Here is a 72,089-nt window from a genome sequence, read left to right as displayed (position 1 = left end):
CCTTGTTCATGTTATTAGGGTGTTTAAGTATTTCGATGGCCTCTCTGATTTTGCGTTTCGTCATAATTGGCTGCTTGGCCAGCACTCAGGCTTCGCTGAATTTCATTTCTTTTCAACAGACTTGTTGATGTTCTGCCACTGCGGATTTGTTGAGTTGCCCTAGACGAATATAACGCTGTGTTCCCGTATGCGCGTAGCTATTGGCCTACCCGTCTCGCCGATGTATGCTTCTCCACATTCGCATTCCACCTGCTCCCTGAGCATATTCGCAATTGTCAAAATATCTTGGTATTATGTAACTACCTTTCCGCAGAAGATTTTAATTTAGATAGCAGTTATATTTGCAGTATTAGAATAATTTAATTAGGAGGAGGAGGAGGAGATTAGTGTTTAACGTCCCGTCGACAACGAGGTCATTAGAGACGGAGCGCAAGCCCGGGTGAGGGAAGGATGGGGAAGGAAATCGGCCGTGCCCTTTCAAAGGAACCATCCCGGCATTTGCCTGAAGCGATTTAGGGAAATCACGGAAAACCTAAATCAGGATGGCCGGAGACGGGATTGAACCGTCGTCCTCCCGAATGCGAGTCCAGTGTGCTAACCACTGCGCCACCTCGCTCGGTAATAATAATTTAATTAAAGGCTGCGTACGTAACATATGGTACTGACTTTATTCTAGTTCGTAACACTTGGCTATTTCATGATAGTTTTGCTTCTACAGCACACACCTCTACGTTACCTGCGGAGCTTCCTGCAAACTACACCTTTAAGCTTCATGCTAAGCAATTGAACTCCAAATCTCCTGTGAAGTAATATAAATTTGTGTTGTATCCAGAAACTCTAGCGAGAGAATTATGTCTTAAAGTTAACAAAGCACGCGGTTACCTCCCTCAATTTTTGTTACGTATCTAAAAAACCAAACAAAAAAGATCGATACTGAAACTTAGATTCCGTAAATCACTATTTAAGTAGATAATTGGTTATCTGCCACCAAACATTTGGATAACGTTTACACCTGCATATTATAGTTGCTTCTCCACTTAGCTGTTTTTAATATGAGCAACAGAAAGTCATGTACAGCAAGGACGAATTCATGATGATAGGACCAGATTCTACAAATAACAAGCTGGTAACAGAGAGCGAAATAAGTTTTAGGACAGTTATTTTGGATCAGTGCTTGTACGAGTCTGTCACCTAGAACAATGAAATTAATGACATTTACATATCTTTAATTTCCGAAGGGCAGGAGATCAACAAAATATAAATTTACAGTACATCCCACAGGACCTGTGTATATGTCTACGTGAGCTGCAGTTGCTCCAAGTGAGATCACACAGGGCACTTGGATGGCTCAAGCAACAACTTGCCGAATAGAATACCCATATAAATGAATAATACTTTTTCTATAGTCTGCTTGGATTTTAAACTGTCGGTCTTCCTAACAGTATGCTCTCTAACGCCGTACTTGTAGGTTCTCAGCTGGGCCTTTAAAAGTCTACAATGTTTAATAACTTTACTTCAGGGATTCTTCCAACAGTTTTGCCATCATAGGCTGTCTCCATTCTCCCGGGTGCCTCTAATTTCGCTAGGCTGCATAAATAAAATTTCAGAGTTTCAGGACCTAGTGACGACGGCTATGCGCTGGTTGGTGTCGTACGACCATCAGACAACCAGGCTAGTGCTGTATCTGCTGCGGTGATCATTGTATCGAGAATGTGTGAGGTAAACCTCGAAATCGTGAGAAGCACGAGAAATAAATTCTTGGTTCTCGACAATATGGAAATAAGGTGATGAGAAATCCAAACCAACGCAAAATATTTCAAAATTAGTGAACACAAATCTTTATGGAACGAAACTGCACTGGTGATTAAAGTGTCTTCCTCCACCTACGACTTTACCTTACTTACGAGGGAAACTCCCATGCAGTGTTGTTGGCGCCCAGTGGACAGCCCGTCAGAATCGGAACGCAGATCAAGCATGAAAACAGGAAGAAAGTGTACTGGACCGTGAAAAAAAGCAAAATGGAAACAGTGAACGCTTTAAGAACATGAAGTGTAATGTAGAGCAGCCGGACATACAAGTGGCGTTGCGATTAAGTAGACCGTTAACAGCTCTCTATCATAAAATGGCTCTGAGCACTATGGGACTCAACATCTTAGGTCATAAGACCCCTATAATTTAGAACTACTCAAACCTAACTAACCTAAGGACATCACACACACCCACGCCCGAGGCAGGATTCGAACCTGTGACCGTAGCAGTCCCGCGGTTCCTGACTGCAGCGCCAGAACCGCTAGACCACCGCGGCCGGCTTCTCTGTCATAGAAGAATCGAGTAAACAGTTCAACAACGAGCCTGAACGGGTGTCGTGGGACGTCCACCCTGAACAAATGCAATGAACACTAACGAAAAAAATTAGATAGAAAAAATGGTTATAGTGTTGGGCTGCCATGCGGCTGAGCCGTGTTCGAATCTCCCTCGCGCCAATTTTTTTTCTTTTCTGTTGAGCTGTTCGCTTTATTCAAACTTGTGTCTGTGCCGTGGTGTAGCGTCGTTTCCAACTGCGAGGTGTAAGTTGATTCTGCACAACTGCCCTATTAGCAGATGAAAGAAAGTCGCTTTCGAATGGGAACCGCAAACGCTTGTTGACAAGTCAACCGAATCCTTCACCGGAAAACAAGTCTGATGTTCATACAGGCCACTAGTGACAGTACGTGTGTCATATGGTAGGAATCTCTTATCGACACACCTAATTTCTACGACCGGTAAGTGAATCAGATAGGTCTTCTTGCACGAAATAGGTGTTCTTACGAATGTGAATGTGATCACTCCCAAGGAAATGATGAAAACATAATAGTTTGTCACATAAGTTCCAACAAATTAATGCAACAGTTTAACAATCACATAGTTTGTCTTTGCGCTGTCAACACTTATGTTTTTAACGTTTTTGAAGTTGCGTTCCGTTTTGGAAGTCTTGACTCCTGAATTCCTTTGTTGTAACATAGTTCACACCCGTTTATTTGTTGTTTACGTTTCTGTGAGACGTCTCTGTGGTATCTCGCCTGCTCTCACTATTCATCACATTTCCTTGCGACGGTAACGTGTTCTTACAACAAGACTCGTAGTCTATAACCAATGTATAGCATGACAACTGCGAAGACTGCAAGAAGAGAACAAACATTTCAATGACCGGACGGACAGTTCATAATGTGGAAAAAATAAGTGCTAGAGTTGGTTTCGAAAACGGCTCTCCCGCATGGCAGTCGAACACCATGACCACTTACCTACGATGCGGTTATTGTTGCAGACTGCTCCTTATTCCAATTCTTCTTGGACCTTTCATTGTTTATATTCTGCTTTATTCGCAGTTCAGTACACCTTCTTCCTGTTTTCATGCTTGATCCGTGTGCAGTTTTTGACGGGTAGTTCACTTGGCACTGCGTCTGAGGAGGGGGCGGGGGGGGGGGGTGTTGGATGGAGTTTCCCTTAGCAGCTACGAATAGGTAGATATTCGACATATAAATTGACGTTATAAGCAAACAGATAAACAATGTCCGAACAGGCCTTAAAGGCCCAACGGTACGGACCGGCTGCCGTGTCGTCCTCAGCCCTCAAGGGGCCAGCGAGATATACTGATCCTGCTACGAACTTGAGGCGTCACACTAGTCAGCTTCTGCGCCATGCTACTCAAACGCTCGGCTCCGTGCAAGGCCCACTGGAAGTCAATATATAATGTGGGATATACCCCCTAAATCGACATAAAAGTTTTCTGGGTATGGTACGGCATCATAGTGTATAAAACTACTGCTGCTGGAGAAAACGCAACGTTTCGGACACGGTTGCAGCGGCCTTCTGCTGGGCCTGAAGGTGCGTTCTCACTATTCAGTGCCTTTTAAATTTTGTTTTTACTGTTCACTGCGCATGCCATTACGTCATAATTTTAAAAAAGGTACTTACTTTCATTGGTCACTTAAGGAAGAACGAGAGGGAGCTTTATTGTAATAGGTTATTGCGGGGAACAGTGAACGTAACCTCTGTTGGCTCTTGTGTTATGTGCCATGATAGGTGGTCACCGTCGAATGAGAAGTTGGCTGCTGTTTGTCAAATGCTGGACGTCGGCCGCGCGGCGGCAGTTACTCCCCGGCAATGCTCGTGCCTCGTGTTGACAGTGCGGTCTGTTGGGCTCTGATTGCTGGCAGCCAAGATGGGGCAAGCCTGAGTCCATCCTCCTTGTTCATGTTATTAGGGTGTTTAAGAATTTCGATGGCGTCTCTGATTTTGCGTTTCGTCATAGCCGGCTGCTTAGCCAACACACAGGCTTCGCTGAATTTTATTTCTTTTACGCAGTCTTGCTGATGTTCTGCCACTACATATTTGTTGTGTGGCCTAGAAGAATATGGAGCTCGTGTTCCCGCATGCGCATTGGTATTGGCCTACCAGTCTCGCCGATGTATGTCTCTCCACATTCGCATTCCACCTTGTAAACGCCTGCAGTGTGTAATGCATCCACCTTGTCCTTAGTGGAGCCTAGAACGTCTTGGATCACTACGACCACTATAGAAGACAGGCTGCACCCCAAAGCGGCGAAAATGTTCGCCTACTCCGAGAGTAAGCGCACTGTTGGCTGCAGTTTGTCTATTTCTTGCTTGTCTTTCTTACTTGTGTTCGTCGAAAAGGTTGTGTGGATCGACTTAAGGTTCTAGCCATTGGCCATAAACGTTTGCGTATCCTTTTAAGCTCAGGTGTACTGTTTTGAATATCACTTAGGCGATGGGCACGGATTGCCAAAGAACGGATTTCTTCTGCGCTGGGTGGTGGTAGGATTGGGCGTGCAGTACCTGTCTGTATGTGTAGGCTTGCTATATACTCTGTGCTCCAGTGTGCCCTCCGTTCTCCCGTATATTTCGACGTCTAGAAATTCAATTACACCATTCTTCTCTACTTCGAGCGTGAACTGTATCTTCCCTTGCATGTTATTCAAATATTCGTGAAACTTGTGTAGCTCCGTTTCACCATGAGGCCATACAGCGAACGTGTCGTCCAAGTACCTGAACCAGCAGTGTGGGCGTAAGGAAGCTGAACCGAGGGTCGTAGCTTCAAAGGCTTCCATGAATATGTCGGCTGTCAGTGGAGATAGGGGAGACCCCATTGCTAGGCTGTCTGTCTCCTCGTAGTATTTTCCTTGCCATTTGAAGTACCTCGAAGTCAGGCACAACTCAACCTGGTCGCAAATGTCTGGCGGGACATGCTCCTAAAGGATGCAAATAGTTTCATCTACTGGCACGTTCGTAAATAGTGACTTCACGTCAATGCTGACCAGAAGGTAAAATTGTTTCTCCCTTTAGGCGTTCTATAAAGGTGGAATGCGAGTGTGGAGAGGCATACATGGGCGAGACTGGTAGGCCAATAGCAATGCGCATTCGGGAACGCGAGCTCTATATTCGTTTAGAGCAACAGCAATCAGAGCCCAACAGACCGCACTGTCAACACGAGGCACGAGCACCACCGACGAGTAACTGCCGCCGCGCGGCGGACGTCCAGCATTTGGTAAACAGCAGCCAACTTCTCATTCGATGGTGACCCCCAATCATGGCACATAACACAAGAGCCAATAGGCAACAGAGGTTACGTTCTCCCTCCCCCGCAATAACCTATTGAACTAAAGTTCCCTCTCCTTCTTCCTTAAGTGACCAATGAAAGTAACTACCTTTTTGAAATTATGACGTAATGTCATGCGCAGTGAACAGTAACAACAAAATATAAAAGACACTGCATAGCTAGAACGCACCATTGGACCCAGAAGAAGGTCGCTGCATCCGTGGCCGAAACGTTGGTTTTTCAGCAGCAGCAGCAGTTTTATAGACTATGACGCGGTACCATACCCAGAAAACTTTATGTCGACTGACTCTGGCCACGGAAGCCTACGCAATTATACCCCCTAAATGCTTTAACTTTGTCGTATGCTATCGAGAATTTGCGTGCGCTTAAACACGCAGTCAGTAACTATTAAACTCGACTTAAGTAGTTACTTGCTCTCCATCGGAGACGATTGCTAGCAGTCGTAAGACCTGCAGTATCACGTGCTGTGATGTTTAGGCCAACGCCTGTATTTCTCGTGGGTCTCGCAACCCTTCACCGGATGCGGAAACGTTGGGGCATGTGGTCAGCACACCGTTCTCCAGACCGTAGTCAGTTTTCGTGACCGGTGCCGCTAGCTCTCAATCAAGTAGCTCCTCAATTGGCATCCCAAGGGCTGAGTGCAACCCGCCTGCCAACTGTCTCGGCAGATCTGAACGGTAACCCATACCAGACGTAGCCAAGCCCGACAGCACTTAAGTTTGGTGACCTGACGGGAACCGGTGTTACCATTGTGGTGAGGCCGTTGGCATAAACCAACATTGTACCCACTTTTATTTCAAATAAACGTAGTGCTATAGTGAAAAGAATTTCAAATCACAATGTTAGGTACTAGATGGTAAGTTTCTGAAAATCACTACCCCTCCTCTCTCTCCCTCTCCCTCTCCCTCCTTTGTTTATGAAACTGTGAAATCATGACGTCAGCACTTATCCATGATTTCGTAATAATGAGTGTTGGCCTGTTAATTGTCTTATAACGCTGATGTGAAAGGGTTGGGATGGTCGTCATCATTGGTTATCCGTGTCCCACAGTTTACACCACATTTTCTATGGAAGACCGAAGGTGAAGTCCTGTGCATAATAGTAAACATTTGCCTAAATGTAGTAGGTTTCGTAACGAGCATTGCTCTCGAATCAATTTCAAAGTGAAAGAGGAAAAGTAATTTCGGTTCCTGCTTTCGTTGTGGATTTTTACAATGCTTGATATTCTTCGAATAAGAGCTTTTACAAATCAGCATTTACGCCAATAAAGTATTACTGCTGTGTTGATAAGTTTTGGTTTGTTTGAGTATAATATCAAGTGGTGATATCTCAACATATATCGGACTGGTCAGAAACCTTAACCCCGCAATGTTTTGGACCTAACGATCTCCAGATGCTAGGTATTCTATATTGATGATTTTAAAAGCAGTGTGCTTCAGATTACGGTAAAGCCCCGGTAATCCGAGATAATATAGACCTATTAGATCTCGAATCTGGGAAACTCGAATTACGCGAAGAGTGACAACTTCTGAGACCTTTCATTTAAAAATGGATTCAGAACTTGATGTTCACAGTATTATTAAACTACACAAGTTTATTTGCTCAATTAATGTATTACATAGTTTGTTTTAGATATAACGTTATAGTAGATAGTCAAACAATAGCCAGTAAACACACATGAATTACATAAATTACTGTACAACTGTTACTAATACGCATATTTAATTTTCGGAAAAAAAGAATCAATAGCTTCTCTTTATTATTTTTGAGCGGAACTTCTCTTCTTAGCATCGCAGTCCCGCCATTTTCGATTAGAAGAATAACGTCAGGTACTTTGTCTTTATGTTGCTCCACGTAGCGCTACTCTAATTCTAATGCCGTCGTTCTATCACCATAATTCACTTTGTCGGTACCAACAGCTGTCTGTTACTTCAGAGTGGTCGTCTTGGCCCGGTTACATTTGCACTTCATTGTCGTGTGCATTTTCACATCAGGAAGATGTCGACCGAGATGTAACAACTTTTCGTGTTCATTCTCAGTTTTTTGTGATAGAATGTCGTTGGTGCTTACTTTTTGTTCTTTTTCGTTATGTTGCTCTCAGAGAATTTCCCAGGAGGTTCTTAGTGTTTCTGATTTTAAATGATTCCAAGCTTGAGCAATCCGGTAGACAAATCCTCCAATGTAACGTTTTGTTTCAGGACAGCTTCTATTGACTGAAGTTCGTTTTCTGTGGGGTGCAACAATTTATGCCGATAGATTTTTTTTTCAAACACGTCAGCGTTCCTTGATACATTGCTTGGACAAGGCTAGTTGTATTGCTAGTTAAAATATTGTGTAAAATGTCTCCACTACGAAGTTATTTAGTTTCGGGGTGACGTCCTACATCGTCTACAGTAAGGATTACCTTGAGTAGGTTTTTGGCTTGTTAAATATTATTGTTTCACTTGTAGTTCTAATGTGTCACCATTCGTTACAACTTGATTCTATACACAACTAATAAGGCCGACAACTGTATACCTTTGAACGATCTTAGTTTGGGAGATTTGCTAATTAACGAAAGCGGCATTTTTCATCTCCAGAGGCATTGCTGCAAAACGAGGATCGTTAATCTGTCTTTAGCTTCGTTTTGACCTGGAGCGAAAGCTTCATATCTAGCTATCAGTGTTTTACTTCAAGATTTCTATAATTGAGTCCTGTCTCATCAAAATTACAAACTTACAGATTTTCCTGATTTCCTATAGTATTTTTTTTAATTTTTGATTGGATCACTTTGACAGTTCCGATGTCAGTGGATAACTTTTAACCGCAGATTTTAAGCTGGCACACCCGAGATCTTCTGTTCAACATATTGAGCAAGCCATAGATAGCAGAAAAACTTTCTTCTTCTTCTTCTAATTATTTTCCAGATAAAAATGCTTCACCGACCACTTATTGGACTTGCTTTACCAAGCTACTGAGTATACGACAAACAAAGGGCTTCACTAGTCTTTTCACGATTTTACGAAATGTGAATTCCGACAAGGCCCAGGAGGTCAATACCTCATCACAGAAGGCTCGGTAAATCGGGACAGGTTGCGATCTGCGGCAGATCTGACGAGAGAGTACTCTGCTGGTGGAGGAACGAGTGGCGACGTACAGGTCTTGGAAGACACTAGGCATACAGGAAGAGCAGGTGACTTGCAGAACTCTTCTCATAGTCCACTACTGTCATGGTGCCCTCGCTTACTAGCACAGATCTTATGCAAGTGCAGGTAACTGTCCTCCTTCCGTTGGGCTCCGTTCGTGGCATGCTGCGAATTACGAGCAGCCTTTTGCCGGGATAACGGCGTATCCGTGCACGGTCATTGACCTAATGTAAATGGAAACGTGATTTCTTTGGCCAAACGACACGTTTCCATGGCCCCATAGTCCAATGATGCACAGCCACCGCTAACTCTTTAATTGGCAATGTCGTTTGGTCAACGTGGAACTAGTAGAAGTCAACTTCTACAGAGGTCCATTTCCAAAAGCGGTGCGTTCGGAACACTCGTGCCTCCACCAGCAGAGTGCTCTGTCGTCAGATTTGCAGCAAATCGTAACCTGTACCGATTTACCGAGCCTTCTGTGATGAGGTAAGGACCCCATCCGACTTGTCGCCGATTCTTGGTTTCAATCCTTCACGCGAGCAGCACACCGCATTTCCAAGATGATCGCTCCCAGACGCCAAACCGTAACAATCTGCCGTCTGTCAAAGTCGATGATGTCAGTCGACTACTTCATATGGAGCCTATATTGTCGTAAGAATGATACCTCATTCGTTTTATTTACTTCCCATACCGCGTCACGTGGTGAAATATTTTCGCTCACCAGCGTATATCTTTTGCCAAGCCGGCTGCAGTGGCCGAGCGGTTCTAGACGCTTCAGACCGCTACGGTCGCAGGTTCGAATCCTGCCTCGGGCATGGATGTGTGTGATATCCTTACGTTAGTTAGGTTTAAGTAGTTTTAAGTTCTAGGGGACTGATGACCTCAGATGTTAAATCCCATAGTGCTCAGAGCCATTTGAACCATTTTTTTCTTTTGCCAATCAACAAACCACATATACTGTTTTTTAATGAGTTCCATCAAGCAGGACAAATAATGACTCCCCTTCAGGAGACATTGTGCTGACGCCGTGTAACACCATCTCTAGCATAGTGTTTCAGCTACATGCCAAAGACACTCAGAAGGTTTCTTCAGATATGTCATACTCACGTAATTCTCTCGTTGACGACTGAATCCCATATAGCTAGCAGATTATGGAGATGTAGAGTGCTATGTTTCACCCATTGTCCAGAAATGCCTCAAATATTTTCTATGAGATTGAGATCGACGACTGACACGTCAAGCACAAGATAGGCAGGAAGCCTCGGTACCTGTCAAATCAGAAATGTGTGTGTGCAGTCCTATGCACAGCGGTCTTGATATACTGGCTTTGTTCTGTTTTGTTTTAGGGCGCAAAACCAACTAGGGCATACGTGCCAATGTCAGAACCGTAGAACGAAGACAAAAAAGGGTTTAAAACGACTACACTTTAAGTCCAGTCGACGAAAGGAAAGACAGTTAAAAACGAGAGACTTGGAGAAAGGTCCATAAAATACGCCATTGAGAAACGGAGGTCCTGAATTAAAGATTAAATATCCTTCGCCATATTGGTACGACGGATAAAAATTAAAACGCGGTCGACAGCCCGCTCGTCGTTCGCTAAAAAGGATGATAACTCAGACGGCAAACATAAATGAGAACGTAAGTGGTTAAAAAAAAGAGCATTCTTTCAGGAAATTGCATCTGCAAAGGTTGACGACAATGAGCACAAAGTGGTGGGGTATCACCACTAAAAAGACGTGCCCAATACGCTGCCTAACTAAAGTGTTCGCCTCACGGCGAGATGGCCGACAGGAAGTAGTCCAAACCGCTGGGAGAGGCTTAATTCCCCGGAGCTTGCTCCCATGAAGGGAGGACCACTGGTGATGCCAAATGGACACCACCTGCTGACAGATGACAAACGACAACACAGAGATCGTCGGAGGGCATGGAAGTACTAGCGCGCCAAGATACGAGGACGTAGCCTTGGCAGTAGCAGCAGCAGCAGACCAACGTGACCAGGAAGGGATACCACCTGCTGACAGATGACAAACGACAACACAGAGATCGTCGGAGTGCATGGAAGTACTAGCGCGCCAAGATACGAGGACGTAGCCTTGGCAGTAGCAGCAGCAGCAGACCAACGTCACCAGGAACCAATGTAAATATCACCGTGGATCCATCAATAGCGAGCAAGTGACAGCTTTCCTGGACGCGTTGTGTACTAAGGGATGGATGGTGTACAGCACACAGAGGCTCTGTAGGACACTGAGAGAGTCGTAGCAGATGACGCAGTTGAGAAGCGTGTGTCACCGGATATACTGCGTGGCCTGATATAGGGCGAAGAACTTTGCTGTAAATACTGAGCAGTGTTCTGGAAGCCGATACCGAAAATCGTCGTTGCCAATGACGAAGGTACACCCGACACCTCAGTACACAAAACTACTATCGCGAACTACCGTGCGAAGGTCGTGAAACTTTTGGTGTCAGAGCAAGGCTGGAGTAGTGTCCTTGGGAAGCGAATGAACGCCAAGGTGAACACGGGCCGCCACACGAAGACAAGGATGTGAAGGGTTCCCACCCATCGGGAAAGTGGCAAGTGGCGTCAAGTTAAGATGCCGGAGCAAGAGCCGAAAGCGAACTCCATAATAGAAGAGGGACGCGCCGGATAATGGCGATAAAAAGGAGTCATCGAAGGAGGAGGCATGGATGGTTGGCCAGGCATGACAGACAAACGCATGTGTGTCTGCTGAGGAGATAGTGATGGCGTTATCGCGGTAGACCGACAGCTTCTGCATACAGACTCTCAACCGGGCTGGGGTAAAAAACGCCAGTGGCCAAACAGATGCCACGATGGTGCATAGTACTGAGGCGGCGTAAGAGGTGCGGACGTGCAGATGCATAAAAAGCACCCGTAGTCTAGCTTCGATCGGACAAGGGACCGGTACGAACAGAAGACGGTGGTCCGATACGCTCCCCAGGAAGTACCGCTGAAGACACGTAGGACATTGACGTACCGCGTACGGCTGGTGGCCAGGTAAGACACATGGGAGGACCAAAAACTCTCTTATCAAGCATGAGCTCCAGGAATTTCGTAATGTCAAGGAACGGAAGAGCAACAAGTCTAAGATATAATGACGGCAGAAGAAACCAACTGCGCCGGCACAAATTCATACAAATGGTTTTTATCAGTGGGTAGATAAAAGCCATTGCCGATGTTCCATGAGTAAAGACGATCGAGACAGCACTGAAGATGCCGCTAAAGGAGACAATACCATGGTGAACTGCAAAAGATCGCAAAAACGTCAGCGAAAAAGGAGCCGGAGATGCCCTGAGGGAGACAGGACATCAGAGAGTGAATAGCGATAGCAAATAGGACGACGCTCAGGACAGAGCCATGAGGCACACCGTTTCCCTAGATGAAGGTGTCCGACAAGGCAGAACCCACACGTATCTTGAAAACTAGGTCTTTTAAAAATTCCTGAAAGAAATGGAGCATGTGGCCACGGAAGCCCCACGGGTATAGCGTACGGAGAATACCAATCCTGCTAGATGAATTGGGAGTGTCCACAATATGCTCCATGTAGGCGTATAAAAAAGGCCAACAATTGGTCACCAAAAATCCGTAACTCCATCAACGTTCATGTTCATGAAAGCCGGAATATGTGGGACTATGGTACGAGAATCAACACAAAACGTCACAGAACCTACCCAGGCCTGAACCGAAACCTTCACACACAAGCGGGCAAATAGTCTCATTGCATTCGACTCCATATATCTTTTGAAAAAAAAGTCAAAATAGCGACTCGTCAGACCGAACTACACATCAGCAATTGTTGTCCAGCAAGTATGTTCTTTGGCCCATTCGAGTCTCGCAGCTGCATTTGCGAAGTACGCGAACCCAAGCCTCCGTTTCTTGCAGTTTCACATCGCAATGTTTATTCGTAAGCTGACTCAGATGGGGTCATATTCATGTTAAAAGCAGTTTCTTTCCTGTTTAAAACTGATTGTCATCGACAAAGAGTGATACAGGACTGCCTTCCCTATCTGCATCTTATCACCACCAATGGTCGTACAACGAAGATAAGTGGTGCGAGTGGTACGTGATTCCTTGTAGAAAAGTTGGACAGTTCGCATTCGTACAACAACAAGTCGATTAAATCATTTATGTTGTGGACACGTCCAAACGTGCTAGCTTCTTTTTGCCACTACACCGCGTCTCTTCTTCTGCTTACTGTTTTGATACAACAATACCTAGTGCCATGTGTAAAACATTTCTCTGCTGTCGGTTACGTCATCAGTGCTGGTCACGTGACAGGCCGATATTAGCTCTACAGTATCTATAGCACTCCATGGAAACTACTGCATTCTTTTGAGGAGCCGAGTAAGCTTCGATTTCAGATTACTTAAGACGCTTCAGAAAAAGGTGTTGCTTAAAGTGTAAATAAATTGAATTATTACTTACTTATAGACTTTAAAGAAGTGCTTCATTTCCAAAATTTTTGGGGCCCGAACGCGCCTCTTCAGCTGTACATCCCCCTTGACCTTACGTCCCCCACAGCTTCCACACCAAGCCATGAATCATCAGTCTCGATTTTTGAAAACGTGCGCTGAAATTTAGAATGAGAGATCATTTTACACAATATCCTATTCTGAAATTCAGGTTTTTAGAACAAAATGTCTCATAATGAAGGCAACAGAACTACAAGATTTAATATTTGGTAAAAATTTTCTAATCCAAGGTCGCATAAAAATTTGTTTTTTTACGTACAAGCGGTTTCGACATATTTTGCTGTCATCTTCAGGTCTTCAAAAATTTTTATTAGAAAACCTCACGCCAAGTTGTCATGTAGATAAAATGGGGCTCATTATATAAATATTTATTTTAAATAAAACATTTAAAATCAAAGAGCACGTTGTGCATATGGGCCATGTCCATGTCTGCAGTACGCAACAGGTTATTGTTACGTCATGAAGACTACAACCATCTGTCGAGCGCTACGTATTTGGACATGGCAAGTGAACAATGTGCCTTTTTTATTTCTAATGTTCTATTTACGACAATCCTCTACATAATGTACTAAATTTCATTTACATGCAGTTTCGCGTTAGGTCCAACGCAAAATGAACACATTTTCTATAAAAAATTTTTGGATACCTAAATATACCAGTCTGTCGAAACCGGTTGTTTGTAAATAAAGATATTTTTATGCCCCTTGGCTTTAGAAAGTTTTTAGTAAGTAAAACAGATCGCTCCTTCTTATTTCGCAACACGAGAAAATTCAATCAAGATTTAGTATAAAAAAGACGCTATCATCCCCGTAGCAGTGTCGCTTTACTCCCTAGTTCTGCTCGATAAATATCGGCACACATCCGTAGTCTTCTTGACTATGATGTCATGTTTTCAACTACTGCCAACCGCAACGTTCAAAAAGTTGCAATTTAGCATCATGTTGGTCACTCAACGCAACGTTCATTGGCACCGGCGCTGGACAAAGCAGCAAATTGTAGTTAAGTTACGATTAAATACATATGTTTTATTTGATTGATTCAGTGCCGACTTGTTCCAGTGAGTTAAAAAAAAGTCCTGCATATTACAATCAAATGTTCCAGATATTTTTAAGTGTAGTCGACTATTAGGTCATAGCAGCTATCCAGATCACACCTTAAAAGTACACTCACTCATTATTTCCAGGATTAAGTATTGTATTAATCCTAGGTCATTAACATCTGCACAACGTTTCATTGACACGAAACTATCTGGACACCAAAATGATTTTGTGAGTAAAGGCCGCTCCGAGTACGTCTCTGTGATATCCAGCAGGGGATACTTTCATGAGAAACTATACGTGTTATACATATTAAACGTTTTGCGTTCAATGAGCAGAGATTTGAGGAACAATACGAATCTATTATACTGTTTATGTTTTCCGTAAGTAATATCTGCCTGAAATGTTTTTGGAAGTAACGTCATTGTTCTCACGGTACGTGATATTCTGCGAACTATGGATGGTAGGCAACAGGCAGATTCCATATTCCTAGATTTTATACCGCACAGAAATGATCCGGTAGGCAAAACGAGCAGCAATCTGCACATGTTTGCTGAAGATGCTATGGCATACGGGAAGATATGGTGGTTAAGTGACTGAACGAGAATACAAGATGACTTTGACAAACTATCTAGTTGGTCTAACGAATGACAGATATCTCTAAATGTAGAAAGATGTAGGGTAATGTGGATGGGTAGGGAAAAAAACTCGTAATTTCCGAAGACAACTTTAGTAGTGAGCTGCTCGAAACATTCTCATTGATTAAATATCTAGGCGCAACGTTGCAAAGCGATATGAACTAGAGCGAGCATGTTAACATTGTAGCACGCAAGGCGATGAAGGAAAATGGTCTATCTATGAAAGAGACTGCGTGTAGAGCACTAGTGCGAACCATTCTCGTGTACAACTAGAGTGCACCGCATCGGATTATCAAGACACTGAAGCAGTGTGTAGGCAAGCTGCTAGATCGGTTACCGGAAGGTTCGAACAACACACAAATATTAAGGAGATGCTGCGGGAACTCAAACGTGAATCCCTGGAGGGAAGGCCACGATCTTTTCGAGGAACACTATTGACAGAATTTAGAGAACGGCACTCGAAGCTGACAGCTGAAGATGCTGCTACCAAAGACGAACTTTTCACGTAAGAAGCACCACGGTAAGAGAAATAAGGGTTCGTACGGAGGCATATAGACAAATTTTCCTCGCTCTGTTTGCGATTGAAACAGGAAAGGAACTGACTAGTACCTGTACAAAGTACCCTCCCCTGTGCACCATACGGAGTATAGTGGAGTATATATGCAGATGCAGAAGCTTACATTGCTTCAACGAGTGAGAAGATGGTCATCTTCAAGCCCCATATTTACTGCACACATATTCATGTGAGTACTAACGGGATAAGATTAAGCGCAGTGTAGTTTCGTTTGACCTGTACCAATTTCTGCTGAATACTTTTCCGCAATAAAGAAAAAATTAAACCTTATGGCATAAATTAAATAATTTCAGTGTCGTGCGACGCTACTGACAAAGTTACTGTTTACTTTTATGGGTATTTCACGTATGAACACTGGATCACAGCACTAAAATGAATCCCTTCTCTCTCACACAGGAATTAGAGGAAGATTACTACCCTCCTAAATCACTGTACCACACGTCTCTTAGCACTCCATATTAGGGTAGCTGTCCTGTTATTCCCTTTCCTGAAGGAGGAAATACATAATTTTGAAATTTATTTTCTGTGACAGCTGACTTTCCAGGTGTGGTATCCATTAAGAAGTATTATAAAGTGTTATAGATATGTTTAAGTTACGGTGCATTTCCCGAGTTTAGGAATCCCTCATCCTGCCGGAGGAAACTGACTGGACGTTGGCGGACATGCATATCGCACTGTACTGGAAGACTTATCAGTTCTTCCGCGATACTCGTTGCGTCATTTGCGGCTACCAGTCTTAGATATGGCAGCATTACGTCAGTCTCGAAAGAGAACTGCCCACTCCGAGTAACGAATGGAAGAGAAATTTAACTTCTCCGTGACTATATATGTAACAGATATACTTTCAGTTTTATTTTAATTAATTATAGAACTCTCATGTCTACATGAAATCTGTAAACAACATTTCAAACACGGCATTTTTTAATGGAGACAACAGTTGGACCTAAAAACATCGCCTGTCCTTTCTCGTAGTTACGTCACAGTCCATTATCACGGTGTCATTGTGTTGTATCAGTATAACACGATAACACCCAAATAATTTATTCACAAAGATACTGGTTCACAATAGCACTTCACAATCCATAGCAAGTCAAGGGCAGTCCAGTTCGCGCCCGAGATGGTTGAGACAGTATCCTAAGTTTCACAGTGTTCCTAGTACGTGCTGTCACAAGTACGAGCGAAGGCAGGCATATGAATGGCTGTACGATGTTTTTTTCTTTTCCTTTATTGAATTTCAATTCCAACCGAAGGGGGCGGGTTGGCAGCAGCTCAGTACGTTGCTCTACAGCCTACAGACTTTTTTTTAAAAAACGGAAGTAGAAAAGAAACAAGAAAAACAGGTGATAAAACGGTGACTTAAAGTGTAAAAATGGCGGAAAAATGCGGAAAGTTAAAACAGAAAGCAAAAGGGGTTGGCAATGTTAATAAAAGACACAGGACTCAGACAAGTAACATAGGAGACACACAATTAAAAAACATGGCGACAGTCTGGTTTCTGTTCGCAAGAGATAAAACAAGCACACCCAGCGACAGTATGATGGCCGTTCGCAACACTTCCCAAAAGACACAACACAGAACATCTACTGTAAAGCACTCACTGTAAAACACTGCACGAAAATGGCGGCACAAAGATGACACTCCCGAGCCAAGGCAGAGGGGGGGGGGGGGACCTGGAGGAGGGGGGCTGTACGATGCTGTTGCAGTGGCCTATACAGGGCTATTACAAATGATTGAAGCGATTTCATAAATTCACTGTAGCTCCATTCATTGACATATGGTCACGACACACTACAGATACGTAGAAAAACTCATAAAGTTTTGTTCAACTGAAGCCGCACTTAAGGTTTCTGCCGCCAGAGCGCTCGAGAGCGCAGTGAGACAAAATGGCGACAGGAGCCGAGAAAGCGTACGTCGTGCTTGAAATGCACTCACATCAGTCAGTCATAACAGAGCAACGACACTTCAGGACGAAGTTCAACAAAGATCCACCAACTGCTAACTCCATTCGGCGATGGTATGCGCAGTTTAAAGCTTCTGGATGCCTCTGTAAGGGGAAATCGACAGGTCGGCCAGCAGTGAGCGAAGAAACGGTTGAACGCGTGCGGGCAAGTTTCACGCGTAGCCCGCGGAAGTCGACGAATAAAGCAAGCAGGGAGCTAAACGTACCACAGCCGACGGTTTGGAAAATCTTACGGAAAAGGCTAAAGCAGAAGCCTTACCGTTTACAATTGCTACAAGCCCTGACACCCGACGACCAAGTCAAACGCTTTGAATTTTCGGCGCGGTTGCAACAGCTCATGGAAGAGGATGCGTTCAGTGCGAAAATTGTTTTCAGTGATGAAGCAACATTTTTTCTTAATGGTGAAGTGAACAGACACAATGTGCGAATCTGGGCGGTAGAGAATCCTCACGCATTCGTGCAGCAAATTCGCAATTCACCAAAAGTTAACGTGTTTTGTGCAATCTCACGGTTTAAAGTTCACGGCCCCTTTTTCTTCCGCGAAAAAAACGTTACAGGACACGTGTATCTGGACATGCTGGAAAATTGGCTCATGCCATAACTGGAGACCGACAGCGCCGACTTCATCTTTCAACAGGATGGTGCTCCACCGCACTTCCATCATGATGTTCGGCATTTCTTTAACAGGAGATTGGAAAACCGATGGATCGGTCGTGGTGGAGATCACGATCAGCAATTCATCTCATGGCCTCCACGCTCTCCCGACTTAACCCCATGCGATTTCTTTCTGTGGGGTTATGTGAAAGATTCAGTGTTTAAACCTCCTCTAACAAGAAACGTGCCAGAACTGCGAGCTCGCATCAACGATGCTTTCGAACTCATTGATGGGGACATGCTGCGCCGAGTGTGGGAGGAACTTGATTATCGGCTTGATGTCTGCCGAATCACTAAAGGGGCACATATCGAACATTTGTGAATGCCTAAAAAAAACTTTTTGAGTTTTTTTATGTGTGTGCAAAGCATTGTGAAAATATCTCAAATAATAAAGTTATTGTAGAGCTGTGAAATCGCTTCAATCATTTGTAATAACCCTGTATATCGTCCAGTTAGTCCGGTAAAACGGCGTGTGGTGGCCCCAGGGGCCGAGTGGAGCCTCGCTTCCATCTCGCGACAGCGGCCGCCTAGTGGTCATCTAGAAATGGGCTACGCTGCCGGTCGGCGAATCCATATGCCCGGTCCGCGTGTGTTATCTTTGCAACAGCGTGGCGCGTGTTGACGTCCGCTGCTGTCGGTCGGTGGCTGAGAGATGGCGGATACCACAGGTGCCATTGTCATCAACGTACCTTCTGCAGTGACACAGCAACGACCACACGTGTATTCTGTGAACCTTTTTACGTCGTCTGGGATACACATCAGGGCGACAGCCGGCCTTCTTCCCGCTGATATCCATAAGATCCTTGTGTGTGAACCCAGACACGAGTCAACGCAGTTTGCCCGACGATGACGCTGAGACGTCTGTTTATCGTGAGTCACTCGAATTTATTAAACATTCCCTCCGTCTCACCATTTTCTGCATGATGTAACTGTAATGTAAGGGTACTGAAAATGTGATTCTAATCACAAAAGCTGAAAACAACTGTACAGCGAACTGAGGACGCTTATTGGTAGTATTGGAACACAATAACATACGACGATTTTTTTTTACACCTGCAACTTTGGACTCGGCAGTGACAGACTGCATGCCGCCGACGTATGGAGAAGCGTGTGCACCACAGAGAGGCAGAACTGGACTGGACTGGACTGGCGATGTCCATGGTGAGGTATCCTCAGAGTTTTCTGGCGATAATTTGTATATAAGAAACTGCGGGTAATACCGCCGGCGTGTACCCGCACTGACTGTTCGTCCTCAGAAGGAATTGTCTGTCAGCATCGATATCGGGACGGAAAGTACCACTGTGATCCAGACCATACAAACAGCTCATTCGCTATTAGCTGGAACTCAATAATTTTAAGATAATTGCCTGTAGGAAAGCGTGAATGACTGTACGAGGAATTATCACTCACTTAATCTGTTGATGGCGAAGCGAACTTTAACTACTTGGTGCTTAGTTGGACTTCGTTGATAGACTGTCGGGTTAGCCGTGCTGTGTCTTGTGACAAGTCGCAAATTCTGGTTTGACTGTGGAGGCCACTGCCAAGGTTACAAAACATGACGGTTTGATGAAGTGGGGCGCTATTGCGCTCAAGGTGGTCAGAGACCAGCGAGACGTCAGCTAACCGGAGCTAACTGAAAGCCGGTCTTTGTGGCCGAGCGGTTCTAGGCGCTTCAGTCCCGGAACCGCGCTGCTGCTACGGTCGCAGGTTCGAATCCTGCCTCGGGCATGGATGTGTGTGATGTCCTTAGGTTATTAAGGTTTAAGTAGTTCTATGTTCTAGGGGACTGATGACCTCAGATGTTAAGTCCCATATTGCTCAGAGCCATTTGAACCATTTGAACAGCTAACTGCACAGCTGTTAATGAAATTTCCGAAGATTGTCTTAACGCGATAACTACATCTGCAGACAGACTTGATTTTGAAAATGCTACTGTAGCCGCCTCATGACTCGGAGTGGGTAAGCAAACGTGTTCGACACCAACTTCTACGGTTAAAATACAGATACAAACAAAATAAATTCTTATTTCTGCAACCCAGCCTCAATCGCTGGTGAAACTCCAGATATACTTCCAAAAGTCTTGTCTTCGAAACACATGCTAAACTAGAGAATGACAAGGTACCGCTATCACCTAGCGGCCTGAAGCGCCGGAAAAAACAACACATCAATAAAATCGATATACGTCGCTACTGCGATAATTTTATCTGGGAATATTGTAACTTCTGTTGTAAATACCTTAGACAGACTTCCCAACTCATTAAACGATGAGTCAACTGACGGACCCCGACGCAACACTACTGCGATCCGCACTAACGATAGTAGTATCTGCCCCTGCAACATCTGCAACTGTAATTAACTTTAGTTAACTGAAGCCACAGTTTTGTAGTTGACAGCAACGTTCTGGAGCTTCGAGAAGCGTAACACTGGCTTAATCCATAATGGAACACAGAACAGGTCTCGACGCCACTGTCATTTTTACCTCCAGTACACAAGCAACTGTGCACCGCACCAAGCAAGTCCAGAACACTCTTGAGACAAGGTTGTCTACATCCGTTTTCTGTTAGTGTTCTCCTAATAAAGAGTTACATAACGAAAATTAACAGCATATGGAGTATATAAAACTAAATGAGGACTTCTGATAGCACAGTAAAACAAGAAATCACATTAAATGAAGAGCAAAGGGAACACAAAAAGAAAGGCAAAACAAATAAATTACGGCACCATATCATCATGCGTTTTTTGCAATGATATCGCCAGGAAATTTTCAAAGGTGTCGCTATATTTCATCCGTGTTTGTTCCTTACCGAGTTCATTCCACAAATATTTCAGAAAATCCAATTTATCTGACTTTTTGAGGAATATTGCGTGAACTATGCGTCCCACAATCCAAGTCGTAGAATTTTCCTTTATTTTGCGATAGGGTTTCCATTGTGGTATGATGTCGTCTGACACTGTAATGTTATTCATACTTCATTAATCGCAGCATGTCTCGTACAGTGTCCCAGACGATACGAAATCTGCGGCATACAAAGCTATGTTCAATTGTGTCCTCTTCCGAACACATATCACAGTCAGTTGATCGCGTAGGTGAACTGAATAGAGTTTGGAGTTTGTAGGAATAGTGCGATTGACGACCTTGTACACGCACTCGCAGATCGAACCTTGGAGGCTAGATTTTGCCACACAGAGTTCCACTGGTGTTGTGGCTGTCGCAGTTACCATTTACTCCGGACTGGAGATCCACGAAGTGCCGTAGCGATGTTACTGACTCTGTTGCCTTCAGGGCACTAGGTAGAAGGTAGCTGGTGTCGAGGTAAAACCGACGCACAACGTTCAGCGCATAGGGAATGCCGGTGATCTGGATGGGGCATCCAGTGAATGTGGCATAATTTATGAAATAATGTTGCTGTTGACTGAAAGAACGCTTTTCAATCACAGCTTTTGTGCGTTGCTGTTGACTGAAAGAACGTTTTTCAATCACAGCTTTTGTGCGTTTCTCGAAGAGCGCCGCACATTTGGCGTGGAAGTCTGTTAACCGCAGTCCACCATTTTCAAGATTCAGGGTGCAAGTTTGCAGAGAGACCTTGAAGATGTGGCTTCTCTATAACATCCAATATGTGATGTGTTTAATCACTATATGTGTGCTATTTGTTTGGGCACTGGCAGAACTTGAGCCAGATACCAGGGCTTCGATACGATGTAGGTGTTAATGATCTCCACACTTTCGTGAATTTCCAAGGCCCGGATCGAATGTACTCGGGCTATCTAGCAGTAGTATGACGTCATGTCCTTGCCCTAAAAACATCTATTGTAGGCGGACCGGCGAATAACATCTCAAATTCTGGGCTGTGAAGAACTCCAACTTTCCGTCACGGCTTGCGATAATTCCTCTTGCCCTAAAATTGCCACTGAGAATGCATACAGTCTATAACAATAAAGCCATTTTAGGACATTAGGTGGAAGTCATGCGTATACGATTTCAGTGTGCGATGAGTGATACCACATCAGTAAAATGGAGAATCACAGCTGCTCTGCAACAAGTTCGTGGAAAAAAAAATCCGCCACATTTGTAAAATACTCTACTGACATAAGTCCATAACGACGGAACTCTATGCATTATCAAGGTTTCGGGTTCTCAGCCTCATCGTCAGGTGTAACTGAAATCTAGCAGTGATGTTCTGCTACCGTTAGGTTTTGAGATGCACCTGCTGATGTGACTAAGACATCAAAACCGTGGTAGTGCATAGCGACGTTTGTCTGCAAGACTTCAGTCAATACAGTATTTTACAACTGTGGCGAATTTGTTTTCCATGAACATTTATGTTAACGCGCCTGTACGTAGCTTGTACTTTAGGCTTCTCGTCTCTTTTCGTCGTGACCCATACAGTTTTTCTTGCAATTTACTTAATTTACCTACGACATCTTTAACTTGGTTTACGGAAAACTACTCCTGCTGCACTCAAAGCATACGGCTCTAAATTAATGCACAATGGGTGCAATTTCTCGTAATGTGTTTCAGCCAATTAAATATTCATTGCCCTACTTTCTGTGCCGTTGCTCGGAAGTTCGTAGAAGCAGCTCTGTGTGTGTGTGTGTGTGTGTGTGTGTGTGTGTATGTGTGTGTGTGTGTGTGTATGTGTGTGTGAATGTAGGTGCTAATTACTGAAACGAACTCCTACCACAAGCTATAGAGGAACACGGGAGTACGCACTTAAATTTCCTTTCCTCTCAAACCTTTGACCCTGAATTTCGTGTTTGTTAGACTCTTCTCTCTCTCTTTTATTCACATGCAGAAATTAAAAGTCTCACACACGGTAACACATGTTTTCCACTTGAAAATGGTTAAGGTTTCATGAACGGCTTCCACGAAACCATCTCTCTAATAGAATTGCTCGTAGCCCTGTTGTACTGCGCGGTATAGAATTTTCCCTTCGAAACTATATGTCGTAAGCGATGCAGCTTTCAGGGATTTGCTTTTTGCTCAAAAGGCTATACCAGTTGAGTTATTCCTCACGGAGGGAAGCATTTGTCGTCTGTGAGATGTAAGGGACAGGATACGCTTGGCAGTATGCGAAAAAGTGTAAGAATCACCTCTCCAACTTTCTTTTTAGCTACCGATCGAGCTAGCGGAAGCGAAGAAAGCAGACACGTGTTGGGAAGGGGAAGAGATCGGATACACGTGCAGGCAGACTGAAGTCGGTTTCCTGTTCTTTCACATTATCGGCTCAAGTGAATCCACAGACTCTTCCTAGAAGACGGTTACAAACGGCTTCATCTCTGATCATTAGTCGATTTTCCATCATAGTGGCCTCCATGCTGACGACACATTAATACCCTTATCTTTCTTTGTACCCTTCTCGTCTTCCTCCCCCTACTCGTAATAGCCCTCCACCGACGTATTAATGCTTCTGGTGAGTAATGTTAATCCGACATAAATCAACTGACAATCTCGCAAAAAGAAAAGATTCGCTCCGATATTCAGTGTATATTTAAGACGCTTTGACATTTGGGGCACGTGTCTCTCATTCACGTTATCGTTTGTTGCAAACCGCGCCAGTAACCAACGGTGTAGATTAAAAATTATTTATTGTAATTCCGTCATTATTGTGTTTTTTAAACCAGTGACTACTTTCAAACTAGCAAGTTCATTTTCAAGCCGGGCATGTTAATGCAGCACTAATAGTGTTTGGTTAGGCACCAATCTGTTGAAATATGTAATGCGCGCATGATACATCGTCAAGTAGAAAGTCAGACCAAATTCTCATTGCAGATGTATTCATGGAGTTCAGTTGAACTAGACTGTCTGTACCTATACTCAGTGTTACAAGTAGGATACAAACACACACACACACACACACACACACACACACACACACACACACACACACCACATTCATATAATTAATATGAACAAAAAGAAAGAATCCGATAAATAGTAGAAACAACAGTTGTCCACATGCGCACAAACTAACGTGAACACGTATAACCACAAGAACTGAGGTGTACATGGAAGATAAACCTTCAGCGTACGATTCTGCAGTGTGGCGTGAATGCGAACACTCGGGGATATGAACTCGGCGCAGTGGTCGGCCTCATTAGCTGTTGCGACAGCTGCAGCTCGTGCGGCATAACTACGGCTGGGATAACAACTGCTCCTGATTATGCTTCCACGTCAATCAGGGAGACTAGCTAGACTTGTAATGAGCGCAACAGCAGTGCCTGACATACGTCAGTGTTAAACTGGCTGCTATTTGGGTAAAGGTTGTAGCGTACTACCGACGGAGGTCGCGAACGAAGCGGGAACACAGCATTTTCTAAGGGGGAATGTATGTGAAATTGGAGAAAAATGCTGATTGTTTCCATTTTTTTCGCGAGAAACTTGCGTAGTATGTTAGAAATATTGTCTCCAATTTTCAGAATTAAATCATGTAAAAGACATATTGTTTCAACTAATTACCAGTGCCTTATTCCCTTTTCTAAACTATTCTGTCCTAGTTTGCGGTATTTCCTGTCATCAGAAAAGATATCTGTAGAGTATACAAGGCTGTGAGTCCACAAACGATGCGATTAATTATGATTTATTAAAGAAATGCAAAAACTGTGGATGACAAAAAAATGGTTCAAATGACTCTGAGCACTATGGGAATTAACATCTATGGTCATCAGTCCCCTAGAACTTAGAACTACTTAAACCTAACTAACCTAAGGACATCACACAACACCCAGTCATCACGAGGCAGAGAAAATCCCTGACCCCGCCGGGAGGATCACAAAAATCGAGCGAAAGCTTTAATAACTTCATTTCGAAGAGATGCCTAAAAACAACATTTATTCATCTACTATCATCTGAATTTCGTCATATGATGCTGGTCTGGTGTTAAGCGATGATGTCACTGGAAGACTTAGGAATATTATAGAGCCTAGCATCTAATCCAGGTTTCTTACCTGAAAATCTATTAAAGAAGACGGATGATGAGCGTATTGCTAGTTCTGAAATGTTATTGAAGGACATTCCCAAATAGGCATGCCAGAATAATCAGACTAGTAGAAAAGAGCTACATGAAGGCCGAAAAGACCAAATGTTTGGTTATGGCCAACATTAATGAACTTGTTTCATGTATAAATGTTAATAAAATCTTATTTCTTCATTTTCGAGAACTTTCTTTTTCGGAGTATAAGGAATAGAAGCACAAGTTGTTTAGTGGTTGCATCTTTGATTAGTAGCCAAAGTGTCTCAGATTCGAAACCTACCACCGCTTAAATTTTGATTAATAATCAACATTGGCGCCCGAAGACGTCAGACATATGAAGTCACCCTCATCCTGCCAACGGCGGAGGAGCGGACAGAGATTCAGGCACTCTCCTGTCCTTGGGGTGGAAAACTGCTCCTAAAGTCAGAAGAATCAGCAGTGATCAAGAGCATGATGATGGCGAAGGCAGTGGAAACAAGTCCATTAAAGGCACATAAAGTGTATCCACAGGACATTTGGCCTGTCATTGAAAAAGTATCATGATGATCTATCCATTGGCAAAAGCTTCCGCAATAGTCCTCCATTCGGAGGACTATTGCTGTGATTCCTCTTATTTTGTTATGATGTTGGGCGCCAACAAAATATTTTCACACTCTGAAGAGAAAGTCGATGATTAAAATTTAATGCCGCAACGAAGATCGCCTTTGCTTTAATGGTTGCCACCTCAGTTGGCGTATTAAATCGGTGGCACTCTCTCTACTATTTCGCAATAATACAAAACGAGCTGTCCTTCGAACTTTTTCAATGTCCTCCGTCAATCCTATCCGATGCGGGTCCCACACCACGCAACAGTACTCCAGAAGCGGGCGACCAAGCGAAGTGTAAGCATTCTCTTTAGCAGACCTGTTGTGCTTTCTAAGTGTTATGTCAGTAAATTGCAGTCTTTCATTGCATCTCATAACATTATCTGTGTGATCGAGTGAACTGTTGTTATTCGTAATTTTAATCACTAAGTATTTAATTGAATTTACAGTCTTTAGATTTGTGTGTTTTATCCTGTAAACGAAATTTAGGGTACTCCTTTTAGTACTCATGTGGATGACTTTCACTTTCCATTATTTAGAGTCAATTACCAACTTTCGCACCATGTAGATATATTGTCTAAATCGTTTTGCAATTTCTTTTGAACACCTGATGACTTTATACGACGGCAAATGACGACATCATCTGCAAACAATCTCATAGGACTGCTCAGATTTGTCTTCTAAATTGTTTATGTCGATTGGGAACGGCAGATCGCCTATAACACTTCCTTGGGGAACGCCAGATATTACACATGTTTTATGGGTGACTTTCTGTGAACGGTGACCTTTCTGAGATGAGATCACCAGTCACACAACTGTGACGATACTCTGTAGACACGCAACTAATTAGAAGTCGCTTGTGAGGAACGGTGTTAAAAGCCATCTGGAAATCTGAAAACTTGGAATCAGTTCCACATCCCCTGTCCATTAATTAGTGGGCATGAAGACCTAGTTGAATTTAACAAGAACGATATTTTCTTAATCCGGTTCCTGTTTGTCAATAAGTTGTTCTCTTCGAGACAACCCATAAAGTTCGAATACAATATACACTCCTGGAAATGGAAAAAAGAACACATTGAACCGGTGTGTCAGACCCACCATACTTGCTCCGGACACTGCGGGAGGACTGTACAAGCAATGATCACACGCACGGCACAGCGGACACACCAGGAACCGCGGTGTTGGCCGTCGAATGGCGCTAGCTGCGCAGCATTTGTGCACCGCCGCCGTCAGTGTCAGCCAGTTTGCCGTGGCATACGGAGCTCCATCGTAGTCTTTAACACTGGTAGCATGCCGCGACAGCGTGGACGTGAACCGTATGTGCAGTTGACGGACTTTGAGCGAGGGCGTATAGTGGGCATGAGGGAGGCCGGGTGGACGTACCGCCGAATTGCTCAACACGTGGGGCGTGAGGTCTCCACAGTACATCGATGTAGTCGCCAGTGGTCGGCGGAAGGTGCACGTGCCCGTCGACCTGGGACCGGACCGCAGCGACGCACGGATGCACGCCAAGACCGTAGGATCCTACGCAGTGCCGTAGGGGACCGCACCGCCACTTCCCAGCAAATTAGGGACACTGTTGCTCCTGGGGTATCGGCGAGGACCATTCGCAACCGTCTCCATGAAGCTGAGCTACGGTCCCGCACACCGTTAGGCCGTCTTCCGCTCACGCCCCAACATCGTGCAGCCCGCCTCCAGTGGTGTCGCGACAGGCGTGAATGGAGGGACGAATGGAGACGTGTCGTCTTCAGCGATGAGAGTCGCTTCTGCCTTGGTGCCAATGATGGTCGTATGCGTGTTTGGCACCGTGCAGGTGAGCGCCACAATCAGGACTGCGTACGACCGAGGCACACAGGGCCAACACCCGGCATCATGGTGTGGGGAGCGATCTCCTACACTGGCCGTACACCACTGGTGATCGTCGAGGGTACACTGAATAGTGCACGGTACATCCAAACCGTCATCGAACCCATTGTTCTACCATTCCTAGACCGGCAAGGGAACTTGCTGTTCCAACAGGACAATGCACGTCCGCATGTATCCCGTGCCACCCAACGTGCTCTAGAAGGTGTAAGTCAACTACCCTGCCCAGCAAGATCTCCGGATCTGTCCCCCATTGAGCATGTTTGGGACTGGATGAAGCGTCGTCTCACGCGGTCTGCACGTCCAGCACGAACGCTGGTCCAACTGAGGCGCCAGGTGGAAATGGCATGGCAAGCCGTTCCACAGGACTACATCCAGCATCTCTACGATCGTCTCCATGGGAGAATAGCAGCCTGCATTGCTGCGAAAGGTGGATATACACTGTACTAGTGCCGACATTGTGCATGCTCTGTTGCCTGTGTCTATGTGCCTGTGGTTCTGTCAGTGTGATCATGTGATGTATCTGACCCCAGGAATGTGTCAATAAAGTTTCCCCTTCCTGGGACAATGAATTCACGGTGTTCTTATTTCAATTTCCAGGAATGTATGTTCCAAAATCCTATTGCAAATTGACATTAGTGATAAGGGTTAGTAATTCAATGGTTTATTCCAATTTCCTTTCTCCAGTATTTACGCAACTTGTGCAACTTTTCAGTCTTTAGGTGTGGATCTTTCGACGAGCGAGCGGTTGCATGTGATTGCTAAGTGTGGGACTGTAGTATAAGCATATCTGAAAGAGACATGACTGGCATACAATCTGGACAGTATTATTAAGTAATATAAGCTGCTTCGCTACACCGAGGACATCTACTTCTAAGTTGGCAGTTGTTCTTGATTCGAATTAAGGAATATATACTTCATCTTCTTTCTTGAACAGATTTCGGAAGACCGTGTTTAGTAACTCTGCAGTGTCATTCTTAATGTCACTAATATTATCGCACAGTGAGGGTAGTAATTCTGTCTTTCCGATGGTTTAATTCATATATTACCAAAATTTCTTTGAATCTTCTGCCAGATTTCGAGACAGAGTTTCGACGAGAAAACTATTGAAAGCGTTATTTCAGTGCTGTGTTATCGCGAATACGATGCAAAGTTCCATTGGACATACATCCGCCGACTCCGAGCAATCGATTTTCAAGTAAAATGCCTCGTCTGTACAGGAATATACATAATGGATGTAGGAGTACAGGTTGTCGAGACATGGGTGACGACATGTTATTGGGTCTGGCTGCGAGTCATGCACGGGTAGCCAAATGGTAAGGCGACCGCTCGCTATAAGCGGTAAATCCGGGTTCGAACCTCGGTCCGGCACACATTTTCACTGTCGTCATTCCATTCTAATGCTGATGGTTGTCCATATTTGTAATCTCGAATACATTTAATGTAGTTGTTGAAAGCATCTCGCATTGAAGTTCGCGCTATGTTTGGAGATTTGCCAATTAAACATTCTCCATGACAGTTGTTACTGCCCTTGGCGTGTGCAGTGCTCATTAGCGATAGACTTTCCTCATCGGGGGCGGTTTGATCACTGGTTTCTTCACTAGGCAACCACGATTCTGAGATTTCGGTCATCCATCCTGTTCACAGATGAGGCCACCTTTACGCGGAGTGGTATCTTCAACTTTCATAACAGTCATCTGTGAGATGGTATGCAGAACCTCCATGGTATGGTGACAGCAAATCATCAGCATTGGTGCTGCCGGAATGTGTGGGCCGGTATAATTGGCGACCGTATTTTGGGACCAGTCTTCCTTCCATGTCACCTAACAGGCTGGGACTGCCTGCGTTTCTTGAGGGTGACTTTGCCTCCCCTGCTGGAGGAAGTGCCATTGATGATTCGAAGCGTTATATGGCTGCTACATGAGTGTGCTCCAGCCCACTTCGCCGTTAACGTTAGGACGCATTTAAATCGTGTGTTCCCTGGTCGATGGATCGGACATAGGGATCCAGTTGCATGGCTGCTCGTTCACCGGATCTCAACCGGTGCGATTTTTGTTTATGGGACCACCTCAAAAGTATCGTGTATGACATGCTGTTCCAACCGAGCTCCAGTGAGCCGGAGCGCTCCAGAGCGCTCACTGCAGCAGCTCGGAGCCCGCATGGAGGGGGAAAGCGAACTCACTGCCCCCTGACCGCATGCAGTCGCAAAGTCGCAACTGACGCAATAATCCGTGTTCGATGACAGCTATGACTAGGGGCGGGAGCCCTGTACCTCTATTGGAGGATGATACCTTTCTATTCATTGAGAGGGATGGTCGTCGGCAGTGTCTTGTATGTCATAAAGTATTTAATTCTGGGAAGAGCGACAATATACAACGACATTATACACGTCTTCATGCAGCACACAGGCAGAAGACGTTGCACGCAGAGAACTGGTAGCCAGGCTTAAGAACGACATACCAGGAGACGTAAGTTTAAAAAAGGTTTCGTAATACGGAGGGTATCAAAACATGCAACATAGTTCGTGTTCTGTAATGCGTTTATAATTTTCAGGTGAATGAGAGTTGAGAAAACACTACTAAATCTGCAATTCGAGCAAGCTACACGGTCGCTCACATCATTGGGACGAACGGCAAGCCGTTTTCGGTGGGACCACTCGTAAAATAGTGCATGGCAGCAGTTGCAGAATGTTTGTTTCCAAGGAGGGTGCAGGCAATTGAAGGGGTTTGCCTGTCGAAGCAAACAATGTCTCGTCGAATCCTGGACATGGCAGCGGATTTAGAGACACAGCTCATGAAAAAAGTGGAGAGCTTTGTTGCATTTTCACTAGCGCCTGACGGACTGTGCTCAGCTTGCAATCTTTGTGCGTGGTGTCGACATGGAGCTGCAAGTAACTGAAGAACTCTTGGATGTGGTACCACTCGATTACACCGCAACAGGACGTGATATTTTTTAAGCTGTTTGTGAATCAGTGGACAATATGAATTTGCAATGGGATAAGCTCCATTCCTTAGCGATAGACGGTGCACCATAAATGATTGGGCGTCACCAAGGTTTTGCTTCTCGTTTTAAAAATAAACTCAGGGACGAATTCGGGAAAGACATCTGACTCTTCATTGTTTTGTTCACCAAGAGGCACTGTGTGCTGAAACAGTAGAGCTAGGTGGCGAATGAAAGATGTCGTGAAGTGTGTGAATTTTTTGCGGCGTCACGGTATGAATCCACCAAATCAAAGCATTCCTGAAAGATATGGAAGCTGAGTGTGGGGATATACCTTACCACAGTACAGTTCGTTGGCTGAGTCGGGGAAAAGTTGTAGATGTTTTCTTTGCCATTCGTGAGGAAATATCCCTTTTTCTCGAAATGGAAGGGGAAGAAATGCGCTGTCTGAAAGATATAAAATGGATATCAGACCTGGCGTTCCTAGCTGACATAACTATGCACTTGAATAATATAAATCTGTCATTGCAGCGCAAAGAGCAGCTAATCGCTGACATGCACGACCACATCAAACGTTCATGGAAAAGTTTCGTTTGTTTGAGAGTCAGATGAGTAATGGGTATTTAACGTTCTTCAATCGTCTTGCTTCTTTAAAACTACCTGAGGGTACTACTTTCGGCGATTACCAAGCAAAGTTAAAGCAGCTCATCGCGTCGTTTGATCACGATTCTGAGACCTCACTAGTTTGGAAATGTAACTTAAGGTGTTCAGCGCTCCTTTTTCATTTTCCCCTGATGACTTGTCATCGTCACTTCCATTTGAGATTATTCATTTGCCAAATTCAACTTTGTTGAAAAAGAGATACTACAACACGATGGCATCATTCATTACAGCAAAAAACATTTCCCAAGCTTCACAGCAATGCCGCTCAGATCATGTGCGTGTTTGGATCTACGTGTTGTTGGTTCAAATGGCTCTGAGCACTATGGGACTTAACATCTATGGTCATCAGTCCCCTAGAACTTAGAACTACTTAAACCTAACTAACCTAAGGACAGCACACAACACCCAGCCATCACGAGGCAGAGAAAATCCCTGACCCCGCCGGGAATCGAACCCGGGAACCCGGGCGTGTCTACGTGTTGTTGTGAGCAGCTTTTCTCAGTAATGAAAAGAGTAAAAAGTAAGAATCGATCGTTTCTTCGGGATGCAACAATGAAGGCCATCCTCCGCATTAATGCTGGAACACTTTGACGGCTGATATTTCCGATCTTGTAATGAAAAGAAAATTTCAAGCTACAGAGGCCCTATAAATTTAGTATGCAATTTCTTGTACAATAGTTGTTGCTTATTTATTTTCTGAACACCATATTTCCTGGTGTAGCATGTCACCACGTCTTAGCAGCTAAGAGCATGGGGTTGTCGATCTTCTAAGACGCAGCTGGCACATCAAAACGCTTGCCTTGCCGCCTGCCTCAGCCAGCTGTGCCACGTGCCAGCGTGACGGCCCACTTGAATGGTCACAGCGAGCGACGCCGCTCCCTGGAGCAGGGAGCGCTCCGCGGCTCACAACGGAGCCGACGAGCTGGAACAGCCTGGTGTATGAAGAGCCCATTCCAGATGTGGAGAACGGGAGTAACGTATTAACGCTGCCTTTGACACTGTTAGTATTCAACCTGGCCGATGTGAACGTGGGAGACAGAACATGCTACGGCGCATACACGCGTGCGTTGAGACACATGAAAACCATTTTCAACACATACGTTAACTGTGGCTTCATGGTACAGTGGATCTTAGACCGCAGTAACAATGTATGACTTAATAAATGGTCTCTGGCATGGAGCCATGCATTTCGGACGTCAGTTCAACAGACCTTTTTTTTTCCGTATCCACTCGTCGATCAATCTCTAGAGATCTTACACTGTGGAAAAAATTACCCTGTATTTTTCCTTGTGATACATGCTTCTGTAGGCTTGCATTTGACCTCTATCCACCCCTGCTTAGCCATTTTTGCACTTTGTGTCAATCTCATTTTTTACACGATTACGTTCCGTATCGTCTGCTTAATTTACTGCATTCCTTCACTATCTTATTTCGTCAGTTAAATTCAGTTTCTTCTTTGTTATTCAAGAATTTCTGCTAGCCATTGTCATTTGACCTATATGAAACTCTGCTTTCTTCAGTATTTCATTTCACAGCACTATCTATTCGTTGTCTTCTGTATTTGATTCCCTTGGTTTAGTCAGACGTCACCTAATGCCCCTTTGAAATTCTCAATAATCTGTGATTCTTACAATTTATCGAGGTCCTATCGCTCTAATTTCCTACATTTTTGCCTTTTCTTAAGTTTTAGCTTATGGTTAGACGTTATGGTCAGAGTTTACATCTGCTCTATGAATTTCTTGCAGTTTAAAATCTGGTTCCTAAATGTCTTTCTTACCGTTATATAATCAATCTGGTATCTTCCAGTGTCTACAGGTCCCTTTCACGTACAAAACGTTCTGATGTGATTCTTCAACCAAGTGTTAGCAACCATAAAATAGTGCTCTATGCAAAATTCTACCAAACGGTTTTATTCTTTCATTCCTTTTTCGCACTCCATACTCTCATACTACTTCATTTCTCTTTTTCTCCTACCAAAACCCAGTCCACGCATCACAATTAAAGTTTCCTCTCCCACAAATATCTGAATAGTTTCCTTTAACTCATCATACATACTTTTAATCTCTTCATTATATGTAGAGATAGTTGTCATATAATCATTCTACTACTGTGATGAGTGTTGATTTCTCCTCTCTCTTGGTTACGACGATACGTTAAATACTCCGTTCCTAGTAGCTTACCCACATTCGTATTTCCTTATTCATTATTAGAAATTTTAGTGTATTATACCTGGTTTATTTTGTATTTGTAACCATATACTCTCGTGCACAGAAGTCCTATTCTTCCTGACAGTTGACTACATCCTCCTGTGTAGACCCCGTCTGGATGTCCGAATGGGGCACTATTTTACCTTCGTAATATTTTGTCCTAGAGGATGCCATCACCATTTAACCATACAGTGGAGCTTCATGCCTTTGGGAAATGTAATGGCTGTAGTTTCCCCTAACTTTCAGTTCACAATACCCCCATAGCCAGGTCTGATCAGTAATTCAAACTGTTGCCGGTACAACTACCCAAAAGGCTACTGACCACGTTCAAAATCCACACGTCTTCCTGGTCCCTGCACAGATATACCTTCGTTATGGTCGCATCTACGTTACGGCTATCTGAATCGCTGACGCACACGACTCCTCTAACCTCGGCAGGGTCCATGGCTCTTTGGGGGATAGATGAATGTACATGGTCAAAGTGCAAAGAATCTGAAAGTTGAAAACACATATTTTCAGTTTTCTAAACCTGTTAGTCTTCCGTCAACAGATGGCAACTTCGAATTATTCGGCGCAGTTCTCCCGACAAACCTACAGAAGCAGCATGCCTGTTTCCGTTTTTGGAGAAAAAGGCATTCTGTCTAAGATCAGTAATTGTCATACTGTAAACATCCTTTAATTTTAGACACAGACTCATTCTATGAGACAATAATAACCGGTTACGGTGTACATAGTCCATCATTACATGCTATTCGTCATGACTACATACTGTGCGGCGGCGGGTACAACTAGTGTGGTAATTCGCCGTCTTTTACGAGAGAGCCTGGCAACTATTTTTGTGGTCAGAAGGAAAGCGATGGAGAACATACTGAATATAGTTCCCAGTCCGCAGGTCCACATTCTTGTCCAGCCCACTGAAAGAAATGTTTCTATTCTCTATTTGTTTAGCGGAATCACGGCTATGATTATAAATGAATATTTGGTATTCTAATTGATATATATATATATATATATATATAATAAAGTTTCTCACGAACCACATGAAGTATTCATTATACTCATACTGACAAAAATCTCTGTGTCCTAAACAGCACAATAAGCAGTTCAGAAGCGACCTCTACGGTATGTTCCTACCAAATTGTCTTTCACCATGACTCCGGTTTTTGTATTTATTTTGAGCTTTTCCTCATTGCAGAGGCTTATCTCCAACATAATAATTTACTCTGAAATTACAATACAAAGAATAAAGCTTCTTAAACTATATTTTCAAATATTCCTCCAGGTGTTTCGATCTTGTGTGTCCTTCTCCTCTGCGCCCATTCTCCTCACAGTGTGCTGTACATTCTGGAGCCAGCCAGGTGGTCATAGGTCGTCTTCTTCTCCCCCCCCCCCCCCCCGCCCCCGCAGCCCCCGGTTCCCACTCCAGTATCAATTTTGGTATTTTGGCTTTCTCCATTCGTCATACATGCCCGTGCCACTGTAATTCCTTCTTATACGTTACGTCATATATTCTTTCTTTTATTTCCATTTTCCTTATTATTTCAGTGTTCCTTATCTTTTCTTTCCTCGAGATTCTTGCTGATCTTCTCCAGAAGTCCATCTCTAGAATCTGTAATTTTTTAATGTGCTTCAGGTTAATTGTCCAGGTCTCCGTTCCATACAGAACCACACTACCAAATATGGATTTGTACATTAATTTTTTAGTGCTGCTCATTACATTTCTGCTCCATAAGACTGAGGTAAGCATCCCAATGACCTTCTGTGATTTCAACCAACTTATCTACCCTGACTACTGATGCTCAAAATAAATGCTTGCCTCAAAAGAGGAAGATAATTGTCACCACTTGCCACACGAATTTGTAAATACCATGGATAGCACACTAACAGATACTTTTGCGAAATCTAAGCGATCCAGGACAGTGTACAGCCTTCGCGAGTTCATTATCTATTATTACTGAAAATAAGCGTTTTGAAACAGCCTGTTTCTGACGTCATCTGAGGCAGCGCGCACTCCGGCGTTTGACAGATGCGGATCTTACAGTGGCTGGGTGCGAGGTGAAGCCTAGTCTTGCCTCTCGGGTTGTATTTATAGGCCTATATGTGGTGCAGAGGACGGCCACCGGAACACCTGCTGCCATCTGCCTGATGCACACGGCAGCAGTCTCCAAAAGGCCGCTTCCTCGTACACACAATATTTAATAACAAAGTTATGAATTAATTTAGAATCATCTTAATTTTTGCATGCATGTAGGTAAGTTGGTTGAAATCACAGAAAAAGTTTCAGCTTGCTTGCATAAAACTTTGCCGTCTAGAATTTTTCGAACGAAACTGACAGTAAATCATTACATCTGAACTATAACTTTAAGAGACCTTGTATTGCTGTTACTAACAGTACGATCCTAAAATTTGTTATAGCTGTGTTATTAATAAGTTTTATCGTATTCTCTAACCAAAATTTTCTAGCATTAAAATGACAGATAATCGACTACAAATAACCAAGTTTTAGTTCCAATTTTGGTTTTCATTAAAATTACTCGAAAGCTATCGGCGGTAGCTTAATGGGGTCACTTACTTATTATTTTTAGGTTCAACTAAAGCATCATACAAATTGTTACGTTTCTAAGTCTAATAATTAACGCCATCAGTTTTCCTTAAAAACGTGGGTGCTGACCACAATTGTTATATTATCATGTTGAGACTTGCACTAGTTAATTTTGACATACACCTGCACATAATGACCAATTTCGGGCTGTCTAGCTTATTATTTAGCGCCACTTTTTTCTTAAAACGATGTATTTAGGAAAACTATTGACCTAATCACTCTAAGACTTGACATTTAAAACATTATTTCATTAAAGTATATGTTGACAAAGTTTGAAAAATCAATTTTTTACTTTTATTCTTAATTATGGTGCAATACTTACGCGCTACGCGCAGACGCGTTATGGTGATGTGGAGCTACTAGCCGTGAACAAGGGTAAGTCTCGGAACATTCGCTCGCCTCTGTATCTCGCAAACGATATAGCCCTTTTATCGCTACAATACATGGATGATAAACGTCTGGATCACCAAGTGCTACCCATGACCAATAGCTTTTGACGATAGCTGTAACAGGTTACGATTGTGTCATGATATGTGACTGTGTCTGAAATAAAAAGAATTTATGTTTCAGGTGCTTGTATTTGTCGTTCTGCCGTTATGCGACACAAACTATTTATGATTATAACCATGGAGTATGGGAACATCTAATTTATGCACAGGAATCCTATTATACGCAAAGCCGTTCATCCACTTCGAAGGAATGGCTAATGGGTTTCACTACTAATTAGCATATGTAGCAGTAGCTGAGGACACTTTGACGTCTCCGCACTCAAAGTTCGGCACATCGCAGCCCTCAAAACCACACATTTGAATAAGTGCCTCCCAAACCCCCACCCCCACCCCCTCCCCCATCCCCCAACCATTTCATTACTAAACGTGACTATTACTCACACAAATATATTTTGAAAAACTAAATACAGAAAATCAATATAATGTTATAATGGTCGTTTGGTTTTCATTTATATGACAGGCAATTTCTACTAAAATCTCAGCATGTTTCTGGCCGTTTTATGAACAATGATTTTTATGTAGAATCACATCTCCGTTTTAATTTTCTCTCATTTCTCTTGGCTTAGTTAAAGCAAATGTATGTGGGGTCTTGTTAGTGGGCCTTGACAATTTATTTTGTGAAATTCTGCTAACAGTTGTTCGTTTTCTTGATTAGCATGGCCCTATCTCAAGTAACATTCTTACCCGTTTCGTAATTAGGCCCTTCCTTGTAGCTTCTTAATATATTTACGATCCACGGTATTTTTAAATAAATTAGGTATACAAAAAAAGATATACTAAGGAGGATGAGACACATTCAGAGTGGACGAGAAACAATGGCAAACTAAACGTGGGTGGTGGAGAACAGACAAGTAGTAGGCCGTTCCTCTCGAATGACAGACTACTGCCACTAGATCTTAGAACGTCACACTCACTGTTATGTTACAATATTTTTTAACATGACAACCTTTATTGACACGAGGCTTGGAAAATATTTTTCTATCTCGAATAATCGCTGTTTCAACGCTTTGATGGTGGCACTAGACTGGAGGATACTACTCTGGAAGAATAAAGAAAGGAAGGGTGTATTTCATCCATTACTACACTATTTTAAATGAAACACTCTAGGTGCAGTGGCTGCTGTAGCCAGATATAGAACAGAACCGAGCAAGCTGTGCTTCGCAGCTCCGTCTCAGTGATGCTGCTACGGAGTGACCTTGAAAGTCAAAGCAGAGTGACGTGTCCTCTGTGATAGCGACGTTTCCTGTGACACAATCACTGCCACTGACGGCGCCAATGACACATGATCAGCCGACAGACTGAACCGAGCCAGGTGGTACAGTGGTTAGCACACTCGGCTTGCATTCTGAAAAACGACGATTCAAGTCTCAGTCCGGCCATCCAGGTTTAGGTATTCCGTGATTTTCCTAAATCGTATAAGGCAAATTCCAGGATGGTTCCTTTGAACTGGATCGGCCAATTTCCTTCCGCATCCGAGTTTGTGATCCATCTCCAATAACCACGATTTTGACAGGTCGTCAGATTCTAATCTTACTTCCTTCCTTCGGTCTGCTGAGTTTACAACATGATCTAGATAGTGAATCGCCGGTAGAAACTCTCTCTAGGGACTAGACAGAGACCATTGTGATCAGTATAATAAATAAGCATAGAAGACAAAGCTATAGATTGAAATTGTGGACTTGCCAAGGTTAACTCCAATTCAATGCTCCGCAACAGAATTTTAGGACGAGTGCGATATGGAATTGCTATCGACGAACGTCTACAGTGCGCAGTTTCTGTTTCTGTTAAATACTACGCTGCCTGAAGCATAGTTTAGAATTGTCTCAGATACATCATCAACATACAGCCGAGCATGATTTCGTGTATCAGACAGCTGGGAAGTGTGCCAAGTGCTTTCTCCCTCAACTCACCCGACCGACCGGTAAACTGACCTGCTGGAATATCACGCGCATCTCCTTTAGCCAGCTTCAGCACTCAAAAAAAAGCTTACCACATCTACACTCTGCTGTGTCGCTCAGCAATTGTGGCAGAGTTGTATGACGAACACCACGGACGCAAGGGTAATTCGAAATTTACTTGACGTCCGATATGGTCGAGTAGGAAAATTCCTTCTGAATGCTTTCTCCCATCAATGCCTTGAGTTTTGGACAACTGAATGTTTGCAATGCCATGAGAGTTCATGCGGAATTCTAATTTTGTTTTCGTAAGGGCCATGCGTAGGTTTTGAACAAATGAATGGTTGCAAATGTTTGAGAGCTCCATACGGTAGTGAGTCTTAGTTTTGTCAAGTCTGTAATGTAACTTAGTAGATGTCTGATAAGCCCGTCAACTATATTCACCGAGCGAGGTGGTGCAGTGGTTAGCACACTGGACTCGCATTTGGGAGGACGACGGTTCAATCCCGCGTCCGGCCATCCTCATTTAGGTCTTCCGTGATTTCCCTAACTCGCTCCAGGCAAATGCCAGGATAGTTCCTTTGAAAGGGCACGGCCGATTTCCTTCCCTAATCCGATGAGACGGAGGACCTCGCTGTTTGGTCTCTTCCCCCAAACAACCCAACCCAACCCAACCCAACTATATTCATTTCTGTTTCCCGTAGTTTCTTTTCACACGATGAAAGCAACTGCTGTTTCAATCAAGGCAGGACCAGCTTCCTGTCCTACCACTTTCTACACGTTCACCCCCTTATTGTTCTGTTTCGCATATAAATGAATGTTATATTGTATGTGTCAGTATAACTTAGTTTCAAAGCAAATTATTACACCATTGCGTCGAAACGTGGAAAAAGAAATACGGTGGAGGCAAGACACCAACGAAGGTGGAGATGGAATATCTACCTCATATATAACCAATCTTGGTCACTCATGACTGTTCTCAGGGGAAAAAAACGATAGGTGTAACAAACGCCACTATCTGGATAGCGGGATGGAGTGAGAAGAGGTAACCTGGAAAGATAATTAAATCCCTGGCACGACTGAAGCTCTTTAGAACAGTCTCTGGTTCGATTGGAGCAGTTTAGACCAAACTGATACTTGGCTCAAATAGCTCTGAGCACTATGGGACTTATGAGGTCATCACTCCCATAGAACTTAGAACTACTTAAACCTAATTAACCTAAGGACTTCACACACATCCATGCCCGAGGCAGGATTCTAACCTGCGACCGTAGCGGTCGCGCGGTTCCAGACTGTAGCGCCTAGAACCGCTCGGGCACTCCGGCCGGCCAAACTGATACTTAGGGGTAAGTATTAGGTTTGGAGGGAGGGGACGATAATGTACACAAATTATCGATAGCGACTGATGTTAACAGAATCCAAAGCTTTACGAAGCTCATAAACTGATTGGTGTAAATCCTCTATTTAAGTCCAGTTTTAGTTGTGAAGAGAACTAAGCGCTGCAAAGTGTATTACAACTGCCGAAGGTCATCTACGTGTAACATTGTGCACCTTCTCAAGAAAGGTGTTACTCAAGAATTATTTTATTGTTGCTCCTACAGGAAAAACTGAAAATACAACCATATCTTGTGATATGTTAACATAATAATAGAATAATTATAATTTTCAAATTTGTCTACTGCTCGTACACCTAAAAAAATGCATGTAGCCTACATTGAAGTAAGCTTACAGAAGCCCGCCCGGCTAGTCGTGCGGTCTAACGCACTACTTCCCGAGAGGGAAGGCGTGCCGGTCTCGGTGGATTAGTGTCGAGATATGGCGTGCCGGCCAGCCTTTGGATGGTTTTTAAGGCGGTTTTCCATCTGCCTCGGTGAATGCGGGCTGGTTCCTCTTATTCTGCCTCAGTTATACTATATCGGTGGTTGCTGCGCAAACACTGTGTCCACGTACGCGTACACCATAAGTACTCTACCACGCAAACATTGAGGTTACCCTAGTCTAGAATGAGACGTTCCCAGGGCTGTCCACTGAGAGACGAACCGCACGTAACCCTGGGTTCGGTGTGGGGCGGTGGTGGGGTGAGTGGACTGCTGTAGCCTGTAGTGGGGTTGTGTACTACTGAGGGCTACGGCGGGTCGGGGCATCTCCGTCTTTTCTAGGTACGCTGTTCAGTACATTCATACATACAAGCCTATAGAAAGATTTGATTTATTTTCCCGTCCAATAGAAGATAGAATTCGATAACTGCCAAAAAATACCAGAAAATAAGCTAGAGCTGTATATATCGACGTGCCTTTTTCAAGTAGATAAGAGATTCTCAAATGATTAATGTTGGGCATTAAAGAGAAAGAAGTTACATGAAAAGTACCAGCTTATGTGCGATGGCCAGTCTGTGATCTGCATCCAGTTTTCACACTCATCTCTGCAAATGGTGAGATAAACCAGAATATGTAGCTAATATACAAGTACACACAGAACAGGGATTACAAGAGCAACATTCATCTGGAAGTACACGACCTCAGTGTAGCACGACCACTGTGAGACTGAAGTTACACAACCGCAGTATAAAAAAGTAAGTGAAAACTTCGTAGCAGGCAAAATGTTGATGAGACACGCTATATTAGAAACATTACCACCTCGAACGAGGACAACGTTAATTATATCTTTCTTCCAATAACTGAAGTAGCAAATGCTGTACCACTAAAATATACTTCTGTCGATTGCTGGGAACTTGCCAAATTAGAAACGAGAAATTTGTTGCTGTGAGTACTCGTTATGAATGCACGTAGTATTGTTAAAAAGCAGTTGAAACATTGCAGTCAGAAGTTAACGTTCTTGCAGACGCCATCCGGAAAAACACAAACTATGAGATTTCTTTCTAGTCATGCATCTCAAGTTAATTACATCTTTTCTACTGACGTCACTGCTTTGTCCTTATATTTCGCTGAACTCTCAACTGCTATTAATATCGATTACTCGTTGCACGACACACAAGTCTGACTTGCACGTGCCGTTTGTTGAGCTACTTGTTGCGGTCTCATTACCCCTGTCTTAATTAGACGTGGCTACATGCCTCAGAGTCTGCTAACAAGAGGCTGTCTGTTTGCCTGCCCGCTTTGAAACTTGAACTCAGTACCGCCAGCAGGGTTACCAGGGTGTGTCTTCCACGTAGCCAACACCGACGCTTCTGCAGGGCGTAGTAATCTCAGTCTACTAAAGTGAGCCAATATTCCCCTGTTGTTCTTAAAAGTCAGTTTACTATTCGGAAAAATGTCGTAAACACTATGAACAATATTATTTGTATGTGTAATTGAATGACCGCATAATGCAACTTGCCCGGAAAGTCACGTTCTTGACCGTGTATGTGATCATCTTCAGATCATGTTTGCTATAGCGTAACTCGTTGAAGCATGTCCCTTCATTGAACTGTTTCCGCAACGCCGTCAGTTGTTTCCATCGCGCAAAATTGTTCAGGAGTGGCTTTCTTTAAGGCATTCGATTCTATCATATGTAATTACGAAAGCTTGCCTGGTAACTGGATACTTACTGCATGAAATTCTGAGTGCACTTCCACTTGAAACACGTAATATGCCCTACTATATTTGATACTATTCGCCTTTACCTGGCTTAATTCACAGATCCAGGAGTTAATAAAAAAACTGTCCGGACAAAGTGCTTACGAGACAATTGAGAATGGACAGATCTGCAGTGAGTTGTACAACCAAATGAACTGTAACACACAAGTAGGCGTCTTTTTAGGTATTCTAACTCAATAGTAAGTGAACAAATAATAATAACGGGAATAGTGTAATTAGAGGGAACTTAGAATTGAGAAATCTCTTTTTATGATTATTACCGATAGAAAACAGAGTAAATATAATTATAAAAATTGCTAACTTCTACTTCTCATCAGCTACCTAAGTTGAATTAATCTCTTTCAGATTTACGGTATTAGCATAAAAAAACGATAGAAAAATAAAACTACACACATACGCGCACACACACACACACACACACACACACACACACACACACACACACACACACACACACACACCAGCACTTCATTGTGCTGCGACAGAAGAGTATACGAAATTCAGTGAGGAGCTACTTTAATGTCATCTCGTTGATGATTGCAGGCTCTCTCGGCGGATTCCAATCAAAGAATTTTCTCGAGTATCAACCGAGTGGTGACGTCATCTTCTCGCTACGTTTCAATAATGGTTACAACCAGCCGCTAGTAAAGCACGCCATAAGGCCAGGTAAGAGGAAGGAGGACACACTAGAAGATGAAGAAGGAGAAGAAGAAGAAGAAGAAGAAAAAGAAACAAATGTGTGGCGTCCATGTCGTATGCGGTGTGGACTGGCGACTGGCAAGACGGCGAGAACCATGGAGACAGATCGAATAAAGACCGTTTTCCATGCAATACGGAAATTAAGGATGTGCTTGGTTGGACCAAAGAGCTGGTAGGACTGCAGGCGCCGTGCGTTTACAGTACTGTGCGCGAATGTGCGATGCTGTACATGGGACTGATACAGTGATGCAACTCAGGGTGCCGTACGGGACACATCAGAAGCGTTCCTTGAGGGCAGATAGACAAGTCCGCGGCGGGTGAGCATAGCGTCAACGAAGAACACACCGATTTTGAACAAATGAAGAAGCTACGCAGCGGCAATCGGTTCCGAGACTCGATTGTCAAAGAAGCGGTAGAAGTAAGTCTGCATAACAACCTAAAAACCGTGATACCGGGTTTCAACATAGCAGACCGTGGGGTTCCGCAAATGAGAAAATTTAACAGGAACAATCTTCTGAAGGCGCGTACGGAGTGAACGGACATTGGGACCCGATGCCCACACTCGTTTCCCCACTATTGGCACGGCACCCGCTTCCGAAGGTGTAGATGGGCCCGCACACAGAAGAACCAGTGGTCCAGCGGCTACATACCACTGACGGACAAAAGATCGCAGCATCAAAAATGACATAAAGTGGCATCCACATACGAAAGATGATTTCTATTTAAATTTCGCGCCGGTCGCATAAAATAGGCGCTAACTCTACTATAACGATGCAAATCAAGTTAGCTTTAAGCACGCACTGTAGCAATCGTGAGCACTATTGTTCAATTCTTTTATCTTGGCGGTTCGCGCATGCCCGCCCAGACGCGGGAGATTGCTGCGTTACCAGTTGCACGCGCCAAGAGAAGCAGCGCCATAGTATAGTTCAGAAACTTACGTTTAGAGGCGAGCGCGCAGTTTATGAAGTTAAGCCACCACGGCCGCATTAACCCTTTCGCTGCTACACAAACGTGCTCCCCGCATTCCGCGCTGAGCGCGATTTTGTCACCACTCCACTGCTCGCCTGTGCAGACACATGGCGTTTCGACTGCTTTCACACATATTATCATTCGATTTCACAAAAACTATTTGGCCCAATAATTTGATTTTTACACATGTTCTTGACTGATACCTTCCCCCCATAAATGACTTAATTTTGTTTCGATGTTCAACGCGGTTATTGTGCAGCATTAGATGTAGTAAACCATTGCACGCAATTTTGAAGAGTTTACAGAGGTAAAAGTCCATAGCGTATACTTTCCGTATGGTCGATTTTAGTTGCCACTAGAAATTTCAAAAAATTACATTCAAACGAATAGAATTCATGAAGTACGACACTTAGATATTGTTTTTAAATAAAGAAAATATTAAGCACCGCACAAGGTTTGAACTCAGGACTTTTCGCTTAGCAACCAAACATTTTAACCTTTACGCTAACGTAGCTCGTCCTTTAATAGACCTACTGAAGGACTTTAAAATATCACGCAAAATACCGACAAACACTGTTGGTATGACTATGAATTACTCACGCTTCGTCGAAGTACAATAGGAAATAAACAATTACCGCTGTTCTTTATTGCGAAAAAGCGGTTAGTGAGAATGATACAAATACCTTTCCTTGCTATCGCCTGAATTGAGGAGGTTTATTGCTTGTTTGATTTAATTAATTAATAGGATACGAAGCAATTGGTATAAAGAATGTTTTTTCCAAACTTTCTATAAAAGAAAGTCTGCTATCAAGACATTGATTTTGTTCAATTACTTTATTTATGACTGAACGTTTCTAAAACTGAAGACACTTGTCGGTGCTCTCCACTGCAGTCGAGCTCAGGCAACGTCGTTCTCTGTCCATTGGCTGACTATGTTTTGTGACGTCAGATGCGCAGAACGAACCTAAACTCGGCCGCCGTCGTAAATGACGCGCACTTTACTTACCTTTGAGATTAGAATCGGTGAGTTGATGTTAGTAAAGAATGCCTTTAAAGCAACAAGATGTCATCACCAATACCTCACCGAATTTGAACAAGGCCATGCATTAGGGCTGCGAGAAGCTCGACGTTCCTTCTGCGATACTGCTTGGTTCGAATGTAGCCAGTGTGCATGACTGCCGGCAGCGGTGGGCAGGAGAATGTACGGTCGCGAGAAGACCGGGACTGCCAAGAGGCACAGCCGAGAGAGAAGACCATCGTGTTCGGCGTATGGGTCTGGCGCATCGTACTGCATCTGCGGTAGCAATGAGCAACACTTGGAACCACAATGACGCAGTTACCTGTTACAAATCGGTTACTTCAAGGACAGCTCCGAGCCAGACGCCCTGTAGCGTGCATTCTACTAACCCCAAACTACCGCCTGCTGTCAAGTGAGGATTCATTGGAGGACAGGGTGTGCGTGTGTTGTGTTTTCTGAGGAGATCTGGTTCTGCCTCTGTGCCATTGAATGTCGTGTGTTGGTTACGTGGGAGCTCGTTGCGGGTGCAACCAACCTGTCAGTGTGCTAGACACACTGGACCTACACGTGGGTTTCTGGTCTGGGGCGCGATTTCGCATGACAGCAGGAGCACTCTCGCGGTTGTCACGCTCACTCTGGCTGCAAATTTGTGCATCAGTTTTGTGATTCGACATGTTGCGCTGCCATTCATTAACACTATTCCAGGAGATTTTTTCCAACATGGTAACGCTCGCCCGCACACCGCTGTCGTAATCCATCACGTACTACAGAGTGTCGAAATGTTGCTTTGGCTCGCTAGATCACCAGATCTGTCTCCAATAGAGTACATAGGGCGAAACCTCCAGCGCCATCCACAAGCAGCAGTAACCGCCCCTATATTGACCGACCAAGTCCAACAAGCGTGGAACTCCATCCCACAAACTAATTTCAGGCACCTAGACGGCACAATGCATTCATGTTTGAATGCTTCCATTCAGCATTCTGGCGGTTACACCGGTTGTTAACGTACCAAAATTTCACATTTGCAATAGTTTGTTGCTCGCTTACATTAACCTGTAATTTTTCAGTGTTACATGTGTTACCTAGACAAATGTACTCTCGTAATCTCATTACTCTACTTTAATTATTTTTTGGTGTTGCGATTATTTTTCCGTCGATGTGGATATGCAAAACACAGCAACAGCAACAGCCAGAACATGATGTGTGCGACATGATGACGACACCACTCGGCTGAATACCCGAGAAAATTTTTATTACAACTACGTATCTTGAACGGTTCCGAATTTTTTTTATGTTGATAGTTTAGGTGACAACCTACATTTTGGTTAGGAACATAAGTGCTGTATGCCTTACAAAAGTTTCGTGCCATTGAATATTTATGTGAAGAACATTAAAGTTTACGGAAATATGGTTCTTTGTCTGGACAACCTTAGTCACAGCGAAAGTTGCTGACCGCACAGGATACAACTTCCGGCAGCTAATTTTCGTAAGCAGTTGAAGGAAGAAACAAATTACCAGTGAGACAGAAATCGTAACTGAACATTAGGGTTTCTTAGAAAATTTATTTCCATACAGGTATCCATAATTGACAAGCCACATTACCGATAATGTCCTTGCCTATGTCATTTGTGAATGGTCCATGGGAAGAACGGCTTTCGTTAAGTCTCCACATCAGCTCTAATGTCTCTAATTCTCTAGTTGTACTCATTTCACGGGACGTTTTAAGTTGAACAACTCTTCCTGAAACGTACGATCTCGGATTTCCAAAAGTAAACATCTCCGAGCTACACAACACAGCTCTTCTACCATCTACAGCTAGAGTTTTTGAGCATGGCGTAATGCTCTCGCGTTTACTTAACAAATTCTTGGCACAACACACCATTCTTAGTTTTACTTACTCTTTTTTTCCATTAATGTAACATTACAAAGTTCCCATATTAGCGAACAATACTCAAGTCTGTCGAACGATGATGATGATGATGCTTCGTATATGGCGCGCTCAACTGCGCGATCATCAGCACCCATACAATGTCTCAATTTTCACACAGGCCAGTTTTTTTACACAGTCCCGTCTAGCCATTGTTACGAATGATGATGAGGAAATGTTGAGGACAACACAATCACCCAGTCCCTGGGCAGAGAAAATCCCGAACCCGGCCAGGAATTGAACCCAGGACCCGTGATCCAGCGGTAGCAACGCAAACCACTAGACCACGGCCTGCAGATCCAGTCGAACGGGTATATTGTAAGCCAGATATCTGCATGTGTAAGAGAACTGCCAAAAACTGACCTGACGACGAATTTTTCTCATATTTTAATCTTCAGATCATCAAATTCCCTTGCCTTATAGAGGGAATCACATTCCATATTTTGTTGGTTGATATTCCTCTCAATCCCTCAGTTTTCTTCTGCATCACATCTTGACAGTTCCTTTTTCTGTCTCCTATGTTTGAGCAATTGATTTCGTATTACCACATAACAAAGCAGCAGAACACATTTGCCAGACTGGAATTTGTTTCTGTCTTCATACAGTTTCATCGAACTTCCAGCTTCGTCAAATGGATAAACATCGAGGAAATTTGGAACAAGTGCTCGTCTGCAATTCTCAACGTGTGTCAGTCGCCAGTTGGTCCTTCTGTACCCATCGATTCTGCATTTGATGTGAACTTTGCGCTGCCATGTAATATGGTTGCTGTTAGTAGACGCGCAAATCAAGCATGTTCATGTAGTGGTTAAAAATATGGAAACATGGAGGGTATCTTGCTACCCTTATTTAGATAATTCATAAGTGACTTGGACGTCAACGGAAATAAAATCGCCTTTTTGCTACATTATGCCATTTAGAGGCTCGCATAGAATGCAAAAGAAAATTAACTTTATGCGGTAAATTCAAATGAAATACCAACAACTAATATCTCTTACTCGGTTATGGTAAAACTCCATAAAATTTGATTTATATTTTGGGCTTACCTTTCCACTATCGCATACTACAGCGTACCTTATTGTCACGTCAAACCGTTTCCACTGTATAATTTGAACTTTCCGAGTACTGATTTTTTCCTTCGTTGCTTCACAAAGTAAGGTAAAAGTATCATTTAACACTGTGGTCAGAGATACTATGAATGGCAAAATGGTCAACTTTCTGTTTTATTTTACCTTATTCAGTATTTTCTCTTTGTTTCCTTGGAGTATATCGTAGAACTAAAATGTAGTTCTATACTATTTTTAACCCAAGGCCTTTTAAAAACTACGGTAATTTTATCCGGGAAATATATTTCAGCTTTATCCTTCCTTTCTTTTCTTTTGATTTCGGTTTATACTAAAGGAATTTAATTTTTTTAACACGATTTCAAATTTTCTTCGAATGGCAGCAATTAGTTATTACAATGGGTTATCAAAAAGTTTTAGTTTGAGAACGTTGCTGCAGCGTATCTGCAAAGTAGCGTAACTCCGACTCGATTATATAAACGCCGACACATAGCGAAAGGATTAGTGTGGCATTCGTGTCTTTCCGACGTACGTGTGGTAAATGGGAAAACTTGAACTATGGCGACGTTTTTACCAAATGTGTCCAAACAAGACCGATGAGCTGTAATTCTGTTCTTGGCTGGCGAAGGACGTACACTGGTGGAAATCCGATAGATAATGTAGAATGTTTATGGGGGGACATGTGGGTCGGAAACCGCTGTTGTGGAACGTAGCGCCAAGGGCTTCTGCTGCTTCAGCTTCATGATGACGCACAGCCCATACCGTAAATGCCGCAACGCAGAAGTTACGCTAACTCACGTGGGACACACTCTAGCACCCGCCCTCTAGTCCCAAGCTCTTCCCTCGCGATTATCAGGCCTGGCGTCTATCATAAAAGGCCTTGCAGGGTCGACGGTTCCTGTCGGACAAGGATGTGCAGTAGTTAGGACTTTCTTCAGGCAGCAGGACGTGATGTTTTACTAAACGCATATCTTCAACTTGGTGCTTCGGTGCGATGGTTGTCTCAATGCTCACAGCGATTTTGTCTGATTGGCATACCGGATCTGGAGTGTACAACCTTCTAACGGAAACTTTTTGATGGCCACTTATATACAGAAAGCAGAGCTATTGAATAAAAAAGATCGGGATTTTCTTTTAATGCTACAAGACACGTAGGTTTTGTGGTAACTTCAGTTTGGTGCATATACTGAAATCGAGCTCCAGTGTAGCGCAATCCTAACCTCTCCTTGCAAAGAAAAGAAATTTACTGGTGCACGCACCACTGAAGACCTGACAGTTACACAACGAAAGCAAACCTCAACCAGTTCAGTCGTTGGACTTTAGCTAAATACTCTTAGCAGTATTTTGTTACAAAAATGATAATAAATTTATTCAGCTGTGTGTGTGTGTGACATTTTATGGGACTTAACTGCTAAGGTCCTCAGTCCCTAAGCTTACACACTACGTACATAAATTATCCTAAGGACAAACACACACACCCATGCCCGAGGGTGGACTCGAACCTCCGCCGGGACCAACCGCACAGTCCATGACTGCAGCGCCTACACCGCTCAGCTAATCCCGCGCGGCTCTATTCAGCTAATGAATTTAATATTTTGATAAAGACGCCAAATTGCAGCAAAATTCAATAAAGGTAATTTTGGTAGGTAAAAAGTCACTCGGCGGTGGTTCGACGTTAGTCTGTGCTACAGCATTAACTTTGCTCTTGAGTCTATCACGAGCATTCAAGACTATTTCACAAACCTTCCAATAACTAAAGACAGAAACAACCCTCAATAGATTTGTTTTACAGGCCAACTAATTCGCACCGGAGAATGATACGAGCTTATTGCAAGGCGCCACTGGGATGAGGCTCTAGTCAATCTGTTTTACCACTCACATGCACTGAGTATTTCCTCTTAAGAAACAACCTTCTAACAACAGTCCACGATCTCAAAATTGTACGCCTCATAAATTTAATTGAGGGAGAAGTAAGTTCAGACGGGATCGTTGCTATGCTGATGACCTGTCAACACAACAATGTTGGAAAACAAGGCCAGTGGTGTGATACACACAATACAACAGTTGTTCAAACAAAACAAACTGTCTGTCTATGGTAGCGCAACAAACAGCGTACATAATGCTTAAAAGATCACTACAAAGACACATGGCATTAAATTAAACAACTCAAACATAAAACGCGAAGTGATAACTAAATTTCTTGGGGTACATATTGACGAACAGCATAGCTTCAGCGAACACATACGGCTAATTACAAACAAATCCGAAAGTATAATTCACAAACTAGTGACATTAAATTCGACACTATGTATACTACTACTCATACAAATAAGAATGTACCACTGTGCACTTTTCAAGTCGGTATTGAGCTTTGCAGCCAGTACATGGACCCTCGTCATGAACAGGACGGCTGTTAGGCGGGGGCAGAGGAGTGTGTTACTTAGACTATCTGCTTCGTTCAGCACCACATCAGATGAACAGAATTATTACAAAATAACCCCCCTGCAGAACACAGCTACTAAGAATTACCATTAACTTCTGTCGCAGATTAGATCAGCAGGTTCGCTGCATGTGGTGCTTGGAATATACCCGATCAATATAACCGTCAGATATCCGGCTGCAATTTAGTGGCTGAAGATGGATAGACCTGAAAGAGTGTTGCAGATCACATAGAAGATTGGCGGGTAGACACCCGGCAAAATGATTGGGAAAAGAGTGGTAAGGGCCGTTAAGTCTATTCAGTTTTCCACAACATCAGTGATCGGTTCAAGCTGCGCAGTGTCAACCCCAGCTGAACCATGGTTCATTTTGTGAGTGGACGGGGCCCTTGTCCCACACAATTGCAGCGCACCTCGCTTTCAGGAAGCAATCGTTGCACATGCGGGGAAATTGGTTTCCCAGAGTACTTCTTCTTGAAATGCATTAGATACAGGCACTTAAGTAATAATCTAGAACACACTACGGAAACAACACTACTTGATGCGCTGAGAAACTCAGATACATGGACGTTGTTGAGCTCACTTGCCAGCAACAAAAGCAGAACATGACATTTACCTGAAAATGGAAATGCAAAGGCTCAATCTAGATACAGTAGGGGTCAGTGCAGTGGAAAAAGGACACGAATTTCTGGTCAGATGAGTATAGGGTAATATCAACAGCAGCAGAATATGGTATAACGATAGTAGGATTCGTTATGAGTAGGAAAGTAGGGTCGAGAGTGTGTTACTGTGAACTGCTCAGTGACAGGGTTATTCTTATCAGAATCGACAGCAAACCAACATCGACAACTATGGTTCATTTTGTGAGTGGACATGGCCCTTGTCCCACACGTCGCAAGCTGAAGACGAAGAGACAGAGAGAGTTTATGAGGATACTGAATGGGTAAGAAAATATGTAAACGGATATGAAGATCTAATAATCATGGGACACGGGAATGCAGTTGTAAGGGAAGGAATAGAAGAAAAGGTTACAGGAGAATGTGGGCCTGGGACAAGGAATGAGAGGGGAGAATGACTAATTTAGTTCTGTAACAAGTTTCAACTAGTAATAGTGAATACCCTGTTCAAGAATCACAAGAGGAGGGGGTATACTGGGAAAAGGCGGGGTGATATGGGAAGATTACAGTTACATTATATCATGGCCAGAAAGAGATTTTGAAATCCGATACTGGAGTGCAAGGCGTACCCAGTAGCAGATACAGACTCAGATCACACTATAGTAATGATGATGTGTAGGTTGAAATTTAAGACATTAATCAGGAAGAATCAATACACAAAGAAGTGGGATACGGAACTGCTAAGAAATGACAACATACGTTTCAAGTTCTCTAAGGCTATAGATACAGCAATAAGGAATAGCTAGGTAGGCAGTACAGTTGAAGAGGAATGGACATATCTAAAAAGGAGCATCACAGAAGTTGGGAAAGAAAACATAGGTACAAAGAAGGTAACGGCGAAGAAACCATGCGTAACAGAAGAAGTACGTCAATTGATCGATGAAAGGCGGAAGTACAAAAATCTTCCGGTAAACTTAGAACTACAGAAATACAAGTCACTGAGAATGTAAATAAACAGGAACTGCATGGAACCTAAGTACGAAAGGGCTGCAGGAAAAATGTGAAGACATTCAAAAATGAATGAATGTCGGAAGAACAGACTCAGCATACAGGAGAGTGAAAACAACCTTCGGTGACATAACATTAAGAGTGCAACAGGAATTGCACTGTTAAATGCAGAGGTGAGAGCGGATAGATGGAAAGAATACATTGAAAGTATCTATGAGGGGCAAGATTTGTCTGATGTTATAGAAGAAGAAACAGGAATCGATTTAGAAGAGATAGGGGATTCAGTATTAGAATCAGAATTTCAAAGAACTTTGACGGACTTAAGATCAAATAAGGGAAGGGATAGATAACATTCCATCAGGATTTCTAAAATCCTTAGGGGAAGTGGCAACAAAACGACTATACACGTTAGTGTGTAGAATGTATGAGTCTGGCGACATATCGTCTGACTTTCGGGAAAGCATCATCCACACTATTCGGAAAATGGTAAAGGCTGACAAGAGCGAGAATTATCGTACAATCAGCTTAACAGCTCATGCATCCTAATTGCTAAAAGAATAATATACAGAAGAATGGCAAAGAAAACTGAGGATGCGCTACATGACGATCAGTTTGGATTTAGGAAAGATAAAGGCACGAGAGAGGCAATTCTGACGTTGCGGTGAATAATGGAAGCAAGACTAAAGAAAAATCAGCACACGTTTGTAGGATTTGTCGACCTGGAAACAGCGGTCGACAGTGTAAAATGGATCAAGATGTTCGGAATTCTGAGAAAAGTAAGGGTACGCTATAGGGAGAAACAGATCATAATATACAATATGTACGACAGGCAAAAGGGAATAATAAGAATGGACGACCAAGAACCAAGTGTTCGTATTAAAAAGGGTGTAAGACGAGGATGTAGCCTTTCGCTTCTAATGTTCAATCTGTACATCGATGAATGGAAAGGCTCAGGAGTGGAATTAAAATCAAGGTGAAAGGATATCAATGATGCGATTCACTGATTACATTGCTATCCTGAGTGAAAGTGAAGAAGAATTACAAAGATCTGCTGAACGGAATGAAGAGAATGATGGATTGAGAATAAATCGAAGAAGGACGAAGGTAATGAGAAGTAGCAGAAGCGAGAACAACAACAGACTTAACATCAGGATTGTTGGTCACGAAATAGATGAAGTAATTCTGCTGCCTGGGCAGTAAAATAACCAATGACGGACGGAGCACGGAGGACATCAAAAGCAGGCTAGCAATGGCAGAAATGGCATTCCTGGCCAAGAAAAATTTACTAATATCAAATATCGGCCTTAATTTGAGGAATAAATTTCTGAGAATGTACGTCTGGAGTACAGCATTGTATGGTAGTGCAACGTGGGCAGTGGGAAAACCGGAACAGAAAAGAATTGAGGCATTTGAGATGTGGTGGTACAGACGAATCTTCAAAACTAGGTGGACTGAAGAGATTCTGCGCAGAATCGGAGAAGAAAGGAATATGGTGGAAACACTGATAATGAGAAGGAACAGGTTGATAGGACATCTGTTAAGACATGAGGGAATGACTTCCATGGTACTAGAGGGATGTGTAGAGGGCAAGAACTGTAGACGAAGACAGAGTTTTTTTTTTTTTTTTTTTAAATTCTTTATTAACAACAATATTAATTATACATGTTTAGCCCACCTCCTAACATGATTAGTGGGCCATAATTGTTACATAAGTCTGAAATATTTTTGCAGCTAATGTTACAATTAGTGTTAGTGAGCTACTTTTAAGTTCTTAAGCTAGTGTTGAATTCCTACAGTAACAATGGACACTTTGATTTACCTACAATTTGTATTAGTGAACTACTACTTTTTAAGTTCCTGAGCTGGTGTTAATTTCCTACGGTAGCAATGAGCAGTTTAATTTTACCTACTTCTAACCTAGAAATGACTACTAACTGCAGCGTCACAGGTGTGCCAGTAAGTATAAACCTACTTGGAGTGGCCAGGCTCCCCGAGCTAACCCCGAGGAGCGTGCCCCTGGCACTGGGCCGGCCAAAGTTAGTAATCGCTGCAGCTTCCTATGTTAGTATAGGAAGACAGAGTTTGGGATACATCCACCAAATAATTGAGGGCGTAGGCTACAAGTTCTAGTATGATATGAAGAGGTTAGCACAGGAGAGGAACTCTTGGCGGGCCGCATTGAACCAGTCAGAAGACTGATGACAAAAAGCAAAGGAAGCTCCAGTACTGACGATGATACGAATGACTGTGAGAACACTGAGGTAACATACACAGAGAAAATATACACAACAAAAAACACGTGAGACATGCACAACTAATCACGTGGACATTAATCGATGATTGCAGTTTTGTGTTGCTATGAATGAACCTACATCTACATCTACGTGATTACTCTGCTATTCACAATTAAGTGCCTGGCAGAGGGTTCAATGAACCACCTTCAAGCTGTCTCTCTACTGTTCGACTCTCGAACGGCACGCGGGAAAAACGAGCACTAAAATTTTTCTGTGCGAGCCCTGATTTCTCTTATTTTATCGTGATGATCATTTCGCCCTATGTAGATGGGTGCCAACAGAATGTATTCGCAATAGGAGGAGAAAACTGGTGATTGAAATTTCATGAGAAGATCCCGTCGCAACGAAAAACGCCTTTGTTTTAATGATTGCCACTCCAATTCACGTATCATGTCTGTGGCACTATCTCACCTATTTCGAGATAATTCAAAACAAGCCGCCTTCTTTGAACTTTTTCGATGTCATCCGTCACTCCCACCTGATGCGGATCACACACCGCACAGCAATACTCCTGAATAGGGCGGACAAGTGTGGTGTAAGCAGTCTCTTTAGTAGATATGTTGCAACTTCTAAGTGTTCTGCGAATGAATCTCTGTCTTTGTTTCGCTCTACCCACAACATTATTTAGGTGATCGCTCCAATTTAGGTTACTTGTAATTGTAATCCCTAAGTATTCAGTTAATTTACAGCCTTCAGATTTGTGTGACTTGTCGCGTAATCGAAATTTAGAGGATTTCTTTTAGTACTCATGTGAACAACTTCACACTTTTCTTTATTCAGTGTCAACTGCAATTTTTTCTCCATGCAGATATCTTATCTAAATTATTTTGCAATTCATTTTGGCCATCTGTTGACTTTAGAAGAAGCTAAATGATAGCATCATCTGCAAACAATGTAAGAGGGCTAGTCAGGTTGTCTCCTACGTCGTTTATATGGATCAGGAACAACAGAGGGCTATAACACTTCCTTGGGGAACGCCGGATGTCTTTCCGTCTATTATTACGAACTGTGACCTTTCTGACAGGAAATCACGAATCCAGTCGCACAACTGAGGCGATATTCCATATTCATGCAGTTTGGTTAAAAGACGATTGTGAGGAACGGTGTCGAAAGCCTTCTGGAAATCTAAAACTATGGACTCAATTTGACATCCCCGGTTGATAGCACTCATTACTTCATGAATATAAAGAGCTAGTTGTGTTTCCCAAGATCGATGTTTCCCGAATCCGCACTGACTGTGTGTCAATAAATCGTTTTCTTCGAGGTAATTCATAATGTTCGAATGCAGTATATGTTCCAAAAGTTTACTGCAAATCGACGTTAGAGATATGGGCCTGTAATTCAGCAGATTACTCCTGTTTCCCTTTTAGGGCAGTGGAGTGACTTGAGTAATTTTCCAATATTTAGGTACGGAACTTTCTGTGAGAGCTGTTTTATATAATTGCTAAATATTGAGCTGTCGTATCAGCATACTCTGAAAGAACCTGCCTCGTGATGACTGGGTGTTGTGTGATGTCCTTAGGTTAGTTAGGTTTAAGTAGTTCTAAGTTCTAGGGGACTGATGACCATCGATGTTAAGTCCCGTAGTGCTCAGAGCCATTTCAACCATTTGAAAGAACCTGACTGGTATACAATCTGGACCGGAGTCCTTGCCTTTATTCTGATTTAAGCTGCTTTGCTACACCGAGGATATCTCCTTCTATGTTTCTCATCTTGGCAGTTGATCTCGATTGGAATTCAGGAATATTTACTTCGTCTTCTTTGGTGAAGGTGTTTCGGAAAACCGTGTTTAATAACTCTGCTTTAATGGCACTGTCAACAGTGACTTCACCGTTGTTATCGCTCAGTGAAGATATTGTTTGCGTCTTGCCATTGGTGTGCATTATGTATGACCAGAATCTCGTTGGGTGTTCTGCCTAATTCCGAGACAGAGTTTCGTTGTGGAAATCACATTGAAATAAGCGCTATATATCGAACTTATGCAAAACTACGCCAACCTTGGGGATTTTGCGTTCTTTCATATTTGGCATGATTTTTTCGCTGTTTCTGAAACAGCGATCTGAAATGTGTTATGTGCCATGGGGTATCAGTACCATCACTGATTAATTTATATGATATATATATCTCATTCCACATATTTTCTATGCTTATGTGATCAAATCGGAGGGAGTGGAGACCGTCTCTTAAAAAGGCGTTAAGAGCATTTTTATCAGCTTTTTTAAATAGATGTTCTTTGCGTTTCTTTTTGATGATTGTGGTTGTTATAGTATTCAGCCTAACAGCAACTGCCTTGAAGTCGCTAATCCCTGTATTCGTCAGGATACCCCCTATTTGTCCAGTAGTATTTGTTGCTAAGAGGTCAAATATGCTTTGGCAACCATTTACGCTTCGAGTGGGCTCATGAACAAATTGTTCAAAATAATTTTCTGAGAAAGCATTCAGTACAACTTCGGATGACGTTTTATGCCTACCGCCAGCTTTAAACATACTTTTTCCAGAATTTCGAGGGTAGATTGAAGTCAGCACCGACTATAATTGTATGAGAGGGGTACCTATTTGAAATAAGACTCAAGTTTTCTTTGAACTGCCCAGCAACTGTATCTTCTGAGTCGGGGGGGGGGGGGGGGGGGAGATGGCGGTAAAACGATCCAATTAATAGTTCAGTCCAGTTATAATTGTATGAGTGGGGTATCTATTTGTATTGAGGCTCAAGTTTTCTTTGAACTGTTCAGCAACTACATCTTCTGAATCGGGGGTCTGTAAAACGATTCAATTAATAGTTTAATCCTAATTAAAAGTAGGATTAATTTGGTCAATGGATAAATATTGTTCTAGAACCCACAGTAAACCTGTAGGCAACATCGTCGAGTAGTTACATAAGTGAACACATAATTTTAAACGTAATAATATGAATGTAATATAAATTTCATACAAAAAGTGATCTAGGAAAACGAAAGTACGCAAATACAGAACATTAACAAATCGTACATATCACGCAATTATACAAAATTGCTGGCTCCACTACTTAAAAAGTCTAGTTTTATTCTACATAAATGTATTTACGAGATTAATAATAGGTTAGCGATGGCTTGTTATATGTCCCACAGCTGTTTCAAAGCCATGCAGAATTTGTTTACTAACTACCCAAGTGGTAGTAGTTGTTTTGTAACCTAACAAACAGCAAGATACAAAGCACTCTAACAAACATACCGATGTAGCTCAGATCCGCAGGGACTGAACAAATCGAGTTTTCCCGAAGAGGTATGTTCATGTGGATAGAAAAACGGGTTGCACCACATGTGGACGCTGGACTTGAAGTTCAATACCAAGCCTCTTTGTCCATGTAGTGTGTGTGAAGTAATATCTATATCTACTCTTTCCTGTCTACTTTTATTCGCTTCTTACATTATACCAAAAATTTATAATTGTCTATTTCCAAATTCCTTTATTTTTCTTTTAAAAAAAGTGTAATTGCTGTAAGTAAATAAATGATAACACCAAAGTGCAAACAAAAGAACTCCATACGGCCCCAACTCCATGTTGTGCTGCATGTGGAACAGTGTCCATGGCCTCAGCTGCGTAGCCCAGTTTTGCTGCGCAGTGGTGGCCACGGGTCGGCTAAGGGGTCTGTGTGGAGCGCGACGACCTGCGTAAAGTAATAAGATGCCAAGCCCTAGTAGTCATAACGCAGCTTGGGAGAAAAGTCCAGGTGTGTATATAGGAAGAGTGCGCACGAAAAAAGAAGGGAATGGTTGACCCTAATACTTGAACAATAGATGTGTTCCCTAATTAACACTTACGGGGTCTATAAGTTTCCCTAACGAAACAAGGGCTAAAAATTATATATATTTACTGTTATGAATTCAACGATTGCTCACAACAAACGAGGATCAAATACTTATCACAGAGAGCGAGAGCGTATACACATATTAGTGTGTGATAATTGTGGATATTCAGAGGGAAATTACGGGAAACGTTCTCGTTCATGACTGCATCGGAGGATTAGTGAGCAAAGAGGTAGAATAGAATCATATCCGAATGATCACCATATAGTGAACCAACGCGCCTATCACCCCGTGCGAATTTCTTACTCCGTAGCTGCGAAATGTTATTTGCGGGAGACAAGGCGTGGCGAGGCCGATGGTGGGGTCGGAAGCTAGCAGGTCGTGGTCGATTTACTCGTGGGTTACATTCTCTTCTCGCGATGCAGAAGACCAGTGTCTGTGGCTCTCAACGACGAACTCAGACTCCTGACGAAGAAGACGTTTCTGTGTCTCCTGGCGAAGAAGTGCCCGATATTTTACTATCCTGCTCCTCCCCGGTATGAACCTGCCAAAAATGTCAGTTTGGCCAATTTGTGACACCTTACTTTATTTCACCAATCCAAACCTTACAGTTTTGTTCCTGAAGATTCAGTATCGATTCTGAACGCCGAGCTACCTAAACTCCTCTTTGTAGAACTTGTGGGTGCCACCCTATGGCACATTGCCACTCCAAATATTCCGAGTTGCGACCTACTAAGCAGCGTCCCGCAGAAATCTGTTCGTGATTTTCCCTTCTCATTGTTTATGTTGAAGGCGGCAGTGACCTGTCGGCACTAGAAAAGAGACTCGTCGGTGGAGGCACGCAGGGTTACTGTACAATACTGTTATGTTACTGCACGGGACATGCCATTTGCGCGGGTGGTCTTTCCTTTGGGGAAGCCTGTGTATTCATATTTGCCAACCGCCCAGAAGTGGGCGAGTTGGCTGAACTCAGCACAAAAATGCTCTCTCTCCCGAGCGTGGCTAATTTCGTCAAAGACGCAGGCCGACCTCAGCCACGGTGAATGCGACGGCGGGCGGCCGCTTACAGGACGCAGGTGGCCGGCGCTACTCCCTAGTGCTCGTCCAGCCAGCCATCTCGTCAGCTGAGGGCAGGCCAAGGGAAGCGGAAACTGTAATGGCCATGTTTTCATTCCATGCTGACTACCATGCACTTGAGAATTAAGAGAAATTAAAATAAATCCTCTAGAACCATCACGTACACCCACTAATAATATCACTCTTTTACATATATATAAGAATTTATTTATTACTTAGATCTATTATATCGATAGATTAAATATGCCGGAAAAAAGAGAATAAAACGTGAGACGTATTTCACTACGCCGCTCACAATTCGAGTTGCTACAGATGGAACGCCGGCCGTTGTGGCCGAGCGGTTCTAGGCGCTTCAGTCTGGAACCGCGCGACCACTACGGTCGCAGGTTCGAATCCTGCCTCGGGCATGGATGTGTGTGATGTCGTTAGGTTAGTTAGCTTTAAGTAGTTCTAAGTTCTAGGAGACTGATGACCTCAGATGTTAAGTCCCATAGTGCTCAGAACCATTTGAACCTAACTAACCTAAGGACATCACCACATCCATACCCCAGGCAGGAATCGAACCTGGACCGTAGCAGCCGCGTGGTTCCGGACTGAAGTACCCAGAACCGCTCAGCCACAGCGGCCAGACGAAGCTATGTCTCCTGCAAAACTGGAAAGTGCTGACGCTCTCGTTAGACGTTATCGACGGATCAGAATTAAACCCCTCGCTGTTCAAGAGACGTCGATTTTGGCATTGCTGACACATTCGTTAAAGATCGACCGTAGCAGCCACGTGGTTCTGGACTGAAGCACCTAGAACCGCTCAGCCACAGCGGCCGCTGAAGCTGTGTCTCCAGCAAAACTGGAACGTGCTGACACTCTAATTTGACGTTATCGACGGATCACAATTAAACCGCTCTCTGTTCAAGAGCCGTCTATTTTGGAAGTGCTGACACATTCGTTAAAGATCGATTGTAGCAGCCACGTGGCTCCGGACTGAAGCGCCTAGAACCGATCAGTCACAGCGGCCGCTGAAGCTGTCTCTCATGCAAAACTGGAATGTGCTGACATTCTAATTCGACGTTATCGACTGTTCACAATTAAACACCTCGCTGTTCAAGAGACCTCTCTTTTGGCAGTGCTGACACATTCGTTAACCAGCGACCGTAGCAGCCACGTGGCTCTGGTCTGATGCGCCTAGAACCGCTCGGCCACAGCGGCCGCTGAAGCTGTGTCTCCTGCAAAACTGGAACGTGCTGACACTCTAATTCGACGTTATCGACGAATCACAATTAAACACTTCGGTGTTCAAGAGACGTCTATTTTGGCAGTGCTGACACGTTCGTTAACCAGCTGTGCTACTCAAAGGTGGGCACCCGTAGGCTTCCTCGGCGTCTAACAGGAGACTATAAAGAGCTACGAAGGACCATGTGTGCGGAACTGCTTGCGCGTTTCGTGATAATCTTGGCAATTTTTTGTCGAACATCGTCACAGGCGATGTAACATGGAACATGGTATCGGATAGGCAGTCGATGGATTGGCGCTACACCATCTCTCCTCCGAAGAAAAAGTTTAAAGCCGCATCTTTAGCCGGTCGTTTGGGACTTTGTTTCATGGCCATCATGGTGGAACGAGCGACTCTGAAGTGTGCTGTGCTGCCCTCAAGAAATTAAAGAAACAATTTCAGCGTGTTCGCTCCTACAAAAATACAAACGAACTTGTCCTTTTCCATGACAATGCAAAGCCTCGCACAAGTCCGCGCACCCAAGAGCACATCACAAAACTTTACTGGGCTGTTGTTGCTCTTCCGCCGTACAGCCCTGATCTCGCACTTTTCGACTTCCATCCATTTGGCCCAATGAAGGACGCATTCCGTTGGCAGAAGTACGTGAATGATGAAGAGGTTATCGATACAGGAAGTCCTTGGTTCCACCGTCGACTAGGAGAGTATCATACAAGTTCTTCCAGTAAGGTGGCATAAGACAGTGACATTTTACGAACATTATGTTAAGAGTTTTGCAAAGTGGGGAATAATGTTGTGTTTTGGAATGCTGAATAAAATCAACAGGATTTCAGAAAAAATATGCTGCATTGCTCGTACCTAGGATTATGGGTACGGAGCGATTTAAAGCAGGACAACTACATAAAGCGAATGGTAAAATGCTTGCTTAAGATTCAATAGAAGAATCCTCAAAAAGTTTAGTACACACAGAAAGGAAGGAGCATATAGATATCTCGTTCCAGCTATCCATAAATACTGCTCGTCGACTAGGACCCGTATTAAATGTGGATTGAAGAAATTCAGAAGATGCCAAGAAGAGAAACACATTTCGTCACGGAAATGTTCGTCCATCTTCAGTAGCGGCAGTCGCTACAGGAGAGACGTTGTCCATTACGCATCATATATATACGTTCGACGCTCATTAGGGAACAATAATCGGTACTCACTTTTGAAACGCATATACAGGGTGAGTCACCTAACGTTACCGCTTGATATATTTCGTAAACCACATCAAATACTGACGAACGGATTCAACAGACCGAACGTGAGGAGAGGGGCTAGGGTAATTGTTTAATACAAACCATACAAAAATGCACGGAAGTATGTTTTTTAACACAAACCTACGTGTTTTTAAATGGAACCCCGTTAGTTTTGTTAGCACATCTGAACATATAAACAAATACGTAATCAGTGCCGTTTGTTGCATTGTAAAATGTTAATTACATCCGGAGATATTGTAACCTAAAGTTGACGCTTGAAACCTCCGACGCTCAGTTGCGTGTTGTAACAGACACGGGCCACGGATGGCGAGCAGCATCTGCAGGGACATGTTTACGATGACGACCGTGTTTACGAGTGTGGCTGTAGGGCACTGTTGTGGTTTGGTCTAGCTGTCGCAGTGTCCGCATGTAGCGCTTGCTGCTATTGTTATTCTGCATTCGTCTCCTCACGCAGACCAGCTGTAGTACATCGTGTTACCAGAAGTCTGTGATAGTGTAGTGTCGTAGGAACTGTGACCATGGTGTATTCGAACTCTGAAAAAGCGTAGATGATACTCATCTATGGCGAGTGTCGACGAAATGCAGCTGAAGCCTGCAGGGTGTATGCAGAACGGTACCCGGACCGAGAGCATCCAACGTGCCGCACATTGCAAAACATCTACCGCCAACTGTATGCAACAGGTATGGTCGTAGCACGCAAACGGGTCCGTAACAGGCCCGTCACAGGAGAAGCGGGTGCAGTTGGTGTGTTAGCTGCTGTTGCCATGAACCCACACATGAGTACACGGGACATTGCGAGAGCCGGTGGACTGAGTCAAAGTAGTGTCATGCGCATACTGCATCGTCACCGCTTTCACCCGTTTCATGTGTCGCTACATCAGCAATTATATGGTGATGACTTTAATCATCGAGTGCAATTCTGTCAATGGGCATTAACAGAGAATGCGTTGCAGTTCTACCTGCTTACCGATGAAGCGGTATTCACAAACCACGGGGCAATGAATCTACGGAACATGCATTACTGGTCCGTGGACAATCAAAAAATGGCTCTGAGCACTATGGGACTTAAGATCTGTGGTCATCAGTCCCCTAGAACTTAGAACTACTTAAACCTAACTAACCTAAGGACATCACACACATCCATGCCCGAGGCAGGATTCGAACCTGCGACCGTAGCAGTCGCGCGGTTCCGGACTGAGCGCCTTAACCGCGAGACCACCGCGGCCGGCAAAGCGTGGACAATCCTCGCTGGCTCAGACAGGTAGAGCGACAGCGACCGTGGACTGTAAATGTAGTGTGCGGAATCATTGGCGACCACCTCATTGGTCCTCACTTCATTTCAGGGGCCCAAACAGCTGCAACATGGTTCAAATGGCTCTGAGCACTATGGGACTCAACATCTTAGGTCATAAGTCCCCTAGAACTTAGAACTACTTAAACCTAACTAACCTAAGGACATCACACACACCCATGCCCGAGGCAGGATTCGAACCCGCGACCGTAGCAGTCCCGCGTTTCTACAGAATGATCTGCCAACGTTGCTCGAAAATGTTCCACTAGAAATGCGTCGACGTATGTGGTATCAGCATGATGGTGCACCTGCACATTCCGCAATTAACACTAGGCTGACCCTTGACAGGATGTTCGACGGGCGTTTCGTAGGACCCATAAATTGGCTAGCCCGTTCTTCTGATCTTACACATCTGTACTTCTTTCTGTGGGGTACGGTAAAGGAGAATGTGTACCGTGATGTGCCTACAACCACAGAGGATATGAAACAACGTATTGTGGCAGCCTGCGGCGACATGTCACCAGATGTACTGCGGCGTGTACGACATTCATTACGCCAGAGATTGCAATTGTGTGCCACCACATTGAACATCTATTGACCTGACATGTCGGGACACACTCTATTCCACTCCGTAATTGAAAACGGAAACCATGTGTGTACGTGTACCTCACCCCTCATGGTAATGTACATGTGCTTCAGTGAAAAAGACCAATAAAAAGGTGTTAGCTTGTGGACGTAATGTGCTGTTCCAGTCTCTTCTGTACCTAAGGTCCATCACCGTTCCATTTGGATCCCTACGTAATTCGGTGTTCTCCGATACACACGATCGAACAGCGGAGGAGTGGTACTCAAGCGTCAACTTTAGGTTACAATATCTCCGGATGTAATTAACATTTTACAATGCAACAAACGGCACTGATTAAGTATTTGTTTATATGTTCAGATGTGCTAACAAAACTAACGTGGTTACATTAAAAAAAAACGTAGGTTTGTGTTAAAAAACATACTTCCGTGCATTTTTGTATGGTTTGTATTAACCAATTACACTAGCCCCTCTCCTCACGTTCGGTCTGTGGAATCGATTTGTTAGTATTTGAAGTGGTTTACGAAATATATCGAGCGGTAATGTCAGCCTGAGATATCATATATATATATATATATATATATATATATATATATATATATATATATATGAATCTTCGCCAGTTGTGATCACAGATGTACGGCTGCTAATAAACTTAGAGCGGACGCGCACTAGATAACAAATCCAGCGGACTATGGCGAACTCGATACCTGCATGCAGCGAGCCATTCGCAATTAACGCTGGCGCGCACATTGATTCCGCTGCCGCTGCCGCTGCCGCTCGCCTCCCTCGCCGTACAAGTGTGCTCCGCTACAGTGGAGCGCCTACGTTCATTTGTCACCGGCAGCGCAGACAGGAGAGACGCCATCCCACTGTCGCCGCGGCATCGAAATTCGTCAGACGACGCCATCGCCTGCTTTCGGCCTCATTGCGTTTTCATTAGACAGATAACAGATTGAAACGTCCACAAAAAGATAGCTGCGAGTTGTCATCCGCGATGTTTAATATACTGGCATAATTCGTGCCGGATCTCGCTTACAAATTCAGCCAGAGGGAAAAAATTTAATTAAATTATGACGGAAAAACCATTTCGTTGGCGCGTATTATCTGAATCAGGACACTTGTTTGCTTTCGCAGGTACGAAGCTAAAATTTGGGAAGCATGTGACACTTTTTGTTTTCGTTAGGACCCGCGGACGTATCTATCTATTCTGATGAACCACGAACGGTTTTCTATTTGTCATGAAAAAATGGCATGCATTGTTCTAGTCACAGGTTTTTCACAGGGATGTGATGATGTAACATAGGAGCAGTATACCAAGTTTCTGGAATTAAATTTCACTCTGTACCAGAACGTCCGCCGATTTGAAACTTCCTGGCTGATTAAAACTGTGCTACGCCGGGAATAGAGCCAGGAACCTTTGCCTGTAGTGGGCAAATGTTCTGCCGGCGCTATTCGATCACCACTCACAACTAGTCCCCCAGGTGGTACCCTTTCTTCCAGGAGTCGTAGCCCCGCAAGATATGCTGGAGATCTTACGTGAAATCTGGAGAGAGGAAGATGAGCAGCTGGCCGACGTGAAGCTATGAGGCGAAGTCGCGAGTCGTGGAAGGATAGCTTAGTTGGCAAAACTTCGCCTGCGGAAGGAAAAAAGGTTCTTTGGTCGGGGCCTGATCTGGCTCAGTGTGTCAATCTTCCAGGAAGATTCAATTCCAAAATTGTATGTTAGCATTTTCGCTTCATTTGACTGATTATTATAGGAGCTGCAGGTGTTACGAATCACCCCAAGAATTTGGCCCTTTAAACTTCTTCCTATTCGTGTAACTCTTACACAATTTCATTATAAACAGAGTGGTTTCCTTCTGGGGTCCCTTGTTGACGTGGGTGTTTTGTAACTTAGACGTGTATTTCTTGCCATAAGATGTCTTAGGCTGAGGGAGGTTAATGACTATCCAGATGAATATAGGAAAAAGTTTTCATTTACTCATAACGTATCTAATATATATATATATATATATATATATATATATATATATATATATATATATGTGTGTGTGTGTGTGTGCGTTTCAAAAGTTAGTACCGATAATTGTTCTCTGATGTACGGCAAACGTTGAAGCATAAACACTGCCGTGTCCCGATGCGTGTGTGACTATTACTGCTTTAAGCGATAAGTAGATTAATTGATACCCATAATAACTTGGTTCGAATCAAATATAATAAAATAATTTTGACTACTAGCTCCCAATTGTTGTGCTAAATACTGTTCCTCACTCAAGTAGCAGTGCGTGTGTCCTATCCCCCACTCTAGCTTGAGACGTTGAGACTTCCACATAACAGCTCAACTTGCGCTATCGAGTGTTATAATGGATGGCAATTCAATAAAGAAAGAAGAAACAAGGCATTAGCAGTAAATTCTATGGCTAATACGAGTTTTTGTTGCTGTAAACTGCCATCGGCGAGCTAGGTCAGTAAACATGCTCCTGACATTTCTTTATGATTTGAAATGCAGGATATCCGTGTTTATTTCGAGCAAGAATAAGTAGACAGTTACTCTATCTCACAGCTTGTAGATTTTTACGATCTCACTACTGCTTCCGATGATACTAATTATGAAAAAATGAAGGGACGTAGTAATCTTACACAGGAATTTTCGTTTTTTTCAGGACTTGTAGATTTGTTGTGCATACTCTTTGGTAATGGTCACGTTAGAAAGTTTCCTTTTGTTTTCTAAAAAAAAAATGGCTCTGAGCACTATGGGACTTAACTGCTGAGGTCATCAGTCCCCTAGAACTTAGAACTACTTGAACCTAACTAACCTAAGGACATCACACACATCCATGCCCGAGGCAGGATTCGAACCTGCGACCGTAGCAGCAACGCGGTTCCAGACTGTAGCACCTAGAACCGCTGGGCCACCCCGGCCGGCTTGTTTTCTAAAAGTTGTGAATCTCACCAAGAAAAATCTCCAGCATTCATGTAATTAGAAAAAACTGTAAAATACTAACAATATTTGAAAATCATTTATCTTTTCATAATGTTAGATTCTATATACATTAAGCGTTAAAGTTCCTCAGTTCCAGAAAGATGAGCATTTCAAATTCTTTGAACAACAACATATTTCGTAACTAGCACGTAAGTAATCGTGGCTTAAAAATCTTATTTGCACACAAAACACATTCAAATAAGTAATCTTAGATCATGAATTCCGTAAACCAATCAAGAGCGCTGGAGTCAGGTCTACATTTGCTTTCTATTATCGCGATTTGTACATTTCACACTGACATACAGTTAGTTATTTTCTGCTAATGGTTGCAGTTGAGAAAGACGGAATTCCAGAACGGCTTAAAAACGCATTGAGGTGTCCCCCCCCCCCCCCCCACACACACACACAAAAAAAGTTTTTGCTGCACACTTTGGATTCATAAGGATAAGAGCTCCAGTTGTTGAGTTGCTGATTCAGTTAGAGATGAGATGGTATAATTCAGTATTGGGCTGAAATATACGACGTAGACGCAATTTATATGATTCATCGTTTATGTTATTACTGAAAGGTTTTAATGATTTTGTTTCATGTATGGTTTCAGTGGCGATATAAAAGGGTTTGAATCTCATTTTAACAGCCGTGTTGTATTTTTTCCTTGTCATAACCCAGACATTCTTTTGTACAACCTTATGGAAGCAACTAATAACGTAATATATAAATTAATAGTATCCATATAGTGAACTAATTATTACCATGATTGCAACTTCTTCATCTAAGGGTACCTATCCATTTGATGTTTCCTCAATGTTGCTGTTTCATTTATAATTTTATTTCAAATTCGAAAATGCTCCAGTATCACTTGAGTCTCTAGGCCTGCTTAGTGATTGCTGGGGTTCATCGGAATATCTCACGTATCAACAGATTTGCTGGGCACAGGATAGAGCTGAGAACTTCCCACTGATAAAGGCCCACTATTTAAACATTCTCAGCATGACTTTATGCTTGAAAATAAGATTATGAGCTCAGATAGTATTATAAGAAATCAGTTTAAGAAATAAGCTGTTTGTAATGTAACTCTTTCGGTTTACTTGATAGTAAGTAGGTGAAGGAACCAAAGAAGGGAAGGCTGAAAGGTGGAAAGAATATATAGAAGTACAATACAAAGGAAATGTACCATTGTTATAGAGACGGAAGGAGAAGTAGATGAAGACGGAGTAGGAGATATGATACAGCGAGAAAAACTTAAGAACACTGGAAAATCTAAGTAGGAACAAGGCACTTGCAGCAGACGACATTCCCTCAGAATGGTTAATTGCCTTGGAAGAATTCACCCTGTCAAAACTATTCCACTGGTTATGCAAGGTGTATGAGAATGAGAATATATCCTTGAGTTCAGGAAGAATGTGATAATCCCAATGACAATGGCGGTAGGTGCTGAATTGTGTGAATATAACAGAACCATCATATTAATAAAACATGGTTGCACATTAGAGACACGAATTATTTACAAAAGAATGGAAAGTCAGATTGAATCCGACGTCGGGGAAGAAGAGTCTGAGCTCTGGATAAATGTAGGAACACGCAAGCAGTACCGAACCTGAGACGTAACTTTGAAGATAGGTTGAAGAAAGGATATGTTTATTGAATTTGTCGATTTGGTGAAGGATTTTAACAGTATTCACTACAATACACTTCTTGGAAATCTGGAGGATAACAAGGATAAAATACAAGGAGCGAAAGTCCAGAAAGCAGGCTACAGTTGTGACTCGGGTGTGGAAGGGATTCAGTACTTGAGAACTTACTTAGGTATTCAATTCGAAAATTGAGAAAGCAGTAAGGAAAATTGTGGTGACTGCTGTTGTTGTTGTGGTCTTCAGTCCAGAGACTGGTTTGATGCATCTCTCCATGCTACACTATCCTGTGCAAGCTTCTTCATCTCCCAGTACCTACTGCAACCTACATCCTTTTGAATCAGCTTAGTGTAATCATCTCTTGGTCTCCCTCTACGATTTTTACCCTCCACGCTGCCCTAGACTGCTAAATTTGTGATGTCTTGATGCCCCAGAACATGTCCTACTAACCGGTCCCTTCTTTTTGTCAAGTTGTACCACAAACTCCACTTCTCCCCAATTCTATTCAATACTTCATCATTAGTTATGTGATCTACCCATCTACTCGTACAACAGTAACACACTGAGGAGACAACAGTCATGGGAAAGCGATATGTACACATATGGATAACAGTCGTACTGCTTACAAAAGGTATAAAAAGACAGTGCATCGTTGGAGCTGTAATTCGTGCGCAAAGATTTGCAACGTAATTATGGCTGCTCGACGGGATTTAACAGGCTTTGAACGCGGAATGGCACTTGGAAGTAGACGCATGGGACATTCCATTTCGGATATCGTAAGGAGAGTCAATTTTCCGAGACCCACAGAGTCAGTAGTGTGCCGAGAAACCAAATTTCAGGCGTTACATCTCACCACATACGACAAAATGGCCGACGGCCTTCACTTAATGACTGAGAATAGCGGCAGTTGTGTAGAGTTGTCAGTGATAACAGGCAACAACACTGCGTGAAGTAATCGCAGAAATCAATGTAGGAGGTACCTTGAATGTATCCGTTAGGGCAGTGTGGTGACATTTGACATATTGGGCCGTGACAGCAGACGACCAATGTGAGTGCCTTTGCTAACAGCACGACATCGCATGCATAGCCTCTCATGGGCTCGTGACCGTATCAGTTGCACCCTAGACGACTAGAAACCATGGCCTGGTCAGATGAGTAGCGATTTCCGTTGGTAAGGTACGGTTCTAGTGTGGTGCGGACCGCAGGAAACCATGAACCCAAGTTGTTTACAAGGACCTCGGCATGCTGGTGGTGACTCCATAATGCTATAGGCAGTGTTTACCGGGAATGGAGTGGGCCATCTGGTCCAGCTGAACCGATCGTTGGTTGGAAATGGTTATGCTCGATTACTTGTAGCCGATTATCAACTTGAACAACACTGGAATCTTTACGGATGACGATGCGCCATGTCACCAGGCCACAATTGTTCGCGATTGATTTGAACAACATTGTGAACAATTTCAGAGAATGATTTTCCCAGCCTTATCGCTCGTCACGAATTGCATCGAATGTTTATGGGCCGGCCGCTGTGGACGATAGGTTCTAGGTGCTTCAGTCCGGAACCACGCTGCTGCTACGGTCGCACGTTCGAATCCTGCGTCGGGCAGGGTTGTGTGTGATGTACTTAGGTTAGTTGGGTTTAAATAGTCCTAAGTCTAGGAGACTGATGACCTCAGATGTTAAGTCCCATAGTGCTTAGGGCCATTTGAACCATTTGAACGTTTACGGGACATAATCGAGAGCTCAGTTCGTGTACAAAATCCTGCACCGGCTACACTTTCGCAATTATTGGCTACTGTAGAAGCGACATGGCTCAATATTTCTGCAGGAGACTTCCAACCACGTGTTGAGTCTGTGCTATGTCGAGCTGCTGCACTGCGCCGGGAAAAGGAGGTGCGACATATTAGGAGGTATCCCATGACTTCTGTTATCTCAGTGTATTTACTGATAGCCCGCCGCTGTGGCCGAGCGCTTCTAGGCGCTTCAGTCCAGAACCGCGCTACTGCTATGGTCGTGGGTTCCAATCCTACCTCGGGCATGGATGTGTGTAATGTCCATAGGTTAGTTAGGTTTAAGTAGTTCTAAGTCTAGGGGACTGATGACAAGTCTAGGGGACTGATGACGTCAGATGTTAAGTGGCTGGCTCTGAGCACTATGGGACTTAACATCTGAGGTCATCAGTCCCCCAGAACTTAGAACTACATAAACCTAACTAACCTAAGGAGAGCACACAACACCCAGTCATCAAGATGCTAAGTCCCATAGAGCTTAGAGACATTTTTTTTTATTTACTGATATCAAAAGTACATGACTGGCGAACAATGATACAAGGACAGTAATAACTCCGAGTCCAGTAGCAAATCAAAGACGGCCGTAGTGCTGAGTACAAGAAAACGGTAATTGCGGTGCATTTAGTGAAGCAAGGCTTAGAACTCGAGCCACGGCCTAAGTAAGCAGACGTAGCTCAGATCGACGCCAATTGGCGCGCTGTAAGCATCGGTGCGCGCATCTGTTTCGCAGACTCGCTATGGGGCTGCAATTGCTGTTCCTAACGGTGTATTCTGGAACGGACGCCAAAGGCTAGCGGTTGAGCGTTGACGGCGAGACGGAAGACGGTAATAGTTCGACGCAGTTTGCGTGGCCACATGTCAAGCGTGCTACGAGTGGCGGCCACACGAACGGCCGTAGCCATTGGTAGAGGAGCAGCAGCTGGAGATGGAGACAACTAGTAACACGGTAACGAGTGGGAGTTGCCACAAAAAACAAAGAGAAATTTAGAAAGTGAATTTAAGGTTCGGAACAAGTAATAAAGTTTTTACGAACTTGCTGATGACATTTCAAATCTGACACAGATGGTAATGGACTTGGAAGAGCAGTTGAACACAATGAGTAATCTTTAAAAGAAATAATAAGATGAAATTCAACAAAGTAAAAGAAGGCTACTGAAAAGTCGTTGAATTAAATCAGACGATGCTGAGGGAGTTACATTAGAAAATGAGACACTAAAAATAGTTAACGAGTTTCACTATTTGGAAAGCAAAATAACTCATGGTTTTCGAAGCAGAGAGGATATAAAACGCAGACTGACTTTAGCAGGGGAAGCTTTTCTGAAACAGAGATGTACGCGAAATGTCAAGAAGTCTGTTCTGAAAGTATTAGAAGTGTAGCCTTTTACGGAAGTTTAGACAAGAGTAGATGTTCTGAAATGCGATTCTACAGGAGAATTCCGAAATATAGATGGTAGATTGGTCACCAAGTTGTCAATGAATAGAAGTAGGCAGAAAATAAATTCATCACTTACCTTGAGTAAAAGAAGGGATTGGTTAACAGGTCACATCCTGACGGTTCTACGGACTATGAAAATGGTAATGGTGGCAGAGTGTGTGTGTGGATGGAGGGAGGGACGTTTGGGAAGTGAGAACTGTAATGGGAGGCTGAGGCTGCACTCCGGTAGATTCGGATGGATGAAGGTTGCAGTATTGGTGCAGAGATAAAATTGCTCAGGACTGAAGCCCATAGCAACGTCAATTAGATGAATTAAACAAATAATGTAGGAAAAAAACAGACCAATTATAAAGGGATTATCTGAATGAGAAAGATATCGGTAGATATGAAGTGCATGTATAGAAGAACAAATTACTACAATTTCGGAAAAATCGTTTGATTTATTCAAGATAAAAAACTTCACAAACTGAGCGAGTCAAAGCGTAGGTCCACTACTGGACCTTATGCAAGCAGTTATTTGGCTTGGGGTTGACTGGTGTCTTCCTGAGGCACATCGTGCCAAATGCTGTCCAAAGGTGGCGCCTGAGATTGTTAAAATCCCGAGCTGGTTGGAAAGCCCTGCCAACAACCCCTGCGAACGTTCTCAACTGGGGAATGAACCAGTGGCCTTGCTGGCCAATGTTGGGTATGACAAATACGAAGACAAACAGTAGAAACTCACTCTGTGTGCGGTCGTGTACAATCTTATTGAAATAATAAGGCCGGGATGGCTTGCCATGAAGGGCAACAAAATGGGCAGCAGAATATCGTTGACGTACCGCGGACGAAAACCAAAGGGGTTCTGCTATGAAGAGAGATGTCATCCCAGAACATCACTCCTGTTTCTTGAGTAGTGTGATGGGCAACAGTCACGCTGCTATCCTACGACTGTCCGATTCGTCTCCAGACACTTCTTCTGCCTGGAATCTCAGTCAATGGAGTAGTCTCCAGTGATTAGTCCCTCTTTGAATTGAGGCCTGATGTCCAGCGAAGACATGTCTGGAGATGGCCCGGAGAGCGTTGTGACCCGACTGT

Source organism: Schistocerca cancellata, chromosome 1 (genome assembly GCF_023864275.1).
Source record: "Schistocerca cancellata isolate TAMUIC-IGC-003103 chromosome 1, iqSchCanc2.1, whole genome shotgun sequence".
NCBI lineage: Eukaryota > Metazoa > Arthropoda > Insecta > Orthoptera > Acrididae > Schistocerca > Schistocerca cancellata.
The sequence above is the reverse complement of the archived record's forward strand: the minus strand, read 5'-3'. Positions refer to the sequence as shown.